Consider the following 70,560-nt stretch of genomic DNA (forward strand, 5'->3'; position numbering starts at 1 on the left):
AAAATGTTGCGAAGAAGTACAAAACAAAAAATAAAAACAAAAAGCAAAAATTAGCAAACAATAATATAACGACGCACACATGCACATTTGCTACATCATATATCAACTATAAGTGTGTTCTAAAGTCTTACAAAAATAACAAGCTCACACATACGCACGTTAGCAGCGTTAGCGTGACGCCCACACACACACGAAAAACCAATTTGTTTACTTTTTGCTTTGAAATACACGTTCGTATATGTGTATGTATGTGTGTTTAGTTTTGAAATTAATAATAATTCATCGTGGATGTATGTGTGTGTTTTTACGGCTCTCTAATGGCATAAATGCAAAACCACACCTTGAATCTTTATTTTATTTACAAACTTTGCGCCTTTGTCGGACAGTTTTGCTGATATTCATTTCAATTACTTATTTGAAACGCCTAGGTGGCGCTAAATAGTAAATAGTAAGCGTTCTCGCGTCCCTACGTGTATATGTGTAGGCACTTTGATTCAGGTACATAGCATGCACGTACTCAATTAAAGTTATAAATGTTGCCATTGATAACAAAATTTTTACGCTTTACACTTTAACTATCATGCTTTTTATCAGCACAACGCTTTCTTGCGTTGAACTCCACTCAAAAAATTTTTAAAAAAGAACTTTTAAGTGTTGCAGGTGTTGCGTTTTGTCACAAAGCAGAAATTTATTGAATTATTAGATAATAGTAGTTAGGTTATCAGATTGTAAATAGCACATCAATCATATGTTTGCAGGTATGATGCAAGATTTGTTGCTGAAATTAATCTCTTTTCTATAGGAACAAGTAGTTTTTGTTATAACAGTGATATATTTTAGTTAAAAAAATTTGAGAATTTATTTATTAGAATTCAAAAAAACCAAACTAGTTTGCTCAAAGTAACTTTCAAGTCTTCCACAAGTTTATAATAAACATAAATCTTGCCTGCATAAGAAACAAATAATCCATAAGGTGTCCGAGAATTACAGAGCAGTTAGATTTGGCTGAATGAAATAACTAGCAAAGTGTCAAATAGAGTTTACACAAGATAGTTTTGATATTTTATTAACTACATTATAACAACCCATAGTTGTCATATTCAAATGCTAAAGTCTTAAAAAGAGTTTACGATAGCTATTTTTGACTTGTTACTAACTACATACATATTATATCAATCGCTACATATTCAACACATACTTAACATATGCTTTGTTCTGTTCAAGCTCACTTAATTTATTTTTCGTCTATAAAGTTAATTTTACAATCGAAATTAAATTAGCTTGAGTACAATTTCTTTTACAAATGTTCCACAAGTTCATAGCAAGCATAAAATTTACCTGCTTATGTAATTATTATTTGATAAAGCGACCAAGAATAACAGCAGCAAATGTTACATAAATGAAATCACTGTGAGATAGCATTTACTAAAAACATTTTTGCTATTTTACGTCCTATATACTACTACTACTTACCTTCTACTTTCAAATCACCATAAATTACGGTTTATTTAATACTTTTTTCAACTTGCCACCTAAATTTTCCAACTCTAAAGTTAATTTCCCTCCAACAACAATTGTGAAAGTTCACACGCCCTATCAATAAGTTGCTTTCAAACTGCCTACCAAAAATGATTACATCACACACAAATGGACAACAACAACAATTCCAAGTATAAAACAATGAATTAACTGTTTTTTGCGGTTCTCACTATCGCCAAAACCACACCCAATCAATGCAAGACAAAGGTGGAGACAAAAATCAGTAGCCAACGCACGTTATTAACACATTTTCTTTCTTCTGCTGCGTTTCGCCTGCTTCTCAATTCGTTTATTTTCACTCGCAACACCTGATCGACAAGCGTGGCAATATGTTTGCGGTTGCATTTAGCTAACGAGTTAATTAATCTCTTACTTAGCGTATGCGTAACCTTAAGATGATGTCAACGTGTGTTGAGTAGTAAGATTTCAAATTTAAAGCCGTTAAGCAATTTTATTTAGCATTTTTAATAATTTTTGAAACCACGTGTGCAAAAATATTGGGTTTTTGAATTTTTGTTTTCGGGATCCCGAATTGTATAAATCGGGATTCATAAGTTTTTACGTGGTTTCGTATTTTTTAGTTCTGCGAAATTGAATTTTTTTTTGTTTTATTTTTGATTTCGAGATCCCGAATTATATATATGCATCGGGATTAATATACAGTTTTACATGTTTTCATATTTAATATTTTCTAATAAATGTAGAATTTTTATTTATTTTATTTTGAATTTCATTATCCCGAGTAATGTACTTCACAAAATATTGTTGAAAAACTTCGGGATCCCGTATTTCATTTGAAGCATACAAACATGTTTCCAAAAATTTTAATTTTTTTTTAATTAATAATTTTAGTGAACTGACTTTTTAGCTAGTTTTAGCCGTAAATGAAAGCATGTAACTTATATTTCGGTATCCCGAAATTTGTTTCTTCATTAACAATATTAAATTATTGCACATAACGTGCAAACGTGGGGGGAACATGGAAATTATATTTCAGGATTCTGAATTGATGTTGAATAAGTAACAATATTTAATAATTACATATAATGAGCAAAATAAATCTTCGATTTTTTTTTCGGGATTCCGAATTTAACTTAAACCAATTTTCGGGATTCCGGAAAAAAATCTTCACCGAAATTTCTCAGTATTTAGTTCTAAAGCACAAAAGTAAGCATCGAGCTTATATTTCATAATCCTGAATTAATGTTTATAAGGTTTTCAGGATCTCGAATTCATTTTAAACCAATTTTCGGGATTCCGAAATTTTTTTTTTTCTAAAATTTCTTAGTATTACTTATAAAGCACAAAAGTAAACATCGAACTTATATTACGGAATCCCGAATTTAACTTCAAGCAGTTTTTTGGATCCAGAAAAAAATTTCGTCACTAACAAAATACAATAAACGAATATAACGAGCAATTTTATTGAACAGCACATCTTCAATTCGCCACAAAGTCGTCACGCCTTTTTAAATAAAAGTAAATACCGCAATAAAGGCTAGTTGAAAAAAATTAATGATAATTAAATTTGCTGGAAACTATTAATACTGAGCACGCCTTTTAAATGATGCTTGATGTTTATACATATGTATGTACATAATGTATAGAGTAAATACATAAGAAAAACAGGTGTTTGGGTAGCGCGCGCTCAGCTTTGGCGTCGCCTGTCATCCGGTCGTTTAGTGGCGACTACTGCGCTTGGCCGCCACATATGGTGGATGCCGTCAGCGCGTTGTAAACGAAGCGTATAATATGTACTTATGCACATTTGGATTTTTATTGGGTCACTGTGTCAATAAGCTTATTAAAAAATGAAATGGAATGCAGGGAAAACAAAAGTAAATCGCGATAATAATTACTTACGAAGATATGACGATGATGGCGGTGACGAGCAGAACGCCATGAAGAAGAAGAAGACGAAGAGTGGTCAGTGGATAGTAGCAATGTGTCAAAACAAAAGCGATTACTACACTTGAAAAGCTACTGTCTTATGTTCGCGCATATATGTACATATGTATGTGTTGTTTGCAAATACATGTGTTTATGAAGGACTTTCAAAAAACACAAAAACGCAAAAAAAAAAAGCGATCATCATAATAATTACGCCGAAGCATCACTCGAAACGAAATGGAAATGATTAATTAACCCAGACCTTTAAAAAATGCGGGCACTAGTGGAAAAGAAAATGACTAAAACGACACACCAGTCAGAGTATGTATGTAAATGTACATGCATATGTATATGCATATTTCCAAATTTACATACACACACACGCACAAAATATGACGGAGATGCGATACTTTTATTGCAAAATTCAGCAAATTTCAACAGCAGCAAGCTCAACGTCTCTCTAAAATCAACCGAAAAAGAAAAACAAAAATTTTTGCAAAAATCACGCAACAATACTAACAAAGACCTCTGACAGCCGACAGCCAACAGGCAATCAATCGCATTGGGTGACGAGGGAGGCGCGCGCAGCGCATGCGGCAAATTTGAAACAAAGACAGCGCTGAGCAGCGCAGCGCAGCACACACCGAAAATGACAAAGTGTTGAGCGAGCAGGCAAATTATACACATACATATGTGTGTACTTTATATATACGTGGACGCCAGCGCTTGGAAAGTCGAGCAGTCGAATTTAAAATATCTTCAATGTCAGCGGTATCGAAATATGCGCTTATGTACATGTAACAAAGGCAATAACAACACAAAAAAAGCACGCTAAAAATCTGCACACAAATATTAGATAAAGACAACGAAGTAAAACAAAGTTGAATCAAAAAATGTTAAATATTCGCGATAAGCGGTTTTTTTTTTGTTGTCTAGCGGCGTCGTCAGCGTTGCTACTGCCGGCGATACCCCGCGACGGCGCAATTACTGCTGATAAGTGTGCTTTAACCGGCGGCGCCAAGGCAATCGAAAATTTTAATTTCTTTTATTAAAGTGATATAAAACACAAACATACACTCACATGTGCACTTGCGCTTGAAAGTACTCCTTTGTCATCGGGCATTTGATTGCGAAGAAATTAGGGGAAATTTACTAAGCAATAAAGCCCGCTCACGCCTTTGATTTCAATCGTATGCATTTAATCACTTCGATTGATCAGCAGCGCGGTCAGATGTTGCGCACCGCTTTGTTCGCTAAACGCTCGTGAATAACGAGGTGGCTTATTATAGTATGTTTAATGGTCAGAAATAAGTGAATGATGCGGTGTATTTATGCCATAGGCATATTGGCCACGTGTAGTTTAATACTTTTTTTATATTTTAATTATTAATTTAATTTTTCCCTCCGTTATGGTTCAAGACCGGGTGACTCCAGTTACATTAAATATAACTTTGTCTACCGGAAACGGATATTCCATGCTACAAAAGGAAACGTTGTTAAACTCTTAACCAAATTTGTTTATTATTTATTATACATGTTACATTGCGATTTTATCGAAAGTTAGCACTTTTGATCAATAGCCTTGAAGTAAACAAACATACCACAACTAATTGCGTCAATCTTTAAACTGCAGTAATTCGTCGTTAATTACGTGACTGTGATTGTAATTAATTTCTGCCTATTGTTAACTGCAATTCTCATTTTGTTTATGTATTTTTGAAAAATATTCAGTAATAAAACGTGCGAGAAGAACTTGTGAACAATCACGCTAATATTATTAAAAATTTGGTTTATACAAGTGTACATACATATATAAATGTATGTACCTTTTTATACTTGGTGGGAAAATATATTTCAAAGAATTAAGTAATAACAACAATGCCACTTACATGCGACGCAATCACCATGACATTGCGGTTAGGTTTGATGCGCTGCCAACTAATAAGCAGGCATTGGGCAGGTGTCTGAGGAAAATTAGCAACAATAACGACGTATTGTCTAGCCACGTAGTACATACGTACATGTGTACTATATGTATGTACGATGAGAATGTGATTTTATAAATCTGTGTGCAATTCCGCATATTTGTATTTTTATGCAGTTTATATGCATATACATATGTAATATGTATGTATGTATCATTAATATTTCTAATATAAATCTGCAGTAATTATGTAATTGCTAGATGTTTAACACAAGCACCCGTCGTTAATTGTGAGCTACGTGCAACCTTTTTTTTTATTTTTTTAAGAAAATAATCAGTACACACGCATAAGAATTTAATAATTGTTTTTATTCGTGATTTCTTTATCTTCTATATTTCGTATTTCGTTTTCAATAAGATGCGTGATTGTTTGTGTATCGCATTTAATAGCATATAAAATACACTACATAATTTACGCAATAATTTTCAAATAATATTACATACATATTTCGCCTGTTTTGAATATTACATTTTTGTTTTGTTTTATAAAATTATATTATTACAAATTATGATAATAATTTCAACTAAAAACTAACAATTTAAATATTATGATAATAGCAGTAGATAATAATCAATAATTAATGTAGAGCACACAATTTGCAAATTTTTTATTAAAAAAAAAAAAAACAACTGCATTGCTTCATACGCACACATACACACATTATGCGTTAGTGTAAAGCGGTCAAAAATTTACAAACAAAAACAGATCAGGTGTTATTTTTATTTTTTTCTATAATTAATCAACAGAAATTACCAGCAATTTTCAATAAACAAACAATTGTTTTGCAATATAATTCAAAGCGAATTACAATTGTACTGGAGCGGGCGGGCGGTATGAGGGAATTGGTTTTAAATGATAATACAATATATATATTTGGGTAGAATGAGATAGCAAATGAAGCGAAGCATAACAAATTGTAGAATTATAGCCATTGACACCTTCGTTTTGCATAAAATAAGGTGAAATGTTAAATATATTTAATTGAGTTATGGCGTGATCTGCTTTAGGCATTGATGACCTATGTACTTTGAAAAAGTTCTTGAATGTATCAAACATTAACGCTTTTTTCGTACATTTCTGTTGTTGTTTTTGCTAACCACGCAAATGATAATTTTTTTTATTATAGTATACGAGTATGTAAATATGAATGTAAGTGTTAAATAAGCGCCGTAAGAGTATAGAATATAGTTTGTGATTGTGTTACGATTTCATAATAGCTTTTACGAATACGTTTCCTATAAAATGTACGCGTGTTTACTATTTACTATATATGTATATACGCATAAAGGCTTATACATATTTTTTGTGAGTCTACGTATGCAATAATTTAAATTAAGTTTAAACAAATGCAATATTCACTTAATTGCAACGCACTATGAATGCAACCGCAATTAGGTAACAGCCAAGCAAGCAGCAGAGATGAGTGGGGCTCAGAGTTTAGTGTTTTAGATGTTTTTTAAAGTTTTCGTTTCTTTTTCTGGAAATAAACGTCACACTTAATTTAAATGCACACATGCACACACAAATTTATACAGTTCATTTTTATCATAAATAATATTTTTTTTGCTTCACAGAATAACTTTTGCACACTCATTATTATGAACACTTTATATTGTGAACATATGCTAGTGTGTACATTTGTAAACAAATATAACATTTTTCGGCGTAGGGTTTTGCCTATGTTTGCGTTTCTGTGTTATCATTAAAGCTATATATTGTATACATTATATAATTAATATTATTTAGCTTTAATTTTATACGTATTGGTGTTTGTTTTTATTTGCGTTTAGTTAGCTTATTTCGATTACCTTAGTAATATGCTTTTTTGTGGCAATTTAAATTTGTTTACAAACTAAAAGCTTGCTAATATCTACAAGAATTCGTAATGGACCTAATTATTTCACAATGTTATTGATTTATCTTGTGGCGTGTGAGTGTGTATGTTTCAAATCTATACCGGACAAGAAATTGTGCTGGAAATTTTGCCAAGTTGCTGCATATTAGTTCAGAATTCAGATTTAGAAAAGATTAAAAATATATAGCACCTTTTCTAATTTGAACTAATATTTAGTTTAGATTTGGGCGCTACACATTGAGTTGCATATAGCTTATGAAACCAGCAGCAAAAGCTGACTGTTTATCTCATTTTCTGTATGCAGCCTAGATATTTTGTTTGTATGTACACTGTACAGCTGTTTAATCGCAACTTTTTGCAAACTTTCCTTTTCCGTACTAATGCATTTTTATTATTTATTGCATTTATCTCTTCGCTCCACATATCGAATCGCTTACTATTTTGACAGATACCGCGTAGAAGGCAGCAAACGGCCGCACTTAGAAATACATTGTGATAAAGTAAACAATAATTGCCACCACTACGGCACCGTAAGCCAGCAATTGCTTCACCATATGCGTTTGCGTTTGTGTACCGGATTTCAGTAGCAGCTCCGCTATCTCGTTGCGTAACTGCAGATTGTCGCTTTGTGTCTYCTCCAGTCGCTCTTTGTACACGATCAGCTCCTCTTCGCGCTGCAGAGCACTGCTATTTAAGGCCGCCAAATCATCATGCAGCTGCGCTTCGAAATCGGCCTCCAATGTACTCGCGCCGTATTGCTTACTATCTGCGTTTTGCAAATCAACGCCATTGCGGTCCGGCAACGTACCAGCTGTTTCCTTGACCCCAACTTCGGTTGACAATTCGGCTACGCTAACGGGTACCTTCGTTTCAGCGTCGCTGTGTTCGTCAATTGAGGCGCCGTTTTGTCCTGCTTGCAGCTCTTCGTTTTCTACGGTGACCGCCCGTTTATCAAGTAATTTCTCGAGTTCCCGCTTCTCTTCGCAGGCTTTTTGCACAACTTTTGATAATTCGGCGAGTTTTTCTTTGTATGTGTCACATTCTATTTGCATTATTTCGAGCGTATTTTGTGCGTCACTCTCGACTTGCTCTAGCTTAAGATTTAACTCCTTTATCTGCCCTTGATAGGCGCACACTTCATCCCTTAAATTGACTTCTTCGCATGCCATAACGTTCGAAACGATTGTGGACGGTGTAGTCACTGTGACGCCTTCTTCACTTTGCGCGTCATCATTAACTGTTTGCTCTGACTGTAGTTTATTTTGAACCAAATCATCCACCTTTACATCATCTTCATCCTCAGCAGCTTCTATTAGTGGCTTCAAAGTATCTTGTGGTATCAGCTTATTGCTCGCAGTGGCGATGGTGTTGAATGACGGTGCATAACTTTGGAATTGTGTTTGCACCGTTATCGCAGGTGGCGGTGACAACTCCTTTGTATCCTCGGTCAACACTTTCTGTAACTCATGTTCGTTCAGGTTGTCACATATCTCTTTGTAGGCTTCACTCAATAGGGCTACGCTATGTTTGAGTAATAATAGCTTTTGTTCATGATCCATCGGTGCGCAGCCCCCTTCGTTGCGTGTTTCTTTTAAAGCCTCATTTTCTACATCTGTATCTGTAGTATTAGGACCATCTGATTTGTAGCACTCTTTCGACATTTCCGCCTCTACCAATTGACATAAAATGCTCTGAACGCTTTGCAATTTATTTTTCGATTTCTTATATTTTAATTTTATATCCTCCATTGAGGTACCAATACCACTTTCGCTATCGATGACAACATCGTTCTCAAGTAATGGAAGTTCTTGTTCGTCACTCGAATCCGAGTCATTACAAATGGCCTTGAAGATATCAATGGAACCTTCCTTTTGATTCAAATCCGAATTTTGCAGCCATTTGAGTATCGTGGACTCCTTGGCATTGCTTTTTTGCTTATCCTCCTTTTGTGAAACATCAGATCTCGACGTACTGTTTAAGACCTAAAGAAAAGAGGAACATACTCATGAATTTTTTTTATATAAAAGCAAACGTGCTCTGTTGTTCTTGTTGTTGTTATAAGGGGTATCTAGTCGTTGTTGGGATGGCAAGGGTTAGCCAGGTTGTCGTCGACGGCATCTAACGGAAGACCCAAGAACGTGCTGTTTCGACGGGGTCAGATTAAAGGGGTGTTAGATGTGGGGTTGGTGGGGCATGCAAAGAGGTGGCCAGTGGCATGTGGAGACTCATTGCACGCAGGACATATATTGAATATGTCGGGGTCTATTCTGGATAAGTAAGATTTTAACAAGGGGTCACTCTCATTTTTCGCGGCAACTTTAGCTCTTCGTCTGTTTTAAAACACCATTTTTTATACCCTGAATACGGTAAATTAAGTTTGACACAAAGTAATACCCAGAAGTAAACGTCAGAGACCCTAGAAGGTATACATACTCAGCAGTATGTGAACTAGTCAGCTGTCATACAAGCGGACCGGTCAAAATTAAGTTTTTGGATTTGTGAAGGGTATTATAGTTTCAGTGCAACCGAAGTTAACGTTTTTTAATTTTTTTTTTTTTTGTTTTGTTAGAACTAAATCAACTTTACCTCCTTTTCATCATTGCTATGCAAGAATTTTGTTCCCACGCCATTCATTATCTCAAGGCTCTTCGTAACTCGCGGTGAACGCAATGCTTTGTTAGTAGAATCTTTCTCATTTCCATCCTCCTTGTGTTCACCATCACCTTCATCAAACTTATCTTCATTATCATCGTTTTCTTCCAATTCATTATCGTCGTCATCATCATCTCCCAAATCCATGTCGCCTATAGCTGCGTCTAGCTTCTCAATGGCCCGCTTTTCCTCCTCATCTACCATTTCAGCGCGCTGGAGCATGAATTCGGACACACGGCGTCGCAAATCGTCACATTCCTGTTCGCGTTGATGCAATTTCTCGGACATTTCAGCGAGACGTTGCTCTTCCTGCTCTTTGATCTCTTGTTGCTTGCGTTCCGCTTCCTCTTTATATTCATTGTAATCGGTTTCGAGTCGTTGCAAACGCGTATTGACGTCCTGCAGTGATTGCTTGGTATTCATTATTTGATCGCGTAATATTTTACATTCACCATCGGAATTGGCATAAGCTAATTCCATTTTCGAGAGCATTTGCAGTGCATCACAACGCTCTTGGTAGACTTTGCGTAAGGCTTCTTTGGCTGTAAGTTGATATGAGTTTTTATCTTCGAGCAATTTTAGTACCTTAAATAAAATAGAGAGCAGAAAAAATTTGTTTGCATAAGAATTTATATATAACTATACATATAGTTCAGATATGATTTTATTATTAATATTGTTCCTTCATAACTATGTACCTCATTTCGCAGTACGCTCTCTGGCACATTTTTCTCCATAATTTGCAATTTCTTTTCGAGCGAATTGATGCGGTGTAGCAATTGGTCCTCGGCAATTAGCGACTGCCAGCACAGCGCAGAATTCTTGCGCGTCGCATCCAAAACATTTTGTATATTGAAAAGTTTCGATTTCAACGCCTTCTCGCGCTGCGACACCTCTTGCATGTACAAATTCAAGCGATGCATTTCCTCGTAGCTAATACGACCTTCACCAGAGTATTGTGAACGCTGGGCAGTCGCATCGATTGATATCGCTTCACGTCCGTCCGGCAAGTAGAGCTTTACAAAAGCAATAATACAGCCATGCACTTCTTTGCGCGAATTCTCTAGCACATCAACGCCGAACTTGACGATATCTCCGAAATGTAGCTCCGCCGCCTCAGTGCCAAGTTTGTTTTCATTAATGAATGTACCGTTTGATGATTTTGTATCCTTCACCCAAAATTTGCAATCATCCGTGTACCATAATACCGCATGATTGCGTGATAATACCTTGCAATCAAATATAGCATTCGATTCGGATGCTTTACTCTTTGCTATCAGCCGCCCCACCTTACATTCAATGTTCGGCGTGAGGTTTATGGTGCGTGTCTGGAACGGATGTGAGTTGGCCTCGCAGAGGAGTATGATTTTCGCTTGACCATTATTTTCTGCCGTTTCCAAATTCATACTGGCATTACTGCTGCTGCCTATATTTTGTACGGCATTGCTACCATTATTTGTTATATTCGTTTGTGCCTCCACCAAACCGCTAACGAAAGCTGAGCCCAACTCTTTCGCAGCCTGCCCAATATCCATGCCTATTGTGTTAAGAAAAGTATTTTGTAGATTACCTACCGCTGCATTGGCAGCGTTGACATTATTGCTAGCATTCATAACCGATTGTAGTGCGCTGCTTAGCGCTTGCGGTGTAATGGGACTGCTGAGCGGCAAATTACCGCCCGATAGCGCCGTACCTGTGGTGATAGTGACCGCTTTCGATTGACGTACAATGGGTGATTGTAGGGTGCTCGCATTTGAACTTGGATTCGAGTACAAATTGGCATTATTGGTGCTTGTATTGCTGTTTGATATTTGGGCTAAACTCTCATTGGCATTTGTATTCACATTTGTAACGCTGCCATTCTCACCGCTATTACCACTTATGCTGGAATTAATATTACTATTGGCATAAGTGGTATTAGCATTCGTATTTGAAGTATCACAGTTCAACACTTCTCTATTATTATTGACAATTTCTCGTGTAATAGACACCTCATCGTTCACTTCGGTATTTGCGGCAGGTAGAATATCGTCGATACTATTTTTGAGTTGTTGTGCTAACTGCTCTTGTTGCTCATGCGATTCATTATTTGGATTTTCAGACATAATTTCGTTATTTGCGTTGGCAGCGCCCGTTGTTGTTACTGGTGTTGTTAGTGGGACTGCTGGAATTGCTGTATTATTAGTGCTGGTGATCTCTGTCGTCCTTGCAAGAACTTCCGTTGTATCTGCGATCTCACGATTACCTGTGTCTGTTGTGTTAGCTGTTGTTGCTGTTTGTGTGCTTCCCGATGTTCTCTTTTGTTCATCTTCGCTATTGTTGAGCCATTCGTTGCTGGCTAAAACCATACCTGGAGCGAAATTGTGTAAATCACAATAAGTTATAGAAAATATATTACCAAATAATAAATAAACATATGTAAGTATGTGCGTATGTGCGTAAAACATTCAACTCATCAGCAATATTAAAGCGGTGATATGACGTTCTATGTACGCACATAAATTTCTCAAAGTGCAGATAGTGGATTGCGGTTAAAAAATTAAATAGTAAAAAGCGCCGGGTATTTATTTAAAAAATATATATTTTCAGGGCTGCTGGTTGTCAAATACAATTTTTTATCTATTTTTTTCTATAAATATAAATATTACTCATTGAGTGTGCCACTTTTAGAAATAAATCATTTATAGGCAAAGGTATGAATAGTTAATAGGCAAACGCTGCCATTTGAACGCACTGTTTTTTAATAAGTGGAAATTTAATTTGGTGAATTCTATTTCTTTATTTAGCAAGTATTTTCAAGTTTCCTAAGCATTAAATAAAATGATTATTAGATTGATTTTATTTATTTATAATTGATCAACACACAAAAATGTATAATGTTGTAAATATGTATTAGCATAAGTATCTTTGATACGCGCACAAACCGAACGTGTTGCATGCATGCGTAAAGTAAACAAACTAACAAGTATCCATACATTGAATACCAGAGGCAATAACCCAGAAACTCTTGAAACATATTGCATTTTCAACAAATAATACTTCATAATGAATTGCTTTCTCACACAGGCCACTGAAATAAGTTGGGAAATATATTTCTATAAAAATAGCAAGAATGTCTGGTAAAATTATGTATGTATTTACTTATGTGTACATGTACACATGTATCTACATACATACATTGTTGTAAAAATATTTCTATACATACATATATATATGTAGATGTTGAATTGTAAACATATAAACGAAGTTAGTTGTTAGATTTAAGGATTTATTTTCAAAGGTATATTTTTCTCATGATTAAACCAACTGATTTATGTTAATTATATTTCACTTAACTGTCAACGAATAGAAGAATAATTTTAGGTTAAATTATACAAACTTTTTGTTTTTTAATAGTCATCATACTCGTAACAGCAACATTCGAAAATCATACAAGTAAAATAAGCTATGAATAATTAAAGAAATAAATATTCAATAAAAATAGAAAAAGTAATGAAAAAATTTACATATAAATACACTATATTTGGCACCTTAATGTAAATATGTATGTATGTCAAATAGCCCATAACTGTGCATCAATAAAAAAAAAACTGAAAATAAATAATGGCAACGTGGACACCAAAAACTAAGCTAGAAATGAAAAAGGCATTAATATGCAATAAGTATCAATAACATCCTATGACGAAAGAAAGAAAGTTGTATAGAGAGTACAATCGAGATAGAATGACTTTCTGATTAAATTTGAAGCAAAATACATTTTGTAAATGTGTTCAATAAATAAGCCAACTAATGTTGTACATAAATGTAGCACCTGCATATTATTTACGCTACATTCATGTCTGTAAAATGTGAGTTATAATGGTTCCCACTTATGGCGTGCAATGTGAAGCGACAAACATGCTGTGTGCATACCCTGACCAGTTCCATACCAGCAAAACTGCAACTGCCACAGACCCGCTTTTATGCATCAACTTGCATTTCCATTACACTATAGTCACTATATATGTTTTTGTTATGTATTTCGTTGTTGCACTCCACCCGTGTCTTTCGTTGCGAGTCGATTACACTGACACAATGGTGCTATGGCTATAATGTTATTGGCTCCGCAAGACAATTTGACCGAGTAATCACTACACTGTCGTTGACTGCCTGATTGACGAGTAGCGCTTTACTGCTGCACAGAATGACAAAGTAGAAATTCTTTATTATGCACAATAAACGAATATTTAAGAGGCGACAAAAACAGTATTGGTGGTGGGGATATTCACTATATAAAAATAAGCTCGGTTTGGCACTTCTGTGCTTACTTATTCCAACTGTAGTTATAAAACAACTTATGCACAACACACCAAATTAATATATATATTAATTCAACTTTAAATTGCTTAATTGAGTTTAATTGCACTTGTGACACAAACTTCGTTATGGGCAACTGTTCGCTGTTGTTGCCCTTTTGTTATCTCACTAACTGTTTTGCCAAAGAGTTTCTACCTCATCCATGTTTATCTTTTTTGGTTGATATACATATAGGCACTTGGCACTTTACGGCTATATTTACTGTATTACAATTTTTTCTTCTTGGCTCAAATATATCTTCATTGCTTATATTATTTCGCATTTCATATAATCGATTGTATTTCTTTATATTCACGCTCGCTTTTTAAACCTGACAATCTCGTATTTCGTTTTCTATTGTTCGCTGTTCCTTTATATTCCGCTGTTTACTCCTCACCGATGTCGATGATTCTATATGGCTGCTTTTTCTGCCCGCCCTGACCAAACAGCTACAATTGCTACAACAACACAATTAATATCTACATGAACACACACTCACCTCACAAATCGTTTGCAAAACTTTGTTCGCAATTAATTAGAAACAAATGAAATTTTGTAACTATATAATATTAATTAAATGTATCGCATTTAAAACGTAAAATTATTATATTTATTCGTTTTTTTAATTCTTATTATATTCACAGGAATTTTTTCAGTCGTTTCGTGCAGAAGAGAAGAAATTGATTGAAAATCGTAACAAAGTGCTGCCATACTGTCATTACAATTTGAAGTATGTAATTGTTGTGTTTTATGGTTGCTACTAAAAATTCTTGTGGAAAATCATTTCGGCGACTTTTAATAGCTCAACTTTGATTTTCAAGTTTCGTATGTATTTAAAGACCTAGTCGTTTCTTAATATTAATTTTGAAGATTTTTTTTTTCAAATATATCAATATAAATTATTTTATGTAATAAAAGTTTGTGATGTTTCTAAAATGGTTTGAAATCATATCATCATCTGAATCCAAATCCAAATTATATTACATATCTAAATACAAATATAAATTATTACGTTGGTATCATTATTTTTTATTGTACTTTTTTACAACTAATTATGTACTATTAAAACAATTTTTAAATTTTACACATTAGACAATGTAATGATACATGTGTACGCACTATAAATTTTTAAGCATCCCACATAATCCATCAGCTGATTTTTGTTTACATCGTGTTAGTTTTGATTTTCACAATTATTTTGCTGCAAAATGCTTCGGGCCAATTTTCTATATTTATGTAAGGTACAACAACTTTATTAAATATTGCTTTCTTGAATTCACACATTGTAATTTTCAGCGATCATTTGCTACACATTTGACACCAAAACAGCAGGAACTTATGGCACGGGGACTACCTAAAAGAGCGTCACTGCCAGGTGTAACGAATATAGTAATTGTAGCTTCTGGTAAAGGTGGAGTAGGCAAATCCACTGTAGCCGGTATGTGACATCGAAACTAGTGTAAAAATAATTTTCCAAATATTGCAAATTTTTTTATATTTAAAGTCAATCTAGCTGTTAGTCTTGCAAATATGGGTAAACATGTTGGGTTATTAGATGCCGACATATTTGGACCATCTGTGCCTCTAATGATGAACATACATGAAGAACCTTTAGTTGATGACAATAATTTAATGATACCACCCATTAACTACGGTGTTAAATGTCTATCCATGGGTCTACTCGCAAAACAAACGGACGCAATAATATGGCGTGGTCCTCTCGTAATGTCTGCAGTGCAACGACTTTTAAAAGGTGCAGTTTGGTCGCCACTTGATATACTTATTGTGGATACACCACCTGGCACAGGTGATGTACACCTTTCACTTGCTCAAAATGTGCCAATAGCTGGCGTGTTATTAGTTAGCACACCACAAAAGGCAGCGTTGGAAGTGACACTACGTGGTGCGCAAATGTACCGTAAATTGGGCGTACCGATAATAGGACTGACAGAAAATATGGGACATGCCATTTGTGGAAATTGCCAAATGCGTATGGAAATTTTTCAGAATGCAACCGATTCCTTTACAAAACAAATTGGTACAAATGTTTTGGCATCCATACCATTGGATGGAAATATTACGGAGTGTTGTGATAAAGGTGTACCTTCAGTAATTAAATATCCCGAGACAGAGTATGCAAAAAGCTACCAAAAATTAGCCGAATCTCTTACTCAGGCGTTACAGAAAAGCGTAACCGGCGAGCAGGAAAAGAAATAAAATTTGTATATTTTAATTTATTAACACAATTAAAAGAAAAAAATATTTAAGACTTATTTTTCTTCTGCTTTTTCATTTTTTGCATCGCCCTGCGGTGTGCATATTTTTCACGACGTGCAACAACCTCTTTGAACTTCCGTTTTGTATAATTTTGCGCAGTTTCATCCTCTAGCAAGTCATCTACCAATGAACGTTTTTTGTGACGTGTTCCACGCTCGCTGTAGTAATCTAAGGGCGAATGTTGCACTGTGCCAATCTGAATTTGCAACATAATGTTTATATGAATTGTTTTTTGTTTTTTTGTTTTTTGCTCAAGTACAACTTACTTGGAAATATTTTGGGAGGACTTTCAGATCATTCTTCTTGTAAAAATGCTTAGGATCAAGTACGGAGCGCATTTGCAGTATTTTAAGCTCATTGGTGGTTTCCTCTGTCTGTTCTGTAGCTGGTAGATTGTACCAACCAGGACCCTTCGTTTTAGAGCGCTCAATCTTTGAAGTAAAAATACATTAATAAATAATTCCAAAAACCAACGCAATTGATAATACATTTTTCAAACATTCATCAGTTTACTAAAGAAGTCATCAATGTGTACCTTAAGGCATCTCGGAAGATTTCTTATTATATATACATATATTGTCAAAACAGTGCGTTTCAAAAAGTGAATTAATGTGTGTTCCAAATTAAATCATCGGCACAAAACTTTATTACCGTTGACAGTCTAATGTTGTGAACATTACTGTCCCGCCGGCCTTACAGCAGTTGTCACAAGTTCTGACACAACTGCTAAGATTACAGCGAGTGAAACTATTGTTTTGCTGGCAATATGTACGAGTCTTTGGATGAAATCTTCTTCAAACAATGCCAAAAGGTAACGACCGCACTAATCAACTTGCGGCTTAAGATGTCGAATATATCATCAGATGTTTTGTGTTTATATGATCTTATTCTGATCTGTATATAACTTACCCTACCAATTTCCCGTTGTTTCTTTTTAGTAAGGAATGGTAGCTCTTTTAATCTACCAAAACCAGGTACTAATTGTGATTTCGCCATTTCCTTCTCTACATCGGTTTTTAATTTAAGTTCCACATCAAACTTTCCGGTCGCTGGATTGTAATCAGAGAAATCCATTTTATTGTAACGCCCTTGGGGAATTTTTACAGGATTTTCCTTCATTTGCAATAAAACCGAATCAATTCTTTCAGTAAGTCTATCTAATTTTTCTTCAATGTCACTTTTCGGTGTTTGTATTTTAGCTAGTTCCTCTTTGATGATTTGCGAAATGTCAATGTTGGGTGGTGGCAAACCTAAAATTAATTTCCGCAATGAATTGATTTTGAAACACTATGGATTATTTTAATTACCAAAGTAATCCTCATCTTCATCATTTTCCACTTCTGCTTCTTCGTTGACTGCTTCTTGGTCATGTCTGACGCCTTCTTCCAAAGTACGCCATTGTGAATTGGTTTCAACTGTGGCTGTTCCATGCGTTTCACGTTCTAGCAAATTTGTATCACCAGCAGTATCCAAAACAAACAAAGACATTTTTGAATTAGTATTGAATATTTACATTGAAATTTGAAATTTTTGAAAATATTTATAAACTAATCACTGCTTAGCACGCGTGAATTTTGAAAACGTCATATGAATTGTAAGACTCAAATTTGTTGCCAGATTAATTTATTTAAAAAATGGCATTGTGGTGTTGGTAACCCTTAATTTTTATTATTGACAAATATTGTTTTTAAAATGTTACATTTTTTATTTATTTTTACAGAGCACAAATCAACTAAAAATAGGTGATCTTTCGAAATTTCAATGCTGCCCAGAATGATAGAAATAGAAACAAGATTAAAGTAAATTCGTAAAATCTTATAAATCAAATAGTGCTAGTAGATATTTCATTAACAGAAATTAGGCGCGTTCTCAGTTTTTTACGCTATCTTGCTGATTTCTTCTATTTTTTTATAATATGACACGCTTCCCTAGCAAAAACTTTGCCAGCTAGTCATAGTTAGCAGTTAAGTAACACACTTAATAATTTTTTGGCGTTTCCCAATTCTCACATATGATTCTTTTTCTACCTCCTTTTTGTTTTGTTTGGTCTAATATTTGTTATTCTATTTTGTTTGTCCAATTGACTTCTTTTCTTTGCTTTTTAATAAATAAAAATAATATGTAACAAATTACATTTAAATCAATCGCAAATATTAAATTTCTAAAATTTCATTATTAGAGAATATATTAGACATTATGGATGACAGCGTATGTATTTTGAATTATTTAAAAAAACGTCAATTAAATCTTAAATTTTACAGCAGTACAATACAGAAGGCCCTCCTAGTAATCAAGGAACTCGAATTAACCACAAGGCTGGCCGATTTACGTGTCTTACATGCAGTAAGCGTTTTACAAAACCATCTCTTCTGCGCCGTCATGAGGTTATACATTTGCCAGATAAACCCTTTGAGGTACAAAATTATTCAATTTTTATAATAAATAATTTTATTTTAAAACGTATTTTGCTGGAGTAGTGCTCGGAATGTCATAAGCGCTTTTCACAAGATTCCTCATTGCGACGACATTATTTAGAGAAACACGATTCAAATTTAAAGCGTTTCCAATGCATTAAATGTCCACTCAGGTAAGTCATGCATATGTACATAATGTATTTTATATTAATCGCATATAATTTTTTTCAGCTTTGCTCAAAAAAATAATTTACGTTTACATGTTGAAAAGGTGCACCCGTCAAAAATATTGGGACATGCAAAGAGCTACGCCTGCGACCGATGTCCATCTGTATATGGGAGCAAACAAAAACTTAGTAGGCACATAAATTTAGTGCACAAAGATGGTAATAGATCTAAAAATGCTATTGATAAAATAGAAGATGATGATTTGGCATTAACTCAAAGCGTTTTGGAGCAACTCAAAACATTTCAAATGGAAATGAGTTCCTTACCAGCATCTGTCTTGGAATTTGAAGAGAATTTTGATGCTACAAACGTAAATGTCTTAGACAACCCCAAAAATTTTATTGAAGTGCCAACACAGCAACCAGAAGAAGAATGTATTATTGATGAGGTGCTACTTAAAGATCGTTTAAATGCGCAAGGTATTGAATGCTACCTGAGTGTGCAGCGCACTGTAAGGAAAGATGGATGTGCTGTATATATATGTGAATTTTGCGCTAAAGAATTTCGAAAATCATACGATTACATCAGGTTAGCACATAATAAAAAATGTGTGAAATTTAACCATATAAGAATCAATAAATATGTGATATAATTTAAGACACCGACGTGTACATACAAGTGAGCGGCCCTACAGCTGTGGATTGTGTGAGCGTGCATTCAGCACCAAATCGAAGCTCCACGAGCATATGAAGATACATCGTTTAAGTGAGCAGCAAGGCATACCGGCAAAATATTATCCCTGCGCAGTTTGTAGTAAAGGATTTAGTTCACTGCGATTTCTGGACAAACATATGAGGTATAGATATAATAAATATATACATACATACATTTTAATAAATAAATATATAATTTTGTTTTTAATGATTTTAGCACCCACGAGCAAATTTACGAAGTCGCATATAAATGCAAAATATGTGAAGAAATGTTCAAATCCAGCATCGCACTTACTTACCACAAACACAAACAATTTGATGCAGACTCTGAATTATTGCAACAACTACTACCAACACCTACTGAAATCTATACAAATGGCAATAGTACGGAAAGCAGCAGTGGAATACAAGATTCTTCCGCTGCAGATTGCCCACCAGAAACAATAATTAATATGCAACACTTAAAAATGAAGCGTGTTGTGTCTAAATGGAAATGCATTACATGCGAAAGGTTTTCCTTTGTAACTTCTGCCTATATATACAATAAATATTTATTAATTTTCTTTTTGCAGACATTTTTCCAATTCCTCCACACTACGTGATCACCGGCGTATATATCATGGGGTTTATAATCGTAAACGACGCATATCAGCTTCAGCCTTTCTTCGTTGCTTCAAATGTTCTTATTGCGCGCGTTTCTTTGAAACTAAAGCTCGTTGTAAAACACACATGTTGACACACTTGAAATGTGTACTAAACACAGATAAATCCAATCAGCAGCCGAATGCAACAAACATAATTAATGCATTAGTGTTTGTCACTAGCTTAACAAATCCTGTCTCTGTTAAAGTTGTAGAATTTAATGTAATAACAAAACGTCGCGCAACAAATATGCAACATATAATTAAAAAACGCGTAAAAAATTCACCGCAGCTTTATAAATGTAATATTTGTAAGGATAAATTTCGTAAACAATGCGATTTAAAACGTCACTTAGTTGTGCATACAGGTGAACGTTTACATAAATGTGCCACATGTGATAAAAGTTTCAGTTTGAGTAGTACGTTGAAGCAGCATATGCTAACACACACCACAGAGCGTGCAAAGCACATTTGTATCGTTTGTATGAAAACTTATTTGACCAAGAAAGCGCTCAATGTGCATTTAAGACTGCATACCGGCGTGCAGCCGTTTCAATGTGAACACTGTGAGCTCGTATTCCGCACTTCTGGTCAAAGGATAGCACATTTAAAAGTTAAGCATGGCATACAGAAATTGAAATCGACCAATAAAAAGGAAAATGCACCTTAGGTTCATTGTATGCATATTATTTTGAATTCACTGTTGTACAACTTCTATACTAACTAAACTTCAATAATTTCATTTTTATATGGAAAACAAAATACATTTCTTTTGAAGAACTAATTTTTTACAAGTCTTACAATAGTATATAGTTCAAACGCAAAAATATCAAGCTGTTGCACGAATATTTTAGGTTATATATCCTCAAACAAAAATAAAAAATTAATTACTAAAAATCACAACTTTCAAACATAAAAAAAATATGTTTCTGTGAATATAACACCTAGCGCAACATTTGAAGAAAATTAACTAAATAATAGAAACAGCACCAATATGCCAATATCATGTCCATTTACATATGAAAACCCGGCGATAGTCCATATGTGAATTGCGCTTCGCGCTCCTGACTACGCGCTAATTCCATAATTTTTTGACGCTTATCAGCTACTATGAAATCATCAATATCATCACACATCTCAGAGTCGCCACGTTTGCGTTGACGCAGTGGCGACATATGTGTGGCAACTACGGATGCCTCCTCAGCTTCACTGGCTTGGTATTGCAGATAATGTGGTGATATTTTTTTCTCCGACCTAAAATGTGAAGTAACGTTAGAATTTCAATTATATCGACAACAAAATATAATACATACATTTTCAACAAATACGGATCAAAGGGAAAGAATGTGTCAAGTGTTTCTTCTGGTGTGGCGGTATCATTAGCATACACTGTTGCTAATTTACGACGTGCATTTCGTTCTAATATCGCATGACAATAGGCCAACTGATAGGCACGCGTTACACCAGCGAATGCAGTGGCCACAGCAGGCAGACAGACGCGTAGGGGATTAAAGTTGCAAGTAACTATGGCGGACAGTTGTAGAGATTGTAGGAACAATAAACCTGCAAATTTAAATTTTTTTAGAAACATGTGCTTGAAATTAGTAAAGAAAAACATACTTTTCCTGTCAGCCGTTAAATCGCGACTGCGAAATGCTATAACATAGAAAACAGCTTGGCATAGTGAGAAAAATACAATGTTCGCCTTCAAGGAACCATTTTGACGGTACTGATCACAGCGTTGAATATACTGATGCGCCCAATCACAGAGTTCTTTGAGATAGTATTTTAGTATGCTAAAATTAAAAAAATATTGCATTTTATAATAAAAATTAATATAAACAAATATTAATTGTGAAAGTATTAAAAAAGAAGTAAATTTAAAATAATAAAAAAAAAATTAGTAAATTTAAAATAATAAAAAAAAAAAATTAGTAAATTTAAAATAATAAAAACAAAAATTAGTAAATTTAAAATAGCACTTACTGTAATGGCAAAAATTTTGCACGCGCCAAGAAACTGGCTATGTAACCAACAGCTGCCTGTCGTATGACTGCCGACACATTTGGATTTTTAATTTTGTCCCAAAGGGATTGTAGAAAAGCCTCTGCAATTGTGTTCTGTATGAAAAGGTAAATGCGTATAGTTATTTTAAAATGTATATTAAAGCTTAAAAAAGAAACTTACCTTAAAACTACTGTGGTAAAATAATAAAAACTGCACATGGTGAGTATTGTGGGAAGGCAATATCACATTATCAAAAACTGTAAGCAGCACTTTCCAAAATTTGTTCAGTTGCAGTCTTTGTTCTGCGGTTGTATTGAGAGCATACGGATTTCTTGTATCTAAGAAATTAAACATTTTCTCCATGCAAATATCGAGTGTATGCGCAATTGTATGCTTCATTGGCAACAAATCATCGACCTTTTGATTAGCGATAGAGGCTGCAGATAAATAAAAATGATGTTAGTTTTCATAAATACAAGAAATTATTGAAATAAAATTTGTACTTACATTTTTGGCAATCGTCCATTTCGAAAATTTCTTGGTCGTCATTCTCTTCTTCCAATTCCTCATCCTCTTCACATTCTGTTTCCTCTATTTCGCTTCTTGGTGCATTCACATCCAGCACAACCAATCTAAAACAGTGAAAAATTCAAATTAATATTAAGAAATTTTTCATACAAAAAATTAATTTACTTTTGCATTAACAATTGCATGACGAATTCTGTGAAAATAGGTTTATATTCAGTTAACCATAGCACGTTATGTACATAACCGGCGATTACATGAGTGGCTTTCTTGAAGTATGGAAATTTATTTTCAATAGTTTCCAGCACGACTTCAAAAGTCATTGGTATAGCTGTTAAAATACGATCCAACAAATTATGTATTGCGTCTAATTCTATTTTAACATTATCTATTGGTGTGCCATTTGGCCACATTGCCTCATCAGTATCAGCTGGTATCCACAATGAAATTAACTTGGGTATGCCGAATTCCACATATTTATTGTTTGCAACCATAATGTCAATATAAAATTCTGTATAAGCTTGCAATGCCGCAGGTTGTCTTTTTGTCCATGGTAATGAGATGAGTGCCTCTACCAGATTTGTAAATTTCGGACTTAAATCATATATTAATTTGTGTGCATCCGACATTATTTGCGAAAATTCATTGTCCTGCAATTGTAAAGAAAAATAAACGAATATTTTATAATGCATACAATAAACTTACGCTTATTTCAGTTTCTTTTAGAAATGCCACAAATTCATTTAAGGGCTGAAAGTTGTTGTGGTCATTGACAGCTTCGACTGCATCCAGAATACCCTTTTGTTTGGGTATTTCAAAACGAACTTTGTTGATGGCTATATTTTTAGCCCTTTCTCGTTCAGCTGGTGAATAAGCTTTTAGTATGGACGAGAGCCCTGTTTTAGCACTATATACCGACGACATTATTGCACAGTTATAATCGTTTCAAAGCGAAACCACTAGTCCCACAAATATGTTGCAACGTATAGGTTATAATTGGGATGGCTATTTAAGAATGTACCACAGAAATGTGATTAACCTCCACCGCAACTGGGTGTATACGTTTATGAAACTCAAGTGTATGTATTGTTCTTTTACTTCCGCGTTTTAATTGAATCACTTCACCTTTACTAAACTGCGCTAATCCTACCTCACAAGTTCCTAACATTTCTCGTTTAACTTAAAAAGAAACCAAATTTATTGGTTTTCCGACAATTAAGTCGTATTTCAAAATAATTGCAGACGTGTGCGAGAAAAGTTAAAGAGCACGTTGCGGAAAATTTCACGGGATCTTGTAAATGTCAAAAACAGTGTTGTGAAAGGAAAATTTTTCTTTGGTAGTGGCGGGCAGTCAGTGATGTATTTTGACTGTTGGTTATAGCTTAGTGCTAACAAAAATAAGTACTTGGTACGTTGTTTTTATAATTTTAAATTTTTTATAACCGTACAATGTAATTTTTTGTTTGTCATATCAACGCCTAAATAAATTTGAAAATGATGCTCACTTTTTATTAATAATTTTAATGAGAAGACAAAAAATAAATCTTCATTAGAAAGTTTAATGAATAACGGTTTAATAATTTGAGTTTATCTTCTGAAGGAATACTGTGTAATTTGAGGCATACAGATTTGAATCAAGCCTTTACCTACATATATTTTAATATTTAAAAAAATAACTTCCAGTCGCTATTAACTCGTAACATTTCATATGTTTATAATAAGAGCAACAAGTTCAGATTCCATAGAATTTGTTTCTATTTATTTTTTCACATACAAACAGAATTACATACATAAAAAAGCTCCGCTTAAGCAACGAATTCGTATGGAATTGGTGCCAATTGGATTGGTTCCTCAATCTGCTTAACGAAGTGAGCTGGTTTAGGTGCCTTGGGTTGGCGTTTCAAATTCACATATACGCCCTTAGCTTTAGCTTCCTTCAATTTAAGCTCATTCTCCTTGACACGGCGCAAGAAATCCTCACGGCACTTGGAGTGATGCACATGTTCAATACGTACATTAATACGTTTGGGTAGGATCTTACCGCGCACACGTTTGTTTACAATGACACCAACGGCATGTGGGGTAACGTTGTATACACGACCGGTTTTTCCGTGGTAAGCCTTGTAGGGCATACCCTTTTGTACGGCACCATGTCCTTTAATATCGACAATATCGCCGATTTTGAACACACGCATGTATGTAGACAGGGGAATGGTACCATGCTTGCGGAAGGGGCGCGAGAACATGTCTCGAGTGCCGCGACGATAACCCTTTGAATTGGTCATATTTTTGCTTGTCTTGGTTGCCTGCAAAATTCACAAATATTTAGTACGGATTTCATTATAGGTAATTAACGTTGTTGCTTTTGCACTTTTGTTAGGTATTTTTAGTGTGAATTTTGTGTTATTTGAGCACTTTTTCACAAAAAATTCACTAACCTTTAGGAAATGATGTCCACGCGGTCCAAGATGGAGTCGAGAAAGAGGGAAGAAAGAAAGACAAACAGTATTGCCAGTCCAATGACAAATCGGTTTTGACAGTTCGAATTTTTGACATTTGCCTATTGGTTTGTTCAACAAAGTGGTGATGGAAGAATCAGAGCTAAAATAATAATTTAATTTATTGATATGACAATTTATATTTTATGATGTATTGCGTTATATGAACATTTTTAAATTTTTGGAAAATAGTGGAAATTTTAAAGTATACCTAAATCAACCGAACAATGCATCAGCAAACTAAACCGGATGTTCGAAATTTTTTAATGTAAATTAGCAGCTCTACTTCTAATTGTCAGTAAATCAGCTGTTTATTGTCGAGTACAACAAAAATCTATAAAGCATATAAACTATTTTAACAGATTGTGCAAATTCGTACATAATAGCCAAAAAGTATCTTCTACAGATAATAAAAGATTAAGAAAATGGAACAATTCAAAGGCTTAGAGAAAACACTTTTCATATGGACACAATCATCTCTTGTACAGGCCAGTACAGAAAAATTGAAAGAGGCAACTGGCGGTGAGGTTATTCTAGAAAATATCAATCGCTTGACTTTCGGTAAGAACTATTTCATAAAAAGAAATGACTCAGCTGAAATTTATTTGGAAACTTTTATCTCCCAACATACTTAATTCAGCCACTTACGGCGAGGCTACTTTCGATCTAATTGTAATTGAAAATGCACAGTTGACAGATGCTTTCGATAAATTGCTGCGCTTGCTGAAGCCAAATGGAAAATTATATTTAGCCAGTATTTTTGGTACACCCGAAGTTTTTCAACAAGAACTAAAACTTTCTGGCTTCATTAACGTTACTATAAATAAGGAGGACGGCACTTTGACTAGTCAGAAACCAAATTATGAAACTGGCTCAGCAATCAAGTTGTCCTTTGCTAAGAAAGATGGCAAAACCCCATCGGTATGGAAAGTTAATGGTGATGGCGATGAAGAGCTAATCGATGAAGATGATTTGTTGGATGAAGAGGATAAGAAAAAACCGGATCCTGAAACCTTGAGAGGTATGCAAAATGTTTTATTTTATGATATTTAAATAATCTGCTAATAGAGAGTACAAAATAAGTGTATAATATATATTATTTTTCTCATTATGTGTAGTTTGTGGCACCACTGGTAAACGGAAGGCCTGCAAAAATTGTTCTTGCGGTTTAGCGGAAGAGCTTGAAACTGAGGCTGCACAAAAGTCTAAGGCTGACACAGCAAATGCTAAATCCAGCTGTGGCAATGTAAGATACAACTCTTCATTTTCATAAAATTATAATTAACGAATTTCTTTCTAGTGCTACTTGGGTGATGCATTCCGTTGCTCTTCATGTCCGTATCTTGGCATGCCTGCATTTAAGCCTGGTCAAAAGGTAGAATTGGCTGGCAATTTACTTAATGATGATATCTAAGCAATCACCAATACACTTTGCTGTGATTTACATGTATTCGTATTTAATAATATTGTGCAAACGCATCTAAGAATTAATATAGCATATTTAGTTCCGACTGATGTGAGGAAATAGTTTTAGGAAATCGAGATTTCTTGTCTGCAAACAAACATTACTAAACTTTGCAGCAGTTTACTTAATTTCCAGGTTTGATTTCCGAAGTTTAAGTGTGTTCGTTTGCCGTTGCCGTTTTTGGACCACCCTATTAAATCAATCATTAGATTTATTTAGCCTTTCCAAATATCTTGAAAATATCAATATTTCGTATGTAGAAGTTTTATATACGTATGTAATTTATTTTTTCATTTATGAAATCACAATATGTGTGCTTAAAAAATTTTTGTAATGAGTAGTAAACAATAAAACTTTGCACATAACAATAACTTAAAACATAGTGTGTAACATTTTGTGCCACGCATAATTATATCTATACTTATTAAAATGCATTATATTGCATACTAGCACTCGACTCTTGCTAACGTCTTACGTACAAAGAATCTTAAGCTTCACAGGGTGTACCTTTGATGAGCTCGCGATTGTTGCCATTCAAAACACGATAGTTCACTGCTGAGGGGTCCAATTCTTTGTACAAATATGTTGGCATCTTATCCGACAACACCCACACAGTACCTTCATTGTCGATTTTCATGTCGTTGGGGAACACGAGTGCGTGTGAATCGGAATCGATAAGACCTTGTGATTCCAAATCATATGGGCGTTTCACATTCCAACATGCAATTGCATCCTTATTGACTTGTGTATAAAATATAACACCAGTATCTTTGTCATACACTTCAGCGGTGGATTGGCCATTCATGCCACGATCACCAACAAATTCGAAATCGTAATAAGCTGCTGGACTCGTTACATGTGTTTCATTTTGTAAGACACGATTGGAGACTTTGAATTCTTTGGTGCTGGCTAAAGCATGGAAATAAATATCTTTTGTGTGATCAGCTTTCAAAGGACCAACCGCCAGACCAAATACACCATCTGTCCATTGGAAGTTGACGCCACCAACATTGAAGTCACCTTGTAGCGGATCGAAATGGAAGAAATTGTGTTTGACACGATATGAGCGATCGTCGCGGAATGAGTAAACCACAAGTCCGTAAGCGCCCAAATCGGGTATGTATGCGTAGGCGTCGTTGCATTCCGTGCGTTCGGCATCAATCACCTTAAAGTAAAGTAATGTATTTGGTTTGATAGATTGCTACTCTTAAGTATTCACTTACAATATTTGCGAAGAAACTGTCGTCCTTTATCTGCTCTTTTGGTATCGGGAAACGGCGCAGCACTTTGTCAGTTTTTAAGTCGAAGATAACGATGGAATTAGCCGTGATTTGCTTGGGGTTGCCCAGAATATCTGCTAATCCTGTATCCAAAACCCATAAACGATCACAAACGTCGGCTTGTATGCGGAAAGTCGAAATAATTGTGGCATTATCCTTCAATGTGGTTTCTACCGATTGCGGCTTCTCGGCATCCAAACGACCACCAGCTGAAGTTTTGGCTTCTTGTGGTTCTACATCGATGGGTAGTGTATTTGCTTCCCAGCTTGGATAGGGACGCAATTTCGGAGATTTATCGGTAGTCCTAAGATCTACGTAGTTGAGTGAAGCTGCTACTCCGGCCCTCCATCTAGAAAAATAATAAGAAGCTTTTATGAGTACACATTTATATATATGGAAGATAATGCTTTTGCAAATATTTGTTTTTTATTCATTTCCTTAGTTTTTTTTTATTATTTAGAGTTTTTATATCTTGTAAAGTATATAGGAAACCGTTATTTTATTTAAAAAGTTGTGGAACAAGTCATGTGAAATTTTATATTAGAATCTACAGATGTCACTCAGCCCAGGGTGACTACAAAAATCGGAAGTATATTTATTAAATAAAATAAATTACAATATTAATGAACAAAGAATTGAAAATAAAATTGTAGTGCGCGTGTGTATTTTTTTATACATCTTTAGATTATACTTTTAAATAATAAAAATATTTATTCTAAAATATTATTAATTAATTTAAATTTGTATATGTATTACTGGCTTGTTTAAAATAAAGTTAAAAATAATATCATTATTTCATATCGTGAAATATTAAATAAAAAATTAAAATTAAATTGTATAAAAATACAGAATAAAATTTAATAGTAAACATATTTATTCTAAAGTAAAAATATATAATTTTATATGGTAAAAAAAAAAAACCAAAAAATCGATTGATTTACAATTCGCTAAATTCTTCACTGAGATAAAAAAAAAAAAAAACAAATATTAACACACTTCATACAAATAAATCACGTTTCCAACGAACTCTTTCGCAACCAAAAGAAAAAAAACTCAAAGTCACTACAAATTAACCTCAAATCGGTTGATGATTTCGCGCCGCAATTGAGTTGCCCATCAGATTGAGAGCTGCCAATCGTATAATTAACTGTTTACGGCGATTGAGTTAGTGTTTGTATTTATGTGTGTACTTGTAACGTTATGTAATTTGCCATTGTAAGCTATTACAAGAAAGAATCGCTTGAAAAAGCTTCGGCAATATCTACTTTGCATAATTACAGTTAGAATGTTGCAATTTAATGCGCACAGCAACAAATTGCTTTAAGCCGCGTAGCCAAAACCACGAAAATCAAATTAGTTGGTACCAAGCTGGCAGCTAAAGTACGTAAACGTTTCTCCAACTCAAACACAGGGTCTTCCTAAAATTGCGGTTAAATGGGGCTTCAAGGGTAAAGTGGGTCAAAACATGTTTCCCATTAAGTTCAATTACATTGAACTAAGCTCACTTACGCTATCACGATGATAATTAGAAATTTAACGGTAATTGAATATAATATTACATTACAATATGTTGTCAAAACATTGGTAATGGCGTTGAAAATTGTTTAAATGGATTTGTTTAGTAGCAAATGCCATAACTGAAGTTGATTATAAAAGATGAAGGCGAATAAATCGCAAAAACCCTCAAGCATGTAAAATAAAGTTTGAATAATGCATCAAATAACAAAGCAACAATTGATTTGACAGAAATATGGAATATAGGAGAAATTACTGTACGTACATGAATATGTTCGCATGTGTATACTGTTATGTCTGTACTCGAAATCTCAGTATATACTGTGCTCGAAATGACTCAGCCATTTTATATATGCCTTTTAATTTATTATATTATATTACGTCAAAATGCAAGTAAACGAGCAAAAAATATACACATATGTATGTATATTGAATAATATACATATGTAACATTTTGTTATAATTTTGTTACGATTAAAACATAAATTAAAATTCGCTGTTTACATTTAACAACTATCGTTTCCTCTTTTGAGAGAGCGCAGCCATTAAAATAACAAACAAACCAACAGTTATTAGAACTCGTTAATCTCTGTTTACTAGTTATGATTTTGCTTTGCGGCATTTTGACAGTTCGAAATTAAATTCAACAATAACGCGTAAAGAAATGCAACTGCAATTTGAATTTAATAATTTAGTGATAAAAAGTGTGCATACTAAAAAATGACTTGCTAAAACGTAAAAGCAAGGCCCCGGCATTACTTTAAACATAAAAGTTGAGAGCAATAATATGAAGTGGCGGTTAAACTTTAAATACCACAGGCAGGCGATAAACAGCAATTGTGGTATTGAAATTGAGTATAACGACGATTTTCTAACAATAAAATATCCTAATATAAGACGTACACTTTGGTTGCTACAATTGGAAATCTGTCCACCTGTGTCGTTTAGAACGGAAATGTTAAAAGTGTAAGTTCAAATGTACATATGTATGTATGCAGACATCTGTGCAGCAATTACATACATATGTGAAATATGTGCAAGGCGCTCCTTCTCATCTGTTGCTTTGTTTTTAGTTCGCGCTTTGCATTTGAAAATTTGGGGAAAAGTATTAAGCAAGTGACTGCTATGAAAATTAATTTGGATAAAAGTGTAAAAAAGTGATGTTTTAAGAAAAAAATGCTGTAAAATATTATGAGTGCGCTGTTCATAACATAATAAAGCAAATTCTTCTGAGGTACAGAATTTTATTGTTGAGAAAAGTTTAAAATTTTGGGAAAAAAGTAATGTTAAGTAACGTTAAAAGTAAATAAGTAACGTTAAATGTGACGTTCAAAAGTAATTCAATAGCGTATTTTAATAGTGCTCACACTAAAGCTACACAACTGTAATTGTATACGGCTAAATTGACTATGAGGCATTCTAAATGTGATAATTGCTCTGCGCACAACAAGGTGTATGTTATAAATAAATACATGTATGTAAATAAATAAGAAGTTAAAACCTAATAATGTATATTGAAAAAAGTGAGTTCACCGGTATATAAATAAAATAAAAGCGTCATAGTTTCTAGCTCCTGCGGCATAATAGGAAAAGCGGTTAGAAAGGCGAAGAATGTGCTGGTTTTTGTTTCGAGTAGAATTCCGGTATTTTTTTTCTACAATGCGTTATGAACAGAAAAGAGAAATCTTGTTACTAAAGAGAAAGCCAAATTATAGTAAAGGAAAACTTTAAATACTTAGTAAAAGTAGAGCAGCAGGGAAATTAGCGTTGCTAATATACATATCGTACATACATATATACATACGTATGTACATCCAATTTTTTTCAAACGACAAACTTTTCCAAACAGATAGACATCAACACACTAAAGGACATAGAAGAGCAAACTTCTCACGAACATAAAAAAGATTATACTTATTCAGAAAAAAAATGTTTATCGCTTCGGTGTGATCATAAATAAGAAATGTGTGAAAGTTAAAATTAATTGAAAAAGTTGTTATCTAAAAAATAAACTAAACACAATGAGGGACTCACAACTTGTCATGACGCCTCGTAATATCATACAATCATGAATTTTTACACTTGTTTAAAATAATTGTTGTTGGATTACATACAAAAATGAGTTTACGCAATTACAATCCTTAACGCTATCTTTTCGGCTCATTATAACTGATAACTTTATGTTATTCTCATAAAAATATATAAGTGAGAAAATAAAACAAAGCGCAAAAAGTGTTCTCAAAGTATTTATTCTTAAATACATGCCAATTTTAGCTGTGTAAGTTTGTGTAAAAGATATGTTTGAAATGTAGAGATAAATGAAGTTGTTAGGTGTTAAAGTTTCGCTAAATGCCCTTACATATAAAAGAAGGCTCTTAAAGCCTCAATTAATCTTCAATAAGTGAAATTTATAAAGAAGTAAAGAATTATTAAAAAGTGAAATGTTTCAAATAAAATTATTTGATATATTTTTTTCTTAAATATCTAAAATACATATGTTATGTATAAGCCTTAAGTATACATATGTACGAAATATGTAATTAGAGAAGCCTCCCGTAATCTTAAATATATCCAAATTTTGGTTGGAAATTGTGTGTTAAAATAAAATGGAGCTTAAAATGCAGTGAGAGAATGGGGACAGTGCGAAAAGTTTTGAAAATAATAATATTGAAAAAATAGTTAATAAGATACATATTGCGAAAAGCAGTTGCAGTATGAAAAGTAGCAAATGGGTAAGTAAGGAATATTTTTTGTACAAATTTAATTTTTTTATTTCCTAAACATATTTTATCCCTTCTAATTCACGATGTTTTTGAAACATATTTGATTAAAAATTATTAAGCTAAATGAAATTTGCAATAACAAGACAAAATGTTAAGTTCATTAACATTATTCGAAGCTATAATATCCTTCACAGGTGCATTTCTTATAGGGCTCCAAAAGCATACAAAAATATATTTATCAGAGTTCATATAGCACTTATATGCTAGAGTACTTCGATCTCAACAATTTATTTGGAAACTGTAAAGTAGTTTTGGACTATAATCTGTGCCAAATTTAGTTGAACCAACAGATAGACATCTATGAATCACGTTGGTCATTTATAAACATACTTTCTAGAGTCTCCGACATTTCCTTCAGGGTGTTATAAACTTCGTGGTAATCTTAATATACCCTGCTCTTATTATAAAATGTTTACCCATATTTACCAAACCATCGATATAAGCGCATACATAAGTATATAGGCTAACTGTTACATATAATTATATAGGTGCGGTTCACACTGCTTTGCTTATCATGAACTTGACAAACTAAATCTATGACAAAAAACTGGTAGTGAAAACTAGTTGGTTTACATTTCTGGCTTTCGGTTAGTTGTTTTTTGCATAAATTAAAACCGTTTGGTATTAAGAGATATCGCCAAACAATTGTTGTATGTTGTATGTGTTGTATAAAACAAGCTTTAAATTAAAGCAGCACGCTTTTATAATTTTACTTTGAAAGCAGTTAACTATTATTTGCAAACAAAAACCGCAAACAATTAAATCAATACACCTTATTAAATGGTAAACAAAGCTAGTTTCCTTTTTTATATTCTGTACACCTAGCCTCCAATTAAATTCTATACACAATTACAGTTCGAATTTATTCTGAATTCATTTGCTTTTAAAATTTCTCTTCATATTCACGGCACACAAAATCTAAGTATATCCACATCAATGCTGCATATATTACACAATGCGTCATTGACGTAATATTTGTATGTCTTTCAATTATTCATATAATTTAGTGTGATTTCACCTTTTGTGTAACAATTACCTTGGCACAGTGACAAACAATTTGTCATTCCAACGCTCCAAACCCAAAGGCAAATTATTCTCGGGCACATATTGACCCTTGCTGATAGCCTCTTGTTCAGCTTGTGCATTTGGCCATTCAAATTCCAGTTGTTTCCACGAAAATTTCTCCTCTAACTTAGCTTTACAGCAGATTATGCCCGCACAGAGCAGTGTGGCAAAAAAGAGATACTTCATTGTATTGTTTTTTGTCAAAAAATTTAACTTAAAAAAAAAATTTGTATTGATATTGTTTTTCCGCGAATTGCTCTGAGTATTCGTAAATTCAAGTAAACCGTTGCCGTTGAAATATACGCTGTTACCGTCACTCGCGCCGCTTTTACACTGCGTTCGGTTTAAGCTTGACTTTGGCTTTTTATTAATTGATCGGTTTGGTGCTGTTGGCTCGGTCAGCCTATTGCAAAATATTTAAAATGAGAACTTGTTGGTTAGCACAAAACCGTTTGTCGGCTAATGCTTTTCCGAAGTACCCATCTCGTCTGTTTGTTCTGCAACATTGCCACTCGAGGCTGTCAACATGTTGCTCGGCTGGATAAAACAGTTTGTTTAAGCGAGTTACAGTTTTGTGCGCACTAAAGAGGCTGGAATATATGCCTTATTATATGGTGTAAGTTCAATTAGTTTACGTTAGATTCTACACTATGTATATCACCGAGACGGCGATCATATTTTGATAGATCTGAAGCTATGTTGCTAGAAAAGGCTTGAAGTTGCATCTCATGTATTCGAAAAGTGCATTGAACCAACACAAATCTTCGTAGGCCATATATTTTGATTCCAATATTTTTAAGTGCATCAACATGTTTCAACGCAGAAACAAAGCGAATAAATGTTAAATCAAATATCACAGATATTATTTTAGAACATTTCTTGGATATTTAGGCAACGAATATTCGAAGTCAAACTGACCTATAATTATCTATCTTTTGACATATTATGATATGAAATAGGTGTAGGTTTTGTGCCGGTGGGATGTTCTATAGGGACTTCCCATACTTGTAAAGATTAGTCAAATTGGAGTACACAATATTACTGCTCAGAGAAGATCGGACGTTTTCGGGGCAAATTTTGTTAAGCGATGAGGCCCATTTCTTGCTCAATGTATGCAAACAGTCAAAAGTACCATATTTATCACGAAGGGCAACCTGAAGAGTTTCAAAAACTGCCATTTCATTTATAAACAACGGATTGATATGGTTTGTGGGCCTGTGGAATCATCGGTCTATATTTATTCAAAAATGACGCCGGTGAGAACGTAACCGTAATGGCGACCGTTATCGCGCCATAATAACCGACTATATGATGTCTGAACTAGAAGCTCGTGATCTGGCGACATTTGGTTTCAACAAAACGGCGCCACTTTCCATACATCGCATCAATCATTGGATTTATTGCGATAACACTTCGGCGAGTAGATAATTTCACGTTTTGTGCCGGTCGTTTGGGTACCAAGATCTAGTGATATCACACCGTTAGACTTTTTCCTGTGAGGATATACTATAAAGTCTAAAGGACAATGGTGCTTCGATTTGTGTCATTCGCCAATTACCAATCGAAATGCTCGAACGAGTCATCGAAAAATGGATTCAACGGATGAACCATCTGAGACGTAGCCGCGACAAATATCTCAAAGAGATAATTTTTGAAAAAATAAATGCCAAAGAATGTTCTTTTGAATGATACTAAATATTCCTCATTAAATTTGAGATTTCTGTGTTTTTTTTTTTTTAAAGGGGACCTCGAAATGGATAACCCTTTATATACATATCTATCCACAACTAACATATCAACGCTTTAAATTCACCTCTCCAGACGTTAAACTTGGTTGACAGTTTTGGCTAAAAAAAATAAATTATACATTTTTACATAATTTGTCGCACATTATGTAATTACAAAACGGTTTTTCTTACAAATATGCACAGAAATTAATTTGCATATTAAATGCACCTTTTTACATGACACTATTTTTGGTATTATTAACTTTTGCTTTTGTATGACACTTGGTGAGCTTCCTGTCAGTCAGTTCAATTTTAACTTTCGATATTAAATTTTATTTTAGTTTCATTTTATTAATGATTACCAGTGTCTGTCTGAGCTGTCGCGGTTTTTGTTCTTGTGCAGTCAATGAAATCGCATAAACAAAACATAACAAATATAAAGCAGCTAATAATATGACAAACTGATGGCATCATTTGTACGGAGTGTGCTGCTTACTGTCCGAATGGCAGCGGTAACGTTCTATTTGTGGAGCGAACCATAAATTTTGGCATGAGCAGCGACCGTCAGAGTTGATTTCGTTTCTGTAAATTATATGATTTGCCAGTCTTTTATGTAAATTAATATTTTTTTGCACGAAAGTTAGTCAAATGATAAACAAATGCATGATAAAATACATTTATAGTAATATGAATTTGATTGACAAGTAAAATCAAATTGATTTAGTTTTTTGTTTTCGTGAAAACTGTAACTTTAGTTCTTTGTTCGATTTCAGTAATTTTAGCTCATGTTGGTTATATAATATTTCATTATTATATTCATTAAAACATAATTGTATTTCATAATAGTTATGAAATTTCAGTAATAAAATGTAATGTAGCGGAAACATGAATTAATGAAAATAATTATTTTCTGTGGGAATTTATTTTCTATAAAATATGCTTTTTATTACTCTACCCTATTTTAATTTCGTTTTTTAATATTTGATACTCCAATATTGCCAAGGGATATCGTTGACATTATTATACATAAAGGATCTACCAACAAGAGCGAAGTGACGTTAAAATTATATAAAACACTTAAACTTCATCAAAATAGCATCTGTTGTTTTTGTTATCCAGATAATTTGAATAAAATGCCGGCCAAATGGCTACCACGGTATCGTTTGCATATCTCCACCCATTTTCGATAACTCGGAGCAGCATTTCGGCTATAGTGCGCTGAATGTGGTCTTTGAGTTCCTTGAACATTGCTGGTTGCTTGCATAAGCCTTTCATTTAACATTCCCACAAGAGAAAATAAAGTAGAGCTGTTAAAACGTATGATCTTGGCGGTCATTTTACTGGCTCATTTCCGAAATTAACGAGTCGACAAATTTTTGTATGGAATGTGTTTATGTTGACACGGAAAACATGAGGCCACGTACCGGTCAACATCGCGACATAAATCCGTAAACAAACATGGACTTCACGAGCTGTGCGTCATTGCTATTGGAAGACGGCGTAGAAATCAAGCGCTATGAATTTGAATGATAGAAGAAGGAAGGTTCCAGACAGCCTAATGAAGAAGTCGCGTAACTGGAATCCACAAAGAAGTTGCATCCGATCAGAATTAAAATGGATAATGTCGGTTCTGAGTGAATTAGCCGATTAAAAGATCACCTGCAATGGCGCAAAGACCACAGGTCTCAATCTTACACGATTTTGTTCGAACTTGTAAATGCCCTATGTTCCATAGTGTAGTTATAAAAAAAAATAGTACGAAGAACATATATCGAACTCAATTGAATTATCACAGTACTTTTAGTACTTTAAATTATCTTCTTCTTCTGCAGTCGTTCTTATTTTTCCAGCTTGGCGCCGCAGTAGATGTAACGATGAACTGTACGAGATATACAACGACAATTAACATAATTCACCGAATTAAGAGCTATTTGCTGGCTAGGTCATGTCGTCCGAATGGATGAAAACGTTCTAGCTCTGAGAGTATTCATCTTTAAAGTATCTGCGTACTTTGTGCTTGTTCTGAATATGTGATAGTTTTATACATTGCATGCTAAATAATTGCTTATCAAACACAATAGGGGGATTCGCTTGCTCTTGCAAAATCCTTGCACGTTGCAAGAATTGCATATATTTCCTCTTATTTGCAATGGTTGTAAAATATGTCAGATCAAAGCCCATGTATATTTGCGTGGAATGTCAGGCAAAAATATAATTGCAACCCTGTTTTAGCTGTCATTTTACATAAAGACATATTACGTCGTTAAATTGTTGAGGTAAGTTTGAAATAGATTTTATAATTTATACTTAAATTATAAAGATTTGTTACAGTTTTTTTTTTGTTAAAAATGTATGCAGAAGGTGCGCCAATTCACAATAGCTATGCATAATAGTCATTCACAATAAATTGATCGAATCAGTCGTTCATATATCACTAGATTCTGCAATGGGCCCTTGTATATTTCGGTATAGTATTTTTGCAATCTGCAATCTTGCAAGAGCAAGCGAATACCCCTAATCTCTAGCACCACTCGTAATACAAGTATACCGTTTAATCTGTACATTTTCGTTTCCGAGTCTCCAATAACGGTAATAATACAGCTATAAAGCTTTGGTTTTGATTGCCAAATTTTCAGTAATTTACTTCCCGATCCATTTAGACTTTTTGAAAGAAAAACCAGTTTAGCTATAAAAAAAACACTTTCATTTCGCGAACAAACAGCACAACAATCGTCATACAAAGTCAGACACCATTAACTTTGTTGTTTATTATACTTTGGAATCGCTTATACTCGCGCTTCTTTGATTATATTTTTGAATGCGGCATTTAAAGCTCAAATCAAATGCATGACTCACACTTAAAACTGTATGGAATTTCTTTTTGATTGGCTTCCTTATTTACAATTCTAGTTAGTCTATTTGTAATGAATTTAACGCGCTCGTAATGCTTGTTTTTGTTTGACGTTTTTACGCGTCGTCAATTTGCTAATAAACGGTCATAAAAATTAGGAATAATATCTGAGGTATAAAAGTTTGTAATATTGTTGCTTGTTCTGAATATTGTTGCTTGTTTTTTTTTTAGGGGGTTTCCAAATAAAATGTGTCAAGCAAGCTTATGCTAAAGATTGTTTTTGCTTTTCAGTGAATTTGAAAAAAAGTTTTCTATAGCTCGACCAGTTATGCTAATTTCTTTCATTCTGATTCTTTTTATGCAACATTGTGATTTGGTTTTTTGGTAATTTAAGTAATTTAGATGTTTATGAACTTTTCAATTGATAATGATAACCTTCGAGTTAAAATGCTTCAAGTATAAATGAAATTTTCTACCCATAATAAACCCCTAGTAACCCCCATTTTCTTACTACAAAATCGAGTTGCCAAGCTTCTCGGTAGAATTCCATCCCATATAAATCTAAGAAAGATGACCTAAATTCAAATTTTCATCCTACATAAATCTATTTAATTTCTTTGTAAAACTAATCGAAGAAGTCTTCTCATTATTATACATACTGTAAACGCCTTACTTAACCAGATTTGGTATCAAGACGTTGCTGTCCAATTCGTCTACATTTTTCTTCGTAGGTAGGTTAGGTTAGATTAGATGGCTGATCGAAGATCGCACGTAGACCGGGATATGTAGTCCTTTGTGAAGCCATAGAAAAAGCAACTGCTATGTGCGGACTTATAGATTAGTAAAATGCTTGGTAGCCAATACATGTATGCATAGGCGTTTAACTTCAACTCCTCCCAGTTTGGTGGGCTGTCTGAAGGTATGCGCTACCGAGTGTTTAGGTCTTATCTGAGTTGTTTCCACCTCATCCTCTTCCAACCTTACAGTATGGACGCCAATAGGGCGATGGCCTGTTAAAAGTCTCACAACTAGGTGGACACTAGCATTACTAGATCTCCTGCGATCAATTTTTGGCAAAAAAGGCAGCAAATCTACTGCTACCTTAATGGCTGTAACCTCGGCTTGGAAGACAGTGCAATAGTCAGGAAATCTGAAATTGTAAAGCCCCCCACCAACCTTTCCCTCAAGATTTCCTTCGTAGGCAACTTATGGCTGGTTTTTAACTTGGTATATAGTCATTTGAATTATTAACTATTTTTAAGTTTTTTTATGGTTTTTACCACATTTATGCTCTGTTGTGTGTTGTAGGTCATAATGTCTAACCAAAAATTTGACAACCAAAATCATCCTCTCATCGATTTATGCATCTCTATATTTATAGAAATTTAACCGGTAACTTAACAATTCAAGGTTCCAAAGCTCTATTCCCCGTGTTGTAGTCACGACCTCAGCCATCTCGGCATTCCGGCCCCTCTTCAATGCTGTGTAGTTTATTTATAGTGCCACCGGTTCCTTGTTTTGCTTCCAAAATGTATTGTATTACAAACATCCGGTATGTTTTGAAAGATTGCAGAGTTCAAAGCGCGAAAGATATAAAGTCGTATTTTGTTTTGATTTATAATTATGTACATAAGTATACATTATCTGAATCAAGTTTGCATATCATATGCATTTTATGTTATTTTTGTTATTGATGGTTTTATGAATATTTATGTGATTTTTAAGTGCAGGCAAGTGTTGCAAAAATTATAATTTAAGATTTTTTAAGGTGAATCACATGTCGATATCGCAAAATAATTTTCCGCTGTTAAAAACCTTTAGAAGTACTGATAATAAAAAGTAACTTATTAATGTGTATAACCGATTTTTATTCTAAATATATTTTTTATTTTAGATGTCTTCGATTGCTATTATTCTGTTTGCTATCTTCGCGCACTGTTCTCTTCATTAACAATTATATCTAAAAGAAAAAGTTGCAAACTAGAAAACAACGTGGGCGGTAATGTATTCTCTGCAAAACTAGATACCAGAATTGGCTTCTACCTATCACCACAATTAAAGAAAGCCTTCTTGTTCTCCTTATGCTCACAACAAGAAATATTATATTTTCATATACATAGATAGTCAGGCGGCTTTGAGATCACTAAATTCTTAAAGCGTCTTGTCTATGGTAAGATATTGAAGGAATATTTTGATCCCTTGGTGGATCAAGCAACTTACTTCACGATCAACGTGCAATGTTACAGGACATAGTGATATTCCTCACTATTAGTCACTGTGGAAACAATCCAAGACTTGCTCAACACGCAGGCAGACGTGGCAAGAATGGAAAGGGGAAGCAAATGCCGACTATTAAAATTTAGCAGAAATGATATAAGCAATCTAGAAGGACAGCTAAAAGGTGCCAATAGACCAAGAACGCCATATTATGATTATTATGGAAGTTGTCAGGATGTAGAAGAGGAGGAGGGCATTAAGCTTTTTCTTTGCGACTGTATGACTATTGCGAATGGTTCAAATGACAAATGAAACAAATATCTTTCTATTTCCTTTGTTTTTAAGATATAATATCACTTATGCCATGTGTGTGGATGGAGTCGTCATGTGTAGAAGTTTACGCAAGTGAAAAGAGTTCTCAGATTGCCATTCACTTGGGAGTGGCCAGAAAGGATTATTTTACATATAGCTCACGCAGAAAAGAAGAAAACAGCCACAAAAACTGCGCGCTCTAAACACGTCATAAAATTATCTTTTGTCAGAATTGCCATCGCCTTTCTTAATATTTCTATTACTCTTTTGTTTGGGCGTCAAACTGAAATAGTAATTATTGCGTAATCTAAGATGCAACAAGGTGAAAAGCCGAAAGGAAATGATGGTACTGCAGGCAATGCACCAGCAATAATTGTACCGATAATAATAGAAGCGGCAAAATGAGAAAGGTGAAAAGGTGAGTTCATTTTGTATACAAATTACAATACAAAAGAGAATGGGAATGTTGCTAGAGGCGAAGGTGAAAATGTCTAGAATAACAAAGTAATACAATGGGCTCTTTAGACGTGGGTGGAGCGTATCTGATTGCGGTGTTGCTGTTTTAAATATTAATTCGCAGAGAAGTAAACTGTCATTTCTGAGCTCCTTCTTCGCCTTTACCGGAAGGGATGCGAAGTTTTTAAATTTTAAAAAGGAATTCATATTGAAATTATAGATAAGTTTTAGTGGCATCTACTTAAAGAACGAATTTTACACAGACAAAAGCAAAATTTAATATTAAATAAAATCAAAATATTTTGCAGGAAAAATATCTAATTAAAAGCATAACTCAATTAGTGCTACTATGAGCAAAAAATAGTAAGACTTTGCTCACATTTTTAATAAATTTTAATTCAAAGAATCGTCGTCTTCTGTCGTGTCGTTGTAAAGGCATGACGGCTCTTCGACTTTTCCCATTCTGTGGAGGTATTTTTTGATATAACAGTTGGGTTGTGTAAAAATCGACCCCTCCAAATTTACGGCTTGTCCATGACTTTATGTCTTTTATTAGTCTGGCCGTCCATCTGCCGCGACTCTCATTCTCCCATTTTCGTTGCTATGTTGTTATTTTTTTATTTATTCTATTGCACTCTTGTTATTTTCGGATAGTTTCTTTAGCTGCCATAGCTTTTTTCTTTCGTATGCTAGAAGGTCAATTGGGGCATTCCCGCTTATAACTAATAACTTATGCAATGCGGTGCACTCTGGACACTACCTCACTACCTGGGGTCCAGTCTTGGGATTCCTTTCCGTTACTGATTCCCTTTCCGCTACTGGTTAGCACCGAACGATGCTTTCGCCCGAGTTCAAAGAATAATTCGGCTTCGATTCAGGCGTGTTACATATTCAAAACTCAACTGAAACGATTATTTTCAGGATTTCCGTTGGGATCCCGTCCGGGCCGGGTGATTTGTTGGCCTTGAGCTTACCGGTTAAGTCAGGTGCTCGAACAAAGATTTACTTCGTTACTATTTCATAACCAAATCCTCAGTGTTTTTTATTAACATGATGGCATGCTTCAGCTTATTTTTTTCTGCTTGGTATTGTTTGGCTTATCAGGATGCGGTTTCTTTGGGTTTAGATCTCGTGTAGGATCTGCGAAGGCGGAGACATGCCCGCTTGAGTTGATTGATATTTTCTGTCTACCAGGAAATTGCTGCTTTACCTTTGCTGTGGGAAGCCTTTGGCAATGATTTTGACAGGTTCGTTATTAAGTATTTTGTGTTCGACAACTTTTCTTGCAATTTTTGAGGTCCTGCTAGATGAAGTATTTAGTTTCGAAATGTCCTACTTTCGTGTTCCAATATTTTTCCTGTGCTGTTTAGTATTTGTTCCGATGTCGATCGTAAAAGAAATGTACTGATGATCGCTGTAAAATCAGCCAGTGTAATCTTCTAGGGGCTCTCTATTTCGTTAATGAGCCTGTCATTGCATCCCATTCTTCTTAACGTGGTTGCATTTCACGTATGAAGCATTATTAGACCAAGCCGCGCAGCCATTTCTAGAATGCGCTTTCCTCTCGAATCCGTGTTTGGCATACTCCACTCTACGGCTTTCGAGTTTAGGTCTCCAGAGATAATTAATTGAGATTCAAAGACCTAACTGAATCCTTAAAATTGTCGAGGTTTTCTTGAAATTCTTGTATGCTATCGCTTGGCGTCAGGTAGCAGCTAATAACTGAAAAGGTCGCATCTGGCCTAAACAAACCCCTTGTCGGCGTTACGACAGGCCGGCGGTTGAGTTGCTATCTTCTAGCCAGCAGTTGCTATCCTTCTCTTTCATTTTATGTTGGTCGCTTATGATGAATCAATCGTAGCCGTTCTCCATCACCACTTGCGTGCAGTACGCCAGCAGCCTTGGCAACGATCGTTAAACCATCAAAAAGTAGAAGAAGATTGCAAATGTATGTCATTGTGTGTAAAATTGTAAGTCTTGAGCATGTCTGATTACATGTAAATCTCGTAAGACTTTTTGACTTATGAACAAGCTTTCGTTCACAAACTAAATTATTCACTCACCCATTCCGAGCATTTGTGTAATTGAGTAATAAGCTTTAAAGCATTCTGGGTGCTTTTCCTCTTATGTCTCCTGTCATATGGCTGCACGTTTCTTGTCTTCTTGTTGCAGTATTCAGTGTGATAAGGCAATCGCCGCTTCTCTCTGTACATAAATTAAGAATTCATATTGACTATATCTGCGTTAGTTTGTCTGCACGCCGAAATGCATGTTAAAAGCTTGCAACGAGACTAAAGCAATAAATTTGATTTATGATTGCCCACGATTTTCAAAAATCAAACTTATGCATATGCTCGCACACTTACACATAAACTCTTGCAGACAGCCTCTCTTTCCGTATGCTCCATGTAGTTTGGTTTGCTCTCAAAAAAAAAAATATTCAAAAGCTCACAAGCACTATCAAACTAACGACGTTTTGGCATACACTCAAGTGATTTATTTTATGCACTTTTCCCTCCTGTTATTATTTGATAGTTGCATTGTTATGATTGTTGTTATGCCGCTTGCTTGCCGGCTGGTTATTGACGCTGATGCTCATATTTATGATGATGATGATGTCTTTGCTGCTTATGTGTGTGCTTCAGACGTTCTTATGATGTGATGATGCACATGTGTGTGTTTGTTCTTCCTAGGTTCGTAGGCTGCATTGTGGCAAATATGAATATGCAAGTTGTTATGTGCAGCTGATAGACATTTGAGTACTTGACGTTACTTCGAATTTGCTTACGCTCTTTACTTTAATGTTTCTTTTTATCGCTGCAAAAGCGCTGATTTGGGAAATAAGTGATTTTTCTTCAACGGCACATTATTTTGAAATTTTTGTGGCAATATTGAATGCTGCTGTGCTTTGTGTCGGTATAAATTGATGGTATCCTTGATTACTACTTGCTTTAAGTGAGTGATTTGTTCGGAATGTTATGGTGTGCAGATTGAATTGTATATTCTCATTTGATGGTTAGAATTGTTCAAATTTTACGTGGTCTCCAGATAATGACTTTTTATGGCTCCTGAGAGAATACTTTCAGACATAGCGGCGAAAAGGAAGAACGACGCTCTAATCGCGTAAGCGGTTTCTACACCAATTAATAAGAAGAAGAAAAAAGAGGAGGGAGTTTTGAAAACAAGCAGTCAATCACCATCATGCTAGAATCAATAATAATCAATAACACGCCATATCGTGTTGGAAAATCTGCCAACAAATCTAGTTTACAACGAATTTGGACTTTAATTTCCATGCCCGCCAGCGTGGTGGGTGAAATGTTTAAGTCTTGAACTCACTCTTTGACCAGCCCTTCACGTACTGGTAATGAGTTCAAGGCTAGTATCACCGCTCTGCTATTTGAGTGGATAGTAACTTCTCTGAATCAGTCTTGCAATAGTCAGGAAGTCTGAAATTAGAGGTGGTAGAAAGCTAACCCCTCTACCAACCTTCGCTCCAAGCTTTGACCCTTCAATGAAGAAGCTCGCTACCTCTCTCCTTCAACGGCTTTTACCCATCCACAACACCCTCACCGGTATATGGGTAGAAAAAGAGCCGGCAGGGTTCGGTTTGGCGTTGCCTTGACCCAAGTGATCCAGTATGAAGTCAAAATGAGTGAAAATTTCCGAGGGTTCAGCCACGAGTCCTTTTAGAAACCCAGACACTCTGAGTCTGATTACCTTACCTTACCTCTGATAACCTTATACCTTCCGGCGATGTCTACGGCGATCTTTACTTAACCTCCTTTTTTGCAAATAGACTTAAGGTCTATTATGCCCTTTCCTCTGTCACATATATTCACAAGATCCAGCTCTGTTGTATTTTATGTATTGTAGGAACTTGCTTGCGCCTATTGAGGTTATGTGATTCTTTTCACATGAATGGATCCAAGAATCCATTGATGTGGAATATAGAATCAGGTGCTTAGGAGTTTCGGTTTCCATGGTTTAAAACTAGCAGTTTGCAAAAAGTAGTCATTCCTATTATATCATCATATAAAAGGCCCTTCAGAGCGGGCGGATCAGGTATACACGGTTGCAAACTGATAGGCGGTTCAGTTTTCTCTTCACTAGTTGCGATAGTTGAGCACTTTTTCTTGACGAGATTTTTTTCTGTTCGCGTAATTAAGGGCCGGCCGACTGATTGTCTTGTATGTTACCGGCTAACGACTTGAAGATTTTGTTTCGGCTCTGCATATTGGCAATAAATGCGGTCGTGTGAGGAGTGAAGGAGCACAGGTTGTCGAGTGAGTCTGTGCTTCTTCGTCCAGTTTGTGAATATGGTCCCTGTGGATTTAGTGGCGAAAAGTGTTAGGATCCTTGCAGCGATTAAGTGTGAAAGGTCGGAGAGATAGCCGTTTAGGTTTGAGCATATGCCATTATTCCATTGCCGACATCTTTATTGAGCGTCGATTTTTCGATGTCCTCAAGTAGCGTTTTGTGATTTACTATGTCAAAGACCAACGCTACGAGGATCATCCCCTCTCAGAGTGGTTTTAGGTTGAGGCTATAAACTATCTGAGCGTTTACAATGTGAAGTGTTGTGCTGTGCACTTTTCGGAAGCCATGCTGGTGGTTTACCAGACTCAGGTGCTGCTTGAAGGTCCGGAGTAGCAAGGCCTCAAGTTCCTTCACTACTGGGAAGAGAATAATTAACGGGCTATAGGACTCGCTTTTGTTGGCGAGTTTTCTAGGATTCAGTAGTAGGATCGCTCTACCGATTTTCCATACTTGGAGTGGCCAGGGACAGGTTGAAGACCTTGGTGAGGTAGCTTTCCCCCGTCGAGTCTAAGGCATCAGCATGTTAATTCCATCATTGCCAATGGATTTGGAAGATTTTGCCATGTTGATGACATTCTGAACCTCCTCATCGGTGAAAGTAAGTGGTGCGCAGTTTTTTGACATTTCGGCATTGGTTTTGTCTACCGAGGGCTGCAGTGTAAATAGCTCGAACACTCCTTCGGGTCCGAAGAGGCATTACCATTGAATTTCATTCCAATTCGATCATCATGTCTCTTCATGTCTCTTCGGATTACACAATGCTTTGACAGTAGTCCAACGCTTTCTGACACCTGTGGATAGGTTGCAAGATTTCAGATGCTCTATCTAGTTTGTCCGCTTGTGTTGTTTTACTATTCGCCGAACCTCCAAATTGGCATCCCTTATTGGGGGATCGTATGGTAAGTTGTCTTCCAGACGTGATAAAGTGAGCAGTAGCAGCTGCGATCACCTTTCGGAATTGACGTCCATAGGAATGGGTAGTGTGGTGAAGATGCTCTCGGTAAATGCTAAAAAAAATGTTAACCAACCCACAAGATTAATGTTGAGATCTCGTGCTATTTCTCTAACTAAACCATATTTCACAGCCCAGGATTAGGTTTTAAAAACTTTCTTAAAAACTTCTTACTCTCTAATAATATGCAAGGCACTTCGAGGATCCAACGGCACCGATTTCCAATGGAGTCGTGAACAGCTTCGATAACTTATGTATTTAGGATTGTTTTTTATTATACGAGTATTTAATATACAAGCTGGTCTGTATTATGGTGGTATTGATTGAAGTTACTTTCAAAATTGTATATATGACCGAAACAAGTAGGAGACTACTACCATTTTGATGAAACACCTGGATTTTGACGAATATTTATACTTTAACTATGACGTGATGCAAGTATTCTTCTCACAAAAATGTACGTGTAATTATGATCTGCCAAGAACTCACCTCCCCACATAGACATGTATTTGCATACTTGTCTTTTATAAAGAGATTACCCACCTATGATATACTATGTGGGAGCACATGCTCGTATATCCCCTATTGCCCACAGTCACGCTGACCATGAGCAACACGTGTGCATGTTCGCAAGTCAATTAGGGTAGACCCTGAAGTTGGCATTGCTGAGAATATATGGCACACAAAAAAAAAAAAAAAAAAAAAAAACTATACATTTCACTAATATAATCATATCCATTATACATATCAAAACATAGTGTAAATAGACTTATGGTTACCACGTCACTAAGCTGCTCACTCGGCTAGTGGCCGGCTCATTGTGCCGTCAACACGAACAACCCGGCAAATTTAAGTGGAGCCAAAACCGATTGCTACGAAACGAGTACACAGCTACATATAAGTATGTATGTCAGTATGTGTACACCTGAATTTATGTGTTAGCGGTGTATGTATTTCAATATCCTTGTAAATTACTGTACTCATATATTATTATTACTGGCTGCCATTGTCAGTGCCGCAGCCGAGTGAACCTTTGTTATAGTCATATTGGCAACCATAACCGAATGCCACAAGTGGGACCACACTGTACGGTAATGATTTCAACCTACCGCAACACTAGCAGCAACAATAACGTCTACAATAACAACAACACATACTCATATTACTTACTTCGATGAGTATGCCTGTGTTGCTTAAGTAGGTTTGAGTTGCCGCAGTTTAAGGTAGGTTATGCTTAGGTAAACACCTTCATGCCGCATTAAGAAGCACACATACACTTGTCGACATAAATATACGTACAAAGGTGTATACGAAATATGTGCAACTGCTCCTACTGTTGGCAATTGCTAGCTTGTGGCAAGCCTTGTGACGATATTTCCTGCTTAAGTAGACTTTAATGACACTCGGGCACATACGAGGAGTATGCAGTGCATACATATGCAGCTATTTATCTCTGTATATATTGTATGTAGTACTGTTATACTTACTACCAACATGCTAAAAACAGCCGAACCTGTGGAGGTACAAGTAGTTTGACTTGCAAGTTATTTCTACTTCTTATTTTGAAGTGTCGCCACGGGAAGCGCAAAGTTACGCCGATGTGTTGCTTTCGAAGTTGTTTTTGAAAGTTTCTTAAGTGTAGCACACTAACACATGCATACATGTGTACGTATGTACATGTTAAAAAGAATAAAAAATACTCCTGTCCTTTAGTTGGCATGACGTGTAAAAAATTATGGGCGCTGTGAGAGTGGATTGGTTGAAATTTAAATAGAATAGTTAACACAACAAACACGATAGGATAATTGCCGAGATGCAGAAAGTGAGTTTCGGATGTTGCAAGTTCAACTAGGCAAGTTTACCTTATAAACTTTTAGCACATCAAGTTATTTGACATGCATATTTGTTGGCATTTATATCAAGAGAAAGAAAGAGTAAGGGGATGTCGTTTACTTCGTTCATTGCAATGTCATAACACAACCAAGAACATGTTGCCACATGAAGGATTGGTTTCCACCATGACTAAAAGACTTATAACATACTCGTATCCGTTTATTATTTTAAGAGTTATAAAGTTCTACTAAAGATTACAATGCATGTTAGACAAAGTGAAGCGAAAACAAAACGAAAGCTGTTATGATACCAACGAGTGTCGTTTTGACTATATATCTATAGTATCAGCAATAAACAGAAAAATTCCTATATGAACATTAAACTTGAATTAAATTGACTAAAAACCAAAAGCTGGTTGCAGAACATAACGGTACCCAGCACATTTCCGATTTAACATCTGATTAAATAAGACCCGGACTGATAAAAAACACACAATTTTATTTGAATACAAATATTTGGTATCGCCTGGTCGACAAAAATCCTCTTAGCTGTATTCTCCGCGCGGGTATCGACTGGGCAATGGGTGTCGCTGCTTACAATGTCATGATCTGAAGCTGGCTAATGGCAGAATCATTACATTGCAGGCAGTCGACTCCTAGCAAAGATTGACGTATTTTTCTAATCATCCGAATTATATTGACCTGCTTTACATGCAAGTTAATATAAAGAAGTAGATGGATGGGTAATAACAATGGCCATTAGTAATGTGGTACCTGTCGGAAGATATAAAACGCTATGGGTACATATCCCCGAACTTAAAACTCAGCATGGAGGACAAAAAAGGAACGAAACGGACTGTAATATCAGTCCAAACGTCAGTGGGAGACGAGGCAGCTTCCACCAGCAGGCACAGCGATCTTAGGAGCTGTGTCGCCAGTGGCCACACCTCCACTGCAACGGGAGCAGGTTACGGTGGTTGAAGTACTGCTGCCAAATCAACTTTACAGCGCACAGGTGCCATAGTCCATGAAGACTCGAACTAAATGCGCTGTAAGCATTCTTCTGTGCAAGCGTCCGAGGGTTCCAACTCTGACAACAAGAGAGGTGCCCCAGGAGAAGACAAGTAAAGAGGGATTGAAAGCGAGATACTAGGGGGCGGTCGGAATTTGCAACCGTCTTGAGGGCAAGTCCAGTTTGAAGGAAAAGGAGGTGAAAAGACTGGTTTATGGTAAAGAGGATGAAAAGAACGGCCAGGCATACTTTGCCACTCGAAACTAGTGTAATGCCTTGAATCCAGCGATGCTAATCGCATTGAGAAGTCTCGCAAAATGAGACTGACAGATTGAGAACACTGCAAGAAATGTTTAGGGCAAGGGACCAGGGAAACATGTGTCTCGCATTGGCAAGACTACGCTATAAGGTAGTGCCCACGATATGATACATTGGATACATTGGAGCCTGATCAAATTCGCGTCAAGCGCATTCCTCTTAAGGGATGACTAGTTCTCTTGGACCTAGGAACTGAACTCCATCTTGTATCGCGAAGAACCAAAACTAGTCTATGCATGTCTTATTGTCCTACCTAGTAGTTCATGAAAGCTTGCGTATGTTAATTTTGGTAAGATATATTACTCATGGGCCCACATATATGGTATAAAGCCATGGAAAATTGAGAACGCATATTTTAAAGGCGCTATATGTGTAAAGTTTTATTCCGCTGTATTCTTTAATGCTTGAATTATATACTGAAAAAAATCGGATGGAATGTAAGTTTGTGTTTTCAATGCTAGGATAATGCATTTTTTCTACACCCACCTTTCAAAAAATTTTCAAACCACAGATGTTCCACCTTACTGAATGTAACTTACCAAATAACAATTTTGTAAATTAATTTGGAAATATTGTCCCAGCGGATGAAAGAGTTAAGTGCGCAATACCATTGGCCTTTCACCCAAAGCATTATCAAAAGATTAACCTTCACCAAGAAGCTCAAGATTAGCCTTAGCCGCAAAACTGAATGGAATGATTTCACTCTCGAGTTACTGCTTGATGAGCTCGCTCGCTCCGCAGCATCTATTAACATGTTAGGACCTGAACCCTTCATCGCGGTGGGTCCCTTTATCACAAAGGTGCTGCCCCGCAAGAATAAGGAGTAGGCAGAGAGAGGTATTGGTAACAACTACAAGGCGCATGGCCATGCCAATTTACTAATGGGGAGTTACAATCTCAACATGTTTAAACATGCGATCAACATCCCTAAGGACAAACTAAGTCTATTGGTCGCATCCTACATACACTAGCCACTGCCAGCTGAAAAAGAGCTTACACAACATGTGCCTAGTTTTTTGCGTAAATTGCCGGTTCTGCGACAGGGACCTCAAACACCAGAATACCTGCTACTTTACTGCATAGCAGTCACAGGTTAAAGGCGCTTGGATCCATGTTTCCATATAGGGATCACATAGTTTCTCTAGCAACATGCTGCATATTGGACTTTATCATTAAGCTGGGGATAGTTGCATTTTCGTGATTTAGGAGAGGGATCAATAGACCCAGGGTCGGTGTGCATTCCTCGTCTATTAATGAATCAACCTAATTTGGAGATTAGTTAGGGTAATTTAAAGGTCTATTCTGCCCATCTGCAAATGTAAAACTCCAAGGGACATTTGTTCCAAGTTTCATCAATATATCTCAATTTTTACTCAAGTTATCGCTTGCATCGGATGATGGTGAGACGAACATGCGGGCGGACAGGCAGTCACTCGGATTTCAACTCGTCTTGTCGTCCTGATTATTTGCATATGTACATGTAATCTTGTATCTGACTCGAGTAGTTTTAGGTGATACAAATAACCTTTGGGTTATATACGTTTTCCAGCATTATTTTGCAAGAGTATAAAAAGTGAAAACATGGGTTTCCTGAGTGAAATTCTAAGAGTCACTATTACAGTCAGGTTTTTCTATTCTATGTATTCGAAAACTAATTCGAAATATTTTATAAGAATGAATCTCCTATTTGCTTCAGTGGTAGTCTTACTATTTGAAGTTTCATTATCGATGAACCCTTGAGATACCGCATGAAATTCACTACTTTTAACTAACGACCTCTAAAGCTCTAACAATTAGTTAGGTAATAGTTCAAAAGTACCTTATTATCTATTGTTTTAACATGCCTCAGCAATTCTAATTTCAATCTATTTTATTCTACTCATACTCTCTGCTCTTTAGAGTACATCATAATCCATGAAGGATTTGCCATATTTGCTTTAGCTCATACACACAAATATCTCACTTCACTCAAGCACCTTGGTTTGTATTTTCAATGACACACCGCCACATACGCATATAGATGCCTCGTCAAGTAAATATATGCACCTTTAAATAGGTTTTCCAAGGAATTTCCCAATGCGCTCAGCACTTTTGTGGCAATTAAAAATAAATGCACTTTTGTAGTCTGTCGTCAATGTCGTCGAGTCGCTTTTGGCGGCGGGGTACCCTTGACATTCTTCGCACTGTTTGTCGCTCTCATTATACTGCACCAATTTAAATTACTCAAATTGTCAGCACTAATTGCAAGTGATCTGACTGCTAATTATGGCTGTCACTTGCGGCGTTTACTCTCCACGCTCGGTGTGCTCTTAGCACGAGCTCCTTTATGCAACTTGACTAATTTGACAACCGTTGTCATTTATCCGGCGTTGCGTGTCGACGTAACGTTTGCTGCTTGCCAAGCTTATTTTTAGTCATTTTGCAGTTGCTTAACGTGGATTGTAGTACATGTGGCTTATTTGGCTCCAACTCATACAATATATGTATATATATGTGTGTGAGCTTGAGTCTTTTAGCTATTTTGGTTCCGCTTTAAGTTAAAGTTTTGCATCCGATGCTTCCTCATTTTATACGCTGTCATGACTTTGGAAAATTTATCCACCCACTCTGTTGCTTAGCTGAGAGATTTTCTTCGCCTGACTTTCATTCTCATTTGCTTTGTTCTTCGCATGTCTTTGCTCCTAAAAAAGGAAAATTTCACGCTTCTCACATTAACTGCTCGCATGCAAGAGTGATTGCATTTGTTTATATATAAATGTATGTATGTATGTATATCGCCGTCACACACTGCTACAACCGAGCATTTCTCAAGGTGCTACTGGTATGTGTGTATTGACAATTGGGTTTAATTTGTATGCGGTTTTCTGCTGTTTACACATCTAGCGCAGTCTAACGAGTTGACACATACACCTTATACAAATATCTCTCATACTGCGCTCAATGTCTGTGTCAATATGTGTCTAATGTCAAACGGCCAAGTATAGACCCGCTTTAACCCGCTTCATCTCACTCATCCGCGCTTTATGTCCCACAATCCATCGTACACTTACCGACTCACTTGAAAAAGCATCTTCAGTTTGTGGTCAGCTGTGATGGATGCGCTTTGCCAAGTTTCTCCGAATTAATGGAAATGAAATATTTAAGTCAAAATCTACTCAAATACATTTGCAATGAAACTCTTTAAATCAACGCTGGTTGGTTGTCGATGTGGGTATGCCGTTGTCTGCATGTCTTAAATAAAGTAATATTGGGCAAATAGGACACTTGGTGCGGCTAAGTTTACTGTCACAATTTATTTGAAATGCAAATTTTCTAAATCAGTTGAGAATTATTGGTCGAAATAGTTTCTTAAGTACGATAACTCACTCGTACACACTTTTAGTGTATTAATGGCATGAATGAACTCATTCTTCGGAACTTGGACAGTTTTTTGCATCGCATACTTCTTAGAAACTTCAATTCGTTAATATTGCTTAGTAACGCTAGTTCTGTTCCGAACTTTGAGTTTTAGGTAGCCTCTATTACCCGAAGAAACTCGAGAACTCTCCAAATATACTTAAATTGCAGCCACGTTACAGGTTAATTGAAGATTCCCCGGCTTGACATATAGAAAGCGCTACCACAATGCAATTTATATGATTTCTAGTTAGTTCTAACCTTCAAAGGCATGTGTATAAATTAACTGTCAGTCAAAATGAAAGTGCTGTTTCACCAAGACAAACACTGTGTCACAAGTCATTGAAAACGATGGCAAAGTTCCAGGAATTGGGCTTAGAACCGCTGCCGCATACACCGCAACTTCCAGATGTGGTCCCCCGCGACAATTTCCTGTTTTCACAACTCAAACTAATGCTCGGTGGGAAGAAGTTTTCGACGAATGAAGTGCGGATTGCCGAAACTGAGGCTTATTTGGAAGCAAAGAAGCTGACTTTTTAATGTATACATCGGTCAACATGTGAGTTATTCTAATGAAATTCATAGGGTATCTTTATCTGGTAACAGTATGACATGATATCAAAAATGTTTCAAATCGGGAATGGTAATATTGTTACTTTCCAAGTAACTCCTTTAAAATTTCAAAACTTCCGATTGACCTTATATCGTGCCTTTGATTTTTAGAGCACAAAAAGATGTTTTTATTAACGAAATCGCTTTGTTCTCTTTTCTCAAAATATTCCATTAAGATCTATAAACTTTTGCATGAGTTTGAACCAATTCTCAAAACACTATTGTCACTCTAATCTGCCAATGCATTCCGAAGACATCAATCGCGTCTTCATTTTGCCTTCTGAATGTATCTTCCAGTCCGCATTAACAAGTTGGAGCGAACTCCAAGAGTTCTTGCTCCCCGTAGCATCAGAAATAACTAACCGGTCAGACTTCGTAGTCGAAACTTCCATATTTGTCTGGACTGGTGACCAGGGGTTGGAACCCATAAGCACATTATACACATAACATTCACACAAGAAGCTAACCATACCCACTTAAACGCCTTTTCTGCCCAAACAATTCACACGCAAACGATCCTAATTTTTTGACATTCCGACTAGTAGAGATCACACTGCCAACATCTATACTTCCAACAGCCCAGCTAAGACCTATACCACCCAGATAACTAACGTCCGAGAACAGCGAGCATTCTGCAATAGCATGCCCTCAATCTTCGACAAACACACTCGACCTATCAGATAGGTCCCTCTGATGCAAAAATTATTTCAGAGGCAAATGACTCGTAAGCAGAAAACCCAAACACAGACATAATCTAAAGTTTGGGTTACCAATCTATGGTATGTCGAAATTTGTAAAACTTAATCGCACGAAAGTGTTTGCGATTTAATCAAATTTTTTGCCGAGATGAATTTTTTAAGTTACTGATTTAATAGAATTTTTTGATCGAAAGGAATATTTTATGTTACTGTAAACAGATTGGTTATTGGAAGCTTTTGGTGATTTACTTACCTATTTTTGTGAATAGGCATCACCATATACTGAAATTAGTTATATATAATCGGGCAATTATAATATTGAAATCATTAGTTCGCTTAGTTAAATAACTTGGCATCTCTTGTATATAAGGCAACCCTTCTTGTGTAGCATAATATTATATGTCTCTGCTTACATTGCTTAATATTGCTTATTCAAGTTACTACGCATGTGAGTCACCCTGTATATTTAGAATATAACTATGTTACTAAGCACCTATCAAATATGCTTGCACTTATGCATATTCAGTATCAAATCATACTTAATATGCTTGAACAGCCGCAATTATTTACATTATAAGCGCATTCAGGCAGGCATAAAATACACGATGTAATCTTAATTATAGCAAATTTGCAAACATAAATCCCATGTAAGCGCATATGTAACAAGCGGACGCATTCTATATATCTATACTTGTATATGTATGTACATATAACATGCTTGCTTATACAAGCTGAGCCAGCAGCTGTTTCTCTATGAAATTAGTTAACGGTAACAAAACATAAATATGTATGCATGTTTATAGCGGTATTTAAGTAAATAGCCTAGAACATACTTATGTAGGCGAGCACTATATTACAAGAGCAAACTAAGCGCAAGTCAATATTTGGGCAACTCGACTCTTTTGGCATTGTCTCGGCCATAGTTAAAGTGCATAATAAATAGCCGTACTAATACCTTTTGATAGCTTCTTATGCAATCGATAATATTTTAAAGGCAAGAACAGTAACCGAATGCATATGTAGTTTAGTCTATAACACCAGTACTGGCACTCTTTTGTATGTGTATGTGCGAGCGACCGCATAGCCTGCTGACATTGTTTTCATTGCCTATACACATTTGCCCGTTCGTTTGTTGTTGCTGTTGTAGTTGTTTAATTCAACTACGAGCCATAATTAACAGTAGCCGGTAGTAGTAACTGTAAGCTAACCGCAACAGCCAACATACACCTACTAACACACACACATACACAAATACGCATGCCTACAAAGTGCACACACAACCATTACTGCTTGGCAATGAATCGAGTTAAGGAAGTTTGGCTTAGGCATTGGCCTTGCTCGCTGTAATTTACTATGCAAATACATACTATGGTTTATATACATATATATATATAGTAAGACATACATACATACAAACATATATATGTGTTATATTACATATAGAGATATACAAGTGCATTGCAATTGTTGGTGTGGTGTGATGTTTGGCCTCAATGTGTGGGTGCTTACATGCATCCTTAGTTTGCCTATTCAAGTGGAGTGACATACATACATACATATATGTATATACATGTGTATATGTGTTGAAATAATGGCAACGGAAACGGATGTGGAAGTCATTAATAAGGAAAATCAACGTGCATTTATTTGCGGTTACTCATATGTTTCTATGCAATAAATAAAACAACAACAAAAGCTATGAAACACAGTGTTGCATTTAAGTATAACACGTAAGAGTATTCATATTTTTTGTTTCTTGTGTTTAATACAGATCGAAAGTATAAAATCCTCTAATGTTTTTCTGCATTGTAGATTGATCATGTAATAAGTATGTCACTTAAATGGGCTAGACCTGGACTGAGAAGAAGCATAGCTTATATATAAGAAAGTCAGCTTTTCTGTCCTGTAGTTTGAACCACTTCTGAGAGAGTTTATAGCTTATATCTAAGCACCTGAGCTTTCTTTACCAGCTGATCAAAATTGACCAGGACTACAAATATTATTTTTATTATTGTCACCTTCAAAATAGGCTTCTTTTGAGCCAATGATTGATGATGCAATATGTATGCCACTTAGCTGAACTAGACCTCGACTGAGAGGATTTATGACTATCTAAGCACTTGAGTTTTCTTTACCAGCTGATCAAAATTGACCCGGACTAAAATATGTATTTTATCGCCTTCAAAAAAGGCTTCTTTTGAGCAAATGCAAGCATGGCAATGACCATAACCAATTTTCCTCAAAGGCCTCAACTGAGATGAGATTCAGTGCCTTCAACGACACATGATTTTTCGGTTTTCAAACACTTTTTAGAGTGCATTTCGTGCTGAAGCCTTAGAAAATGCTGAAAAGTGAAAAAATTCATAGTAGGTTGAGACACATTGGAAACGAATGCTAAAACAACAAGGAAGGAAAATAATTTACGGGCAATCTTAGGTCTAGAAGAGGAAGGGGGCGGTTTCTTCATTCCTGGTATAACTTTAAGTGCTATAGAAAAAAGTTACTTGACAAAGTTGTAGGTAATGAAAAGATCTACCATTTGTATATGAACGTCTTTTGAACATAACCTCAAAATTTATGTGAAAAATTCAAATAACCAAGTTTTTAACTTATTTATTTTTATACAACATTAATTTTTATATTTTTTCACGAAATTTCGGGTAAAGTTAAATAATTTTATATTAATATAATAATAATTAATTTTTAAAATTGTTATTAATTTTTTTAATTTATAGAAATGCTTTTTGCTTCCAAAAATTATCTACCCTGTTTTAAAATTATAAAGCAGTTTCGACGTCGTATTCATAAACTCCTCAGCTACGTTGTCAAGCAATACAAAAAATATTTGCAAAAGGATTCAGGTTTTTCGTAGAGCATAACATTTACGCACTTCATATCCAAAGCGTTAGCTAAAATATTAACCAAGGCGTTAACCAAAGCATTTAGTAAACATTAACCAAACCATTAACTAAAACATGTTGCCTCAACATCTCTTACGAATCAATTTAGCATATATTGGTTAATGTTTGGTATCTGCTATCTGTTTGTTGGCAACACAACGCTTTTCAAGATCTGTTTCTTTAATTTTTTGGACGTTATTGCCATTAATAGAGGTGGATGCACGACTCGATGAGGCAAGTTTTTGGTGATCTCACGACCTTCCCTGAATGTTTCGTGCCACTTATATAGTTGTGTTCATGATAAAGTAGACTCCCTAAAGCACTGCTGCAACATCAACGACCAACGATGTCGTAGCCTTCAATCCATTGTCCATCCAAAGTATCAAGTAAACTCGTATTAAAATCTTCTTTTACGTTCAAAATCGCCAGACAAAAGTACACTTACTTGGATAACCTGTTAATTGGTTAGAGTGTGAAAAAATAAAAACATTTCAGTACGGCCTATGGTAAACACTTCTTTTGGAATTACCTTTGAAAAATATGCGCGTAATTTAATTTATATATCAATTTATTAATTATAACAGTTTATGCTTCCGTTTTTTGCTTCCGCACGCATTTCATATCAACAATCGAAAAAACACACACAAATCACCAGTATTTTGTTCAAATCAACCACTTTGCGCCTTCGTCCACCATAAGTACTCGTGCGTTATGCTCGTTTACAAAATTGGCGCTGCGGTCTGCGGTCATATTTGGCACAGTTTTAATTGTCTTTAACATGCATTTTTTCTAACACATAATTCCATATAACCTTCATATTTTACATATACTATTATTATATAATATTTGAGTTCATATATTTAATCTATATTTTTTAACTCTATACTTCGTAAAACCACTACAAGTTTATGCCTTTTGTTTTTGTGCATCCCGTTTGCTTTTGCTATGCGTACTCTCTGCCCTTTGGTGCTTTTTAATTAATTGGTGTGCACAACAAAAAAAAATTATGGTTTGCCATACCCATTTGTTTGGGGTTTAATTTGATTCCCACTTGTTTTTTGTATTTTGTTATTTTTCATTTTTATATTATTTCTTTTACATTTTTTTTTGTTGTTTCGCAGTTACATTTGAGTTTTGCGGTTTCATGTACGTAAGCCGTGACCGACTGATGACTCTAACTAATTGCATTTATTAATTCCGTTATTTAATGAGCCGATAGCGTAAAAATTTCAAAAAGAAGAGGGGAAAAAGAGTAGTGGCAGCATTGATTTTGCAATAATCCGCTATAAACAAGTTAAGTTGAGTATCAGCGTTAAGTACAAAAGGGATTAAATAATGTAAATGTGCAAGCTTATTGCATAATTATTTTTTATTAATCAAAAAAATATATTTCACAATATGCAAATTCACTTTTGGTTGGAAGCTTTGTGAAGTCAACACAAACTTAAATGCAAGTATCAATTATTTTTACTGGATCTTCCAAAAGTATTGTTTGCATCACCTAAAACTAATCAAGTTCTTTATATCAAAATGATCAGAATGACGAAACGTAGTGAACTCTAGATGTCTGTTCATCTGGCACTTGGTTCCTCCATCCTGATCCGTTGCTTAATCACCTTTGATTCCTAACTTAAAGTCCCCGTATACCCAGCTTGACTTCCTTCGACTTCGCTTGACTTGAAATAAATTGATTTATAAATTATCAACGCTATCCGTATTCTAGCTTAATTTGGCTTGACCATTTTCTTGACCTCTAGTACCCTTAATTGGAAATTCCATAAAATCTAACTTTTCCTTGTTTTACTCTAGCTGGACCTCCCTTAAGTTGCAGCTTATCCTACCTTCATCTTTATCTTAACCCAGCTTGACTGGAACTAACTTGATTCATAACTTGTCAACTTTTCAATCCTAGTTTAATATCACTTGATCATTGGCATGTCCTTATGAGCCTCTAACTTGAGCTCCCTTAGGTCAGGTTAAGTTAGATGACTGATCAAAGATCGCACGTGGACTGCTATATGTGGTCCTTTGTGAAGCCATTGAAAAGAAGAACTCCTTTGTTCGAACTTATAAATTAGCAAAACGCTTAGTAGCTAATAAAAATTTGCACAGGCGTTTCATTTCTATTCTCGCCAGTTTGGTGGGATGTCTGAAGGTATGCGCTCCCAAGTGTTTAAGCCTTGACCTCCCAAATACGGGTCAATCAAAAAGGAAGTGTTGAGTTGTTTCCACCTTTTTTCTTCCATAAAGTTTTTGCAGATGGCATCTAGTAAGATTCCCAGCCTTACAACATGGGGCAATGACCTTTGCTCTCATATGAGAGCTCCACAACTGGGGAGAGGCCAGCCTTACTGTGGGCAAGAGATCAGTATATCTTTTGCGATCGATCCTACATCAAAAGGAAAACAGCGCATGTACCGATGGCGGCCCAGCGGTGCTCAAAGCCCACGCGTTGCCCAGCTATCTAGTAGTAGAACAGGATACGGGTGCACCGACCCGCTCCCATTGTACTGATAACCGCTCTCCCCCTTGCTAGCTCATCAAATTTACAATTTCCTGCGATTACACAAGGCGTGTGGCCTGACATCCATATCAGTCTTAATGCTATTGATAACGAGGTTAGGCACTCCTTGATCAGCCCTCAACGCGCTGTTAATGAGTTCTGGGCTGGTTTGGAAAACACTGCAACAGTCAGGATGTCAGAAGCTGGAGTTGATAGAGAGCTCCTGTCAGTAAAATCCTCCACCAACCATCACCTCAAGCGTAGACTCATCCCTAAAGAAGCTCACTGCCGCCCTTTTCCAACGGATTTTTCCCACCCACAACTCCCTCGCCGGTATATGGGTAGAGAAGGAGCTGCTAGAGTTCGGTTTAGGAACTCCGTGCTCGAAGTGGTCCGGTATGAAGTCAAAGTGTGTAAGGATTTCCGAGTGTTCACATAGGTGTTATTTTAGGAACCCAAATTCTCTGAGTTGGATAACAGCTTTCGCATACATATACCTTTCGACGATGTGTACGGGCACTATGTGCAATATGGCGTTAAGTGTCATGGTTGCAGTGGACCTTAGTGCACCACACATGCTAATGAGCGGTCCGGTGAACGCTCTCGCATTCCTTTGCAAGTGTTATATTTTCCAGAGCTCTCTACCACATAAACACTCCGCAGCGCTCCATTAATCTCTAACAATTCTTGCTTGAACCATAGCTTAAATTAACCTGATCTCTAACTTCATTGCGCCTGAATGCGATTCGATCTCTAACTTGCCAACGTTTGACGCCTAGCTTAACCTTAATGCTTGAAATCCATTAGACATTCACTCAAAGCTTGATCTTACTTGTCTTGCACCTTGACCTTTAGCTTGAACTACCGCTTGACTTGAACTAATTTGAAGTTTGAACTTGCCAAACGTTTCATCCCCAGCTTAATCTTACTAAATTGTCGGCCTGAAGTAATAAATTCTTTCAGGCGTTTCTGCTACGTGCATGTCTTTTTCAGACTCGTGAAGAAACTTACTGCTTCTTTTAATTGGTTATTCCACCGGAGACACGGTCTTCTTCTACGCCAGGAATCTCCTCCGGTTAGATTTCATGTAGCGATAATGGCTTTCTACTCATCATTTGACTTCTCATGTGAGAGATAAGGTTTTTTATGCCTGATTTCGTGAAGACGTGCCTACCAAAAAAAAAAAAAAAAAAAAATTTCCCAGCGGATTTTACAACGTTCTCTTGAAAAAAGTTTCTAGATAGACCGGAGGATTTTGAGCATTATCTAGCGGACGATGGTTGGACGATTACCAGCTAAGCTCCTTACCACTAAGAAAAGGCAAACCTTACTAAAAGCAAAAAGTTCTCTAGATTTTTACCAATTTACTTCGGTCGACAAGTATTTTAAAGCCATGCCATCTAGTACTAAAGTATACGGAGACAGCGGAGTTAAATTTTCTGCTGTTAAAGAAAACATTTCTTCACAATTACCCAAGATTATGCTGTAGACAGGCGCCCATACTTCTCTTAACTGATATCGAGTCACGGAGCGTGACTGGATTGGGAAAGAAAGTTTTTTGCAACTTATTTATTTACATCATATGCTTTCGATAGAATTGCGGATATGTTTCAACTTTTTGTCTCAATATTCATCACATTTTCACGAGCATCACGACTAGCTAAAATAACACACCTGCCTGTGTGCACGAAGTTGCCTATGTGTTGCACTAATTTAAGTACTACTTGCATATACTTTGCAATCAGCGAGTATGTAGCATACATACATATATGTGCATTAATTTGCCCAAACGAATATTTACTTATGTCAACTATTATAATTATATTTAAATAATGGCATAACAACCTGTGGCGCTAATTAGCACAGCTGCGGCGTTGATATGTGGCGAATTGAAGCGCGATCACCTGCGGTTCGAGTGTGGGCTTTTGCTGTAATTTGATTTTACATAAATGCTTTATATCACATTTAATTACACATCGCTTCATTAATATAAATATTTGTAAACAAATATAACACTACAAATTGAATGTGTGCATGCTAAGAGTGTGTAAGTCAACCGCGGTAACGAAGGTAGGCAGTTTGGGTTGCGATCTAAAAATCCGTCATTTGATTGAATGAAAGAAAATATTTTTATTTTAAGAATACATATTAAAATCATACTTTCCTCCTCAACACCTTTTGAACTGAGCTTGTAGATTTTCATTTAGCAGATATGCTTTCCAGTCACGTTGAACCTTCAAACCTCTCGTAATAGAGTTAACATTTGATATTTGTCAAAGGAGCTTCTCTCGATATATCTTTGAAGATTATTCGAAAATCATTGATATCTTGAAGAAGTTCGCTTTGATGCGCATTGTGGCTAGACGTTCATCCACAGGTATGAATGCCAGGAATCGGCGACTGAGTCTCTCACTCCACCATGAATCCTATACCGAACTTCCGCTCCTTTTTATCGCCACTGTAGGAAATGCCACACCGACCTAATCGTCTCAGTTCTTCTACCGTCTATCGCATTTCTTGGATGTTGGTGATGTCAGCCTTTACTCTAACGAAGACATCAACTAGCTGCACAGCGGCACCTTTCCAATTAAGGGATCGCACATTTCAGGTGCATGTCCTTAAATCGTAATCTTTAACACGTTTGCAGGGGTCGTCATCAAAACAGTTTCGATCCTTTCATTGGTGTTTTTCCGCCATGTAAAATGGATGTTTCTCATCTTGGATACTTGGTCTAAGACCGGAAGTCATGAGATGCTTGAGCCGAATGTAAAAAAATCGTTTCTGGGCAATCCCAAGTGAATGACGATCAGAGAATTTTCTTGCGTGAACTTCTGCACTTGCTTCCAATACCTTCGTGGTATGTCCTGGTCCACTATTGAGAAAACCCAAAAATTCCTTGGTGGTATGTCCTGTGTTACTAGTACAAAGCCCTAGGTGTTGCGATAGGGTTCATTGTTTCGAGCAATTCTCAAACTAGTTGAATAGTCTAAGGTACCTTAGTGACTAATTGTCTTTCTGGCTGCGCACAAACTCGTCTGCCCAGATGATTATTACTGAGTTTCCGGCAGTGAGTTTCTTTTTTGCCTTCCCAGTAAGACTTAGTCCAATTGCTCAGATTCTTGCTGGACTCTGTTGTATAGTCAATGTTCTTGCTGGTTAGAATAGAAGAAGCCGGCTTGACAATATCTGTAATGCCAGCAATTTTGGCCCAAAATACTGAATTGTAGACATTTAATTTTAAGCTAGCCAAATTACTACAGAAGAAGTATGCTTTTGTTCCTATTTGGCTTTCGCCATTGGAACTCTTGATCACAGACATATTGGTAAATTCCTCTAAACTAGTAAATGAAAACATAGTGTTTAATTTCTCATGGACCTCCTTTTCTCGTTCGCATTGCAAATTAGTTTGAGTTCAATAAGAAGGTCGAATTTAATATCATGTCTGCAGGGACGAAGAGCTTGGTTCCAACGGCCTAAGATCGTGAGATAGCTGCCCGTAAGCATTGTGAGGCATTGGCATGAATATGTATTATCCGGGCAATACCAATATTGAGGCCTTTCTTAGGTAGTTCTCAATGCTTCCGCAATCCCCAGCAAAGAGACCCGCTTCCGTATTCCAGGCGTTTAATTCCGATAGCACCATAAATTGGTTATTTGGAATTTAAAAATATTTCTTCCCAATAATTTCACTACCCCTCACAGTTGCGGTCTATTCTAAAACTATTTTGCTTTAATTAATTTGTCCGCTCACTTTGCTGGTGTTCACCAAAAGAATTTCAAACAAATTCGAGTTCAAACCCAGCCACGCATTACATTGGTTAAAAGTGTCTTAAGTTTGCCAGTAGGCAAAACGCCAACACACACACACACATTCGCGTGCCGTGCAGAGCCATTCAAATAAACAGTTATTCGTACATATGTAAACAAATTCACACTGCGAGGCAGCTGAGACACATATACAGGCATGCAAGTGTAGAAAAACATGTGCTTACATAAACTTGTGCAAAGGACATGCCACAAAATAAAAAAAATTGCGAAAATTGTTCGTGGCAAGTGTGAATGCTGGAGGATGTTTACATTTGTGTGTGTGGCTGTGTGCCAGTGGCGTTGTGTACACACACATTTTTCTGCTCTTGCAGCATTTTACTATGGAGTAGAATAATTTTGTTCACCTAACGGTTGACTGTTTGTCTGTCCGCGCGTCCATCTGTACCAGCTGTAACTTAAGTAAATATTGAGATATCTCGATGCAAGGTGGCACCTGTGGGCAAAAAAATTTGAAAAAGTGGGGATGTCTCCGCCCTCTAATAGGTTTTATATCCTAAACCACTAAAGATTCGGAAGAAAACCTCGCTCACTCTTCATATAAGTTTCTGAGTACCGTGTACAAATAAAATCGAGATGGTTTTGTTTACTAGAGGACAAAAGATCCCGGTGACACCGTTGCCGCGAACGGGAAACATCCGTCTGCAACTAGCGGGCACAGTGAAATATCTAGGGCTAATTGTGGATAGGAAGATTTTATGGAAGCCGAATGTCGAAGAGAGAGCAGAAAAGGTATCAATTGCAGTAGAGGAGTCATTGGAAAAAGGTGGGATCTATCACAGAAAGTCGTCCTTTGGCTCCACGATACCATAGTCAAGCCCATTATGTTCTAAGAAGACTTTATGTGATGGAAAGCTTTAGAAAAGAGCACACACTTGCAATGAAACTCGAGAGCGTTCAACAGGCGGCGCTCATCAAGATGAGTGGTGTACTAAGGTCCATGCAATCTTGCACTTAGTGTCCATGGACATCAGACTCAGAGAATCTATTTTTTAAAAGAACACGTGTTTGAACACACGGAAATTCTCACACACTTTAACTTCATACCGGATCACTTGGATTATGGAGTCGCCAAACTGAACTCTGGCGGCTCATTCTCGCTCCATATACCGGTGAGGGAGTTGTGGGTGGGAAGAAACCGTTGGAGGAGAGGGGCAGTGAGCTTCTTTACGAATGGTTGAAAGGTCTTGGTGAAAGTTTTTGGGGGAGTTTACTGTCAGCAGCTCCCTATTATCTCCAGCTTTAGACTTCAAGTGCAGTGCTGTTACAGTGTTTTCCAAGCCGAGTCTGCAATTATTAAGGTAGCAGTGGCTTTACCGCTCCGGAGTGCAGCCTCCTACAGAAAAGTGACCGTCCACGGAAGATAGCTGGGCGGCGACACTAGCCTTGAACTCAGGGTTGTTCAAGGAGTGCCTAACCTCGTTATCAATAGCATCGAGTTTCTTTGTGCTAAGGCTGGTATGAGAGTCAGGCCACAACAGTCAATTGTAAAGTTGATGAACAAGAAAAGAAGTCACTCTAGAACCGCTATCAGTAGAACGGAAGCGGGTTGGTACTCTGCATCCTCTTGTGTTGCACTCTCAGATGGGCTGGGCTTCATGGTAGTGTGGCCAACGCTGGGCTACCATCGTTACATGCGCTGTCGCAGAATCCTTTTGGCCCAAAATTAATTGAAAGAGATCTAGTGACCGATCGGTAAGGTCAGTCTTACCTTAGTTGTGGGTTTTAAGAGAGCATTGACCTATTGGCGTTCATGCGGGAGGGCTGGGAATCTTACCAAATGCCATATGCAAAAGCTGTATGGAAGAAAACGAGCCGGAAGCAAGTCAAGACTTCCTTCTACTAAGTGTTATTCTAGTTTATAAGTTCACAGATATTTCTCTTCTCCTTTCCGATCCTCTGCTTGACGTTTTACCGTCTGGCTTTAATTCCTGCAAGTAGCAAGAGTATAAAATGTTTGCACCCGAACTTAAGGCGTCCTTACTTGCTTACTTTCGCATGCGTGTGTTTGCATGAAGTATCCGCTTGATTGTTGCTGGCCAGCGGCAGCCGGAATGTGGTGCAACAACAATAAAAAAGTGCTAAGTTTAAAGTTGAAGGCTAATTTTGTAGCAGCAAGCCAAGGGAGTTCTGCGTAAGTGCCACAATACTTGTGGATGGCGGTGCACGGGGAGTTCAACTACTTGCGCTGAAGTTTATGTGTGCGTGTGCTGCTGCTTTATGCAAAATAAACTTTAGTACTATTTATGTGGTAGTAGCTGTATCCTACTATTTGTGGATATGTGTGTGTGTGTGTGTCTGCCATTGTTTCGCAGCAGTCAAGGACTGTTTGTCGAGTTTCAATGTTGCATGTTGCATGTTGAATGTGGCACACACGCACCCATACTTAGCATATGGCTATTTGCTGGACTCACAATGCCTTGCTGAAGTACGTACCGCGCAAACATAGCAATAAAATAAAGAATGAAAATTAATGAGCATGTGTAAGTGCGAGGTTATGCACTTTGATTTGATGGCTCAGCTGAGTGGCTAGTGGCGCATACCAACTATTACTGTTAAACTTTGAAAGTTAAGGCAGAAGTGCATACACTCTTTCCTATTAAAGTTACAGGGTTATATAACATTTAACGAATAATTAGAAATTTACAACCATAAATATATTTACATTATTTACATATAAACTTGTTGCAAGCTTAGTCATTAAGAGCACTATAAAGCATAAAATATCTAAGTGTTAATATGTTACCGTTATATTTTACTTACTTTGTAGTATATATTTTTTTAATCGTAGCTCAGTTGCTCCAATAACTGCCCGAGCGCATGAAATGAGCTTTCTGTCAACATAGCAGACACCTAACCTCAAACCCGCTTGCTGCTTATTGTTGCAAGCTCAGTGCAATGTGTCGCATACTTTCATCCTTTTATTCTCATACAGCAATTGAACTTAATCCTTATTATGTTGTGCTTATGTGACTACTTACGGGCTTAAATTTATCCATAAACATGACTTAGCATACGTTGCATGCCACACATGAACTTTTTTTTATGTGTTCTTGCTGTAAAGGTGTCCTGCTGTTGCCATTGCAATTTGCTGCTATTGCAGAAATTTATATTGTTGCACATATGTTTTTGCATAATAGTGGTCAGGTTGGAAGTAGGACATTGTTCTACTACATAGGGAGATGTAATTGATTGCCTCATAACTGGTCGATTGAAAAGTCCCTAGCCTACCATAGTAAAACACATTTTGTTTTGGCAAAATTTGTGTTTTTATTCAACATATGTAGTTCTCTTGAAGGAAATTATGATATAGCGTTCCTCCAAAACTATTTTTGCAAAAAATAGGCTTCAGTTTTGGCGATGACCTATTAACTCGAAGAAAATTTCTTCCCAGTGAGCATTATTTTGAGATCCGAGAACAGGAAATAGTGGCAAGCTAACACATCTGGTGTTCTCGTTGGATGCGGAAGCAATTCGAAGACCAATTCCTGGATCCATGCCATCGTTTTCACTGACGTGTGGTGAAACATCACTTTCTGGTTGTTCAAATTCGGCCATTTTTTGTGATTCAATAACGCTGTTTAATAGATGATCTCCTCCTGTTCGAGGTAGTCAATAAAAATCATTCCAAGTGTATGTCAAAATAAAAACGTTATAATCTTGTCATCCGACTGTTGTTTTTCCTCCCTTTGGAGTAAAATGATGGAACCATGTTTCATCTATTGTCACATAGCAACGCAAAATTCGGGTTTATTACGCTTGAACATCTCCACATACTGCTCCGAAGCATCAACTCGTCGCTTTGTATTTGGTCAAAAGTGAACTCGCGCGGCATCCATTTTGCATAGAGCTTTCTCCATTCCCAAAAAAATCGTGAATGATATGATGTATATGGTCAGTTGATATCTCTAGAGTGCCTGCTATCTCGGTCACACATTACGGTCATCCAAAATGATTTTAACGATTTTTTTGATGTTTTCCTTTAGGCGGGATACAGGTTAAGTTAGGTTAGCCAATAAGTCACGCATAGACCAGTTTTGGTCCTATCAGATGGAATATCTAGCAGCTATGTCCAAAAGCTGTAGTCATCCTTTAGGATACCCGCGCTTGACGCGAATTTTAACAGACTCTGCGGCCTCACTAACGGTACCTCTTCCAGTATACCACACCGTGAGGACCACAGATGCTTACAGCGTAATCTTGCTAATGCGGGACAAGTACACAAGAGATGCTCCATTGTTTCTGGTGCCTTGCTTTAAGCATTTCGTGGAGTCTTCTCGATGTGTCAGCCTCATCTTAAGTTCTTATGTTTATCACGCTTTCGGTTGTTAGCCGCACATCATTTTCGGCAATCTCATACACTATATTATAATGCCCTAGATGCCTTTTTAGTCTGGCCCCCAGTAGAAGTGAATTTGCTTGCTTCCGGCAACACTTTCCTCTGCTGCTCTGCTTCCCAAGACACTTTTGCCCAATAACCCATACAAGGTTAATGCCTGGATTGCTGCTTGGCCGTCTACGTAGCTGCTCATTTTGGATTTGCCTCCTTCTTTTCCAGTTTAAAAGCATGTAGTCGGTGTTTGCCCTACCGTCATTACTCACCGAGCCATGCCTGAAGCCCGTAGTCGTCTCGCCGATTTTGCTGCTGTCCTTAAAGCTCCCGTTATGTATCGCGCCTCTGGATTTCCGTATGTCTGTCCAACTTCTGCATCATAGAGCAGAATTAGTCTAACAATAGCTGTGTAGCATCAGTGCATGAGAGAGGCAGAAAATCCCTCCAGGTTGTGCCGAGCATCTGCCCACACGTATATAAAGTATTGCTAGATTTCTCATAAGGGCGGGATACAACGCTGAGGAACTCAAGCATAAGTGCATATCTTTTAGTTTTAATTTAATTATCTTTAATTCTAAAACTGTTTCAGAAATGTGGTGACCTAAAAACTATATGAGCTCTGCAGCCCAAATATTTCAAAAGCAATTAAAAAAATCCAAAAAATTAGGCCGCTTTTTGCCAATTGAATATTTCTGGAGATCTAATATCTTCTATTCTATTGTAAAAATTTTTTTCCATATTTGAACTATAAGATCTCGTAAAAATAAATCCATTGCATTTGCATTAAAATGAAGATTTTGTTTAGCACCTGATCCAGTTACAGTCAATTTGTTGCTATTTCGAAGGTAGTTTCATAGTGCCACTCGCGAAGAAACTCTCGCCTATGCTATTCTATTGGCTATATGTATAATATCTATCCTCTTGGGGGTTTACTTTAAGCAGCGGTTCGCAAGTGGAAAAATACTGTTTTTTTGGGTTTGCTCGTCCTTGCACCCACACATTGAGCTTGCATTTATATCTGATAGTATATATATATATATATATATATTGAAATAGTTCTAAACCACGTTTTGACAATTGTTACCGGAATGGAGTTGACAAAATCAAAATGATGCGTGTTACGGTCATAGTCACTACTCAGAAGAAAACCTGTAAAAGTGGTCTTTGCGGGCATCCATCTTTAACGGGTACTCAAACAATACTGAAACAAGTCATCACAAAACTAGCTTAGAAGTATGTTATGTTCAGAAGAAGTACTAAAGCAATCAATTGAAAAAATAATACAGATTTTTTATTAGACTTAAGGTAGAAGTCTGGTAACTTGGGTTCAAACTTTTTTTTTTGCCTAATTTGATAGTACCATGTCTTGGGAATATACTGTGAAAATTTCAGACTGAAATTCAAAATATTTCGGGAGTTATAACGAGTTTCCTAGAGCGCGTCCAACTTTTAAGGTCGACCGACTTTAAACGCATTTTTCTCAAAACATAGTGTTTCTGTTCGGCCCGGGTCCTAACTTTTTTTCTACTGAACCGAAAGAATTTTTTTTTCAAAGTCTGCCATTTTGTTATTTACCATTGAAATTTAACTTCAGTAGTGACATGTCTATAAACTCCGAATAATCTAGAATATTTGATTTCAGATAACATCAAGAGCCAAAATCACCCGGGCCACCCACGTGCATTTTTTTGAGGTTCCAACTTCGAGTGACAATAATAATTGTAATAAAGTATTAACTTTTTTCAAATACATTTTTTTTCATATTTTCAATATGTAAATAAAAACACTCTAAATATTCAAGATAATTCATTTTTATTTTCCTATGAAAACCACCCTCCAAAGAAATCATGAAAATAGGCATAAGTTACCAGACTACTACCTTATTATAGGATTGGATTTCTCAATCAATATTATTTCTGCGAAAATTAAAAATAAATAGCTGTCAAAAGACTTTCTGTCACATTACCAAAGTAAGGATTTAAAGAAAAATAGTATACTCTTAAGCTCCGTCTAAATTCCTTGAATAAAAGCTCATATATAATGTATAGAATGTTTTTAACCTAAGATACCAACATCCGACTATCTTCAATTTAATATTTTCGGTAAATAACTTTCAGAACTGTTACAGAAGGCCGCCGTTAAGTCGGTCGATGGTAAGTTGCCGTGTTTCAGGGTTTATTTTTCAGTGGATTTTCCAACATTATATGTATCTATTGTCGACTGAGAAATCTCTCGGGAATTATGTCAATCAATTTCCGCTTGACGAAGGGTTTGTGAAAAAATTACTTCCTATATTGCGACTTACTTAATCTAAAGCTTTCAAAGTGTTAATACTATGTGGATTGTTAAATCGGAACCTAGGTTATCAGAAAAGTTTATGAAAATCCAATCTCATGGAATCAAAATTTGTAACAGAAAAAATATTACTTCATCTTCATACTTCCAGAAATTGAAGACTATTCCACTATACTTTCGGAAACTGAAGATATTCAACAACCAAATATACTCTCTAAGTATAAAATACACATTAGCCAAAGCGTCGACTATGTCTGACAGCAAATGGACAAAAAGGCGGTACTTTTTTTTCTAAATAAAACTTTAGCGAGTCTGTTGTATAAAGCAGTCGTGAAACTAACAATGTTCGCAATCTGACAAGAAGTGGTTTTGAATTGTCACAAGCCAACAAAAA

At 36.0% G+C, this 70,560-nt stretch overlaps 8 protein-coding genes across 16 annotated transcripts; 3 read left to right on the top strand and 5 right to left on the bottom strand.

Moving 5' to 3' along the window:
* Nucleotides 1–6,433: 6,433 nt before the first annotated feature.
* LOC108966420 (sarcolemmal membrane-associated protein) lies at nt 6,434–14,928 on the bottom strand. 7 transcript variants are annotated; one of them, XM_018929313.1, is made up of 5 exons: nt 14,756–14,928; nt 13,851–14,092; nt 10,620–12,271; nt 9,856–10,506; nt 6,434–9,251 (listed from the first exon to the last, which is right to left on the bottom strand). In XM_018929313.1, the coding sequence occupies exons 3-5, from the start codon at nt 12,267–12,269 to the stop codon at nt 7,749–7,751; spliced, it is 3,804 nt and encodes a 1,267-aa protein (XP_018784858.1). In that variant the 5' UTR covers nt 12,270–12,271; nt 13,851–14,092; nt 14,756–14,928; the 3' UTR covers nt 6,434–7,748. The 7 variants fall into 7 exon arrangements, with proteins under 7 accessions (XP_018784858.1, XP_018784857.1, XP_018784854.1 ...); XM_018929312.1 differs by having other exon boundaries at nt 13,851–14,095; XM_018929309.1 differs by lacking the exon at nt 13,851–14,092.
* A 477-nt stretch (nt 14,929–15,405) lies between these two features.
* LOC108966363 (iron-sulfur protein NUBPL) lies at nt 15,406–16,529 on the top strand. The gene is made up of 3 exons (XM_018929211.1): nt 15,406–15,497; nt 15,553–15,694; nt 15,761–16,529. The coding sequence occupies exons 1-3, from the start codon at nt 15,465–15,467 to the stop codon at nt 16,471–16,473; spliced, it is 888 nt and encodes a 295-aa protein (XP_018784756.1). The 5' UTR covers nt 15,406–15,464; the 3' UTR covers nt 16,474–16,529.
* On the bottom strand, nt 16,483–18,110 carry LOC108966361 (deoxynucleotidyltransferase terminal-interacting protein 2). Its single transcript, XM_018929210.1, has 4 exons — nt 17,841–18,110; nt 17,443–17,783; nt 16,800–16,964; nt 16,483–16,729 (listed from the first exon to the last, which is right to left on the bottom strand). Exons 1-4 carry the CDS (start codon nt 18,019–18,021, stop codon nt 16,520–16,522), a joined length of 897 nt encoding a protein of 298 aa, XP_018784755.1. The 5' UTR covers nt 18,022–18,110; the 3' UTR covers nt 16,483–16,519.
* Nucleotides 18,111–18,644: 534 nt separating this feature from the next.
* Nucleotides 18,645–21,141, top strand: LOC108966425 (zinc finger protein 808-like). Of its 2 annotated transcripts, none has more exons than XM_018929321.1 (7): nt 18,645–18,741; nt 18,795–18,947; nt 19,011–19,120; nt 19,179–19,703; nt 19,774–19,971; nt 20,046–20,339; nt 20,401–21,141. In XM_018929321.1, exons 1-7 carry the CDS (start codon nt 18,730–18,732, stop codon nt 21,137–21,139), a joined length of 2,031 nt encoding a protein of 676 aa, XP_018784866.1. In that variant the 5' UTR covers nt 18,645–18,729; the 3' UTR covers nt 21,140–21,141. The 2 variants fall into 2 exon arrangements, with proteins under 2 accessions (XP_018784866.1, XP_018784867.1); XM_018929322.1 differs by having other exon boundaries at nt 18,798–18,947.
* Nucleotides 21,141–24,311, bottom strand: LOC108966426 (RNA polymerase I-specific transcription initiation factor RRN3). The gene is made up of 8 exons (XM_018929323.1): nt 23,707–24,311; nt 23,170–23,651; nt 22,984–23,108; nt 22,657–22,913; nt 22,456–22,589; nt 22,090–22,265; nt 21,783–22,032; nt 21,141–21,723 (listed from the first exon to the last, which is right to left on the bottom strand). The coding sequence occupies exons 1-8, from the start codon at nt 23,923–23,925 to the stop codon at nt 21,483–21,485; spliced, it is 1,884 nt and encodes a 627-aa protein (XP_018784868.1). The 5' UTR covers nt 23,926–24,311; the 3' UTR covers nt 21,141–21,482.
* A 427-nt stretch (nt 24,312–24,738) lies between these two features.
* Nucleotides 24,739–25,516, bottom strand: LOC108966427 (60S ribosomal protein L21). The gene is made up of 2 exons (XM_018929324.1): nt 25,440–25,516; nt 24,739–25,307 (listed from the first exon to the last, which is right to left on the bottom strand). The coding sequence occupies exon 2, from the start codon at nt 25,284–25,286 to the stop codon at nt 24,807–24,809; it is 480 nt and encodes a 159-aa protein (XP_018784869.1). The 5' UTR covers nt 25,287–25,307; nt 25,440–25,516; the 3' UTR covers nt 24,739–24,806.
* Nucleotides 25,517–25,695: 179 nt separating this feature from the next.
* Nucleotides 25,696–27,245, top strand: LOC108966434 (anamorsin homolog). 2 transcript variants are annotated; one of them, XM_018929337.1, is made up of 5 exons: nt 25,696–25,793; nt 25,862–26,060; nt 26,140–26,520; nt 26,618–26,745; nt 26,800–27,245. In XM_018929337.1, exons 2-5 carry the CDS (start codon nt 25,925–25,927, stop codon nt 26,911–26,913), a joined length of 759 nt encoding a protein of 252 aa, XP_018784882.1. In that variant the 5' UTR covers nt 25,696–25,793; nt 25,862–25,924; the 3' UTR covers nt 26,914–27,245. The 2 variants fall into 2 exon arrangements, with proteins under 2 accessions (XP_018784882.1, XP_018784881.1); XM_018929336.1 differs by lacking the exon at nt 25,696–25,793 and having other exon boundaries at nt 25,810–26,060.
* Nucleotides 27,246–27,264: 19 nt separating this feature from the next.
* Nucleotides 27,265–33,956, bottom strand: LOC108966433 (protein yellow). The gene is made up of 3 exons (XM_018929335.1): nt 33,579–33,956; nt 28,188–28,593; nt 27,265–28,129 (listed from the first exon to the last, which is right to left on the bottom strand). Exons 1-3 carry the CDS (start codon nt 33,791–33,793, stop codon nt 27,452–27,454), a joined length of 1,299 nt encoding a protein of 432 aa, XP_018784880.1. The 5' UTR covers nt 33,794–33,956; the 3' UTR covers nt 27,265–27,451.
* Between the last annotated feature and the right edge of the window lie 36,604 nt (nt 33,957–70,560).

This window comes from Bactrocera latifrons, unplaced genomic scaffold, assembly GCF_001853355.1.
Source record: "Bactrocera latifrons isolate USDA-ARS-PBARC rearing strain unplaced genomic scaffold, ASM185335v1 scaffold_16, whole genome shotgun sequence".
In the NCBI taxonomy this organism is placed as follows: Eukaryota; Metazoa; Arthropoda; class Insecta; order Diptera; family Tephritidae; genus Bactrocera; species Bactrocera latifrons.

Excerpts from the sequence above, each read along its gene's own strand:
- LOC108966361 (XM_018929210.1), bottom strand. The coding sequence starts at position 18,021 with ATGTCTTTGTTTGTTTTGGATACTGCTGGTGATACAAATTTGCTAGAA. Across the intron at positions 17,784-17,840 it reads TGAAGATGAGGATTACTTTG|GTTTGCCACCACCCAACATT; the intron begins GTAATTAAAATA and ends AATTAATTTTAG. Across the intron at positions 16,965-17,442 it reads AACAACGGGAAATTGGTAGG|ATTGAGCGCTCTAAAACGAA; the intron begins GTAAGTTATATA and ends TTTACTTCAAAG.
- LOC108966434 (XM_018929337.1), top strand. The coding sequence starts at position 25,925 with ATGGAACAATTCAAAGGCTTAGAGAAAACACTTTTCATATGGACACAA. Across the intron at positions 26,061-26,139 it reads TATCAATCGCTTGACTTTCG|CCACTTACGGCGAGGCTACT; the intron begins GTAAGAACTATT and ends TACTTAATTCAG. Across the intron at positions 26,521-26,617 it reads GGATCCTGAAACCTTGAGAG|TTTGTGGCACCACTGGTAAA; the intron begins GTATGCAAAATG and ends CATTATGTGTAG.
- LOC108966425 (XM_018929321.1), top strand. Across the intron at positions 19,704-19,773 it reads AAATCATACGATTACATCAG|ACACCGACGTGTACATACAA; the intron begins GTTAGCACATAA and ends ATATAATTTAAG. Across the intron at positions 19,972-20,045 it reads TTTCTGGACAAACATATGAG|CACCCACGAGCAAATTTACG; the intron begins GTATAGATATAA and ends TAATGATTTTAG.
- LOC108966433 (XM_018929335.1), bottom strand. The coding sequence starts at position 33,793 with ATGAAGTATCTCTTTTTTGCCACACTGCTCTGTGCGGGCATAATCTGC. Across the intron at positions 28,594-33,578 it reads TTGTTTGTCACTGTGCCAAG|ATGGAGGGCCGGAGTAGCAG; the intron begins GTAATTGTTACA and ends TTATTTTTCTAG. Across the intron at positions 28,130-28,187 it reads ACAGTTTCTTCGCAAATATT|GTGATTGATGCCGAACGCAC; the intron begins GTAAGTGAATAC and ends CTTTACTTTAAG.
- LOC108966426 (XM_018929323.1), bottom strand. The coding sequence starts at position 23,925 with ATGTCGTCGGTATATAGTGCTAAAACAGGGCTCTCGTCCATACTAAAA. Across the intron at positions 22,590-22,656 it reads TTTACCACAGTAGTTTTAAG|AACACAATTGCAGAGGCTTT; the intron begins GTAAGTTTCTTT and ends CTTTTCATACAG. Across the intron at positions 22,266-22,455 it reads GCAAAATTTTTGCCATTACA|CATACTAAAATACTATCTCA; the intron begins GTAAGTGCTATT and ends TTTTAATTTTAG.
- LOC108966427 (XM_018929324.1), bottom strand. The coding sequence starts at position 25,286 with ATGACCAATTCAAAGGGTTATCGTCGCGGCACTCGAGACATGTTCTCG.
- LOC108966363 (XM_018929211.1), top strand. The coding sequence starts at position 15,465 with ATGCTTCGGGCCAATTTTCTATATTTATGTAAG. Across the intron at positions 15,498-15,552 it reads ATTTTCTATATTTATGTAAG|CGATCATTTGCTACACATTT; the intron begins GTACAACAACTT and ends TGTAATTTTCAG. Across the intron at positions 15,695-15,760 it reads AGGCAAATCCACTGTAGCCG|TCAATCTAGCTGTTAGTCTT; the intron begins GTATGTGACATC and ends TTATATTTAAAG.